This window comes from Leuresthes tenuis, unplaced genomic scaffold (assembly GCF_036924035.1).
Source record: "Leuresthes tenuis unplaced genomic scaffold, fLeuTen1.0.hap1 SCAF_23, whole genome shotgun sequence".
NCBI lineage: Eukaryota > Metazoa > Chordata > Actinopteri > Atheriniformes > Atherinopsidae > Leuresthes > Leuresthes tenuis.
In genome coordinates, this window is record NW_027325377.1 from 29202844 (window position 1) to 29274782 (window position 71939).

The following is a 71939-nucleotide window of genomic DNA, read 5'->3' on the forward strand; positions in this document are numbered from 1 at the left end:
TCCACGGTAATGTTCTGTGTCTGGTCCATGATAATGTTCGGTTTCACGGTAATGTTCCGTCTCTGGTCCACGATAATGTTCCGTCTTTGGTACACGATAATGTTCTGTTTCTGTTTCACGGTAATGTTCTGTTTCTAGTCCACGATTATGTTCTGTTTCGGTTTCACTGTAATGTTCTGTCTCTGGTCCATGATAATGTTCCGTTTCTGGTCCACGATAATGTTCTGTTTCAGTTTCACGGTAATGTTCTGTTTCCGTTTCACGGTAATGTTCCGTCTCTGGTCCACGATAATGTTCGGTTTCACGGTAATGTTCCGTCTCTGGTCCACGATAATGTTGTGTTTCTGTTTCACGGTAATGTTCCGTTTCTGGTCCACGAAAATATTTTGTTTCCGGTCCACGATAATGTTCCGTTTCTGGTTCACGATAATGTTCTGTTTAGGTTTCACGGTAATGTTCTGTTTCCGTTTCACGGTAATGATCTGTCTCTGGTACACGGTAATGTTTTGTTTCTGTTTCACGGTAATGTTCCGTCTCTGGTCCACGATATTGTTGTGTTTCTGTTTCACGGTATTGTTCCGTTTCTGGTCCACGATAATGTTTTGTTTCTGGTCCACGATAATGTTCCGTTTCTGGTCCACGATAATGTTTTGTTTCTGGTCCACGATAATGTTCGGTTTCACGGTAATGTTCCGTCTCTGGTCAACGATAATGTTCTGTTTCGGTTTCACGGTAATGTTCCGTTTCTGGTCCACGGTAATGTTCTGTCTCTGGTCCACGATAATGTTCGATTTCTGGTCGACGATAATGTTCGGTTTCACGGTAATGTTCCGTCTCTGGTCCACGATAATGTTCGATCTCTGGTCCACGATAATTTTCGGTTTCACGGTAATGTTCCGTCTCTGGTCCACGATAATGTTGTGTTTCTGTTTCACGGTAATGTTCCGTTTCTGGTCCATGATAATGTTCTGTTTCATGGTAATGTTCTCTCTCTGGTCCATGGTAATGTCCAGTCTCTGGTCCACGGTAACGTTCGGTTTCATGGTAAAGTTCGGTCTCTGGTCCACAGTAATGTTCTGTCTCTGGTCCACGGTAATGTTCTGTCTCTGGTCCACGGTAATGTTCTGTGTCTGGTCCACGTTAATGCTCCGTTTCTGGTCCACGATAATGTTCTGTTTCGGTTTCATGGTAATGTTCTGTCTCTGGTCCACGGTAATGTTCTGTGTCTGGTCCACGATAATGTTCGGTTTCACGGTAATGTTCCGTCTCTGGTCCACGATAATGTTCCGTCTTTGGTCCACGATAATGTTCTGTCTTTGGTCCACAATAATGTTCTGTCTCTGGTCCACGGTAATGTTCGATCTCTGGTCCACGATAATGTTCGGTTTCAAGGTAAAGTTCGGTCTCTGGTCCACAGTAATGTTCTGTCTCTGGTCCATGGTAATGTTCTGTCTCTGGTCCACGGTAATGTTCTGTCTCTGGTCCACGGTAATGTTCTATCTCTGGTCCACGGTAATGTTCTGTCTCTGGTCCACGGTAATGTTCGATCTCTGGTCCACGATAATGTTCGGTTTCACGGTAAAGTTCTGTCTCTGGTCCACGATAATGTTCTGTTTCGGTTTCACGTAATGTTCCGTCTCTGGTCCACGGTAATGTTCCGTCTCTGGTCCACGAAAATGTTGTGTTTCTGTTTCACGGTAATGTTCCGTTTCTGGTCCATGATAATGTTCTTTTTCATGGTAATGTTCTGTCTCTGGTCCATGGTAATGTTCGGTCTCTGGTCCACGGTAATATTCTGTCTCTGGTCCACGGTAATGTTCTGTCTCTGGTCCACGGTAATGTTCGATCTCTGGTCCACGATAATGTTCGGTTTCACGATAATGTTCCGTCTCTGGTCCACGATAATATTCTGTTTCGGTTTCACGGTAATGTTCCGTTTCTGGTCCACGATAATATTCTGTTTCGGTTTCACGGTAATGTTCCGTCTCTGGTCCACGGTAATGTTCCTTCTCTGGTCCACGATAATGTTGTGTTTCTGTTTCACGGTAATGTTCCGTTTCTGGTCCATGATAATGTTCTGTTTCATGGTAATGTTCTGTCTCTGGTCCATGGTAATGTCCAGTCTCTGGTCCACGGTAACGTTCGGTTTCAAGGTAAAGTTCGGTCTCTGGTCCACAGTAATGTTCTGTCTCTGGTCCACGGTAATGTTCTGTCTCTGGTCCACGGTAATGTTCCGTCTCTGGTCCACGAAAATGTTGTGTTTCTGTTTCACGGTAATGTTCTGTTTCTGGTCCATGATAATGTTCTTTTTCACGGTAATGTTCTGTCTCTGGTCCATGTTAATGTTCTGTGTCTGGTCCACGGTAATGTTCGGTTTCAAGGTAAAGTTCGGTCTCTGATCCACAGTAATATTCTGTCTCTGGTCCACGGTAATGTTCTGTCTCTGGTCCACGGTAATATTCTCTCTCTGGTCCACGGTAATGTTCTGTCTCTGGTCCACGGTAATGTTCGATCTCTGGTCCACGATAATGTTTGGTTTCACGATAATGTTCCGTCTCTGGTCCACGATAATGTTCTGTTTCGGTTTCAAGGTAATGTTCCGTTTCTGGTCCACGATAATATTCTGTTTCGGTTTCACGGTAATGTTCCGTCTCTGGTCCACGGTAATGTTCCTTCTCTGGTCCACGATAATGTTGTGTTTCTGTTTCACGGTAATGTTCCGTTTCTGGTCCATGATTATGTTCTGTTTCATGGTAATGTTCTGTCTCTGGTCCATGGTAATGTCCAGTCTCTGGTCCACGGTAACGTTCGGTTTCAAGGTAAAGTTCTGTCTCTGGTCCACAGTAATGTTCTGTCTCTGGTCCACGGTAATGTTCTGTCTCTGGTCCACGGTAATTTTCTGTCTATGGTCCACGGTAATGTTCTGTCTCTGGTCCACGGTAATGTTCCGTTTCTGGTCCACGATAATGTTGTGTTTCTGTTTCACGGTAATGTTCCGTTTCTGGTCCATGATAATGTTCTGTTTCACGGTAATGTTCTGTCCCTGGTCCATGATAATGTTCTGTCTCCGGTCCACGGTAATGTTCGGTTTCAAGGTAAAGTTCGGTCTCTGGTCCACAGTAATGTTCTGTCTCTGGTCCACGGTAATGTTCTGTCTCTGGTCCACGGTAATGTTCTGTCTCTGGTCCACGGTAATGTTCTCTCTCTGGTCCACGGTAATGTTCTGTCTCTGGTCCACGGTAATGTTCTGTCTCTGGTCCACGGTAATGTTCGATCTCTGGTCCACGATAATGTTCGGTTTCGGTTTCACGGTAATGTTCCGTTTCTGGTCCACGATAATATTCTGTTTCGGTTTCACGGTAATGTTCCGTCTCTGGTCCACGGTAATGTTCCTTCTCTGGTCCACGATAATGTTGTGTTTCTGTTTCACGGTAATGTTCCGTTTCTGGTCCACGATAATGTTCGGTTTCACGGTAATGTTCCGTCTCTGGTCCACGATAATGTTCTGTTTCTGTATCACGGTAATGTTCCGTTTCTGGTCCACGATAATTTTGTGTTTCTGTTTCACGGTAATGTTCCGTTTCTCGTCAACGATAATGTTCGGTTTCACGGTAATGTTCTGTCTCTGGTCCACGGTAATGTTCTGTGTCTGGTCCATGATAATGTTCGGTTTCACGGTAATGTTCCGTCTCTGGTCCACGATAATGTTCCGTCTTTGGTACACGATAATGTTCTGTTTCTGTTTCACGGTAATGTTCTGTTTCTAGTCCACGATTATGTTCTGTTTCGGTTTCACTGTAATGTTCTGTCTCTGGTCCATGATAATGTTCCGTTTCTGGTCCACGATAATGTTCTGTTTCAGTTTCACGGTAATGTTCTGTTTCCGTTTCACGGTAATGTTCCGTCTCTGGTCCACGATAATGTTCGGTTTCACGGTAATGTTCCGTCTCTGGTCCACGATAATGTTGTGTTTCTGTTTCACGGTAATGTTCCGTTTCTGGTCCACGAAAATATTTTGTTTCCGGTCCACGATAATGTTCCGTTTCTGGTTCACGATAATGTTCTGTTTAGGTTTCACGGTAATGTTCTGTTTCCGTTTCACGGTAATGATCTGTCTCTGGTACACGGTAATGTTTTGTTTCTGTTTCACGGTAATGTTCCGTCTCTGGTCCACGATATTGTTGTGTTTCTGTTTCACGGTATTGTTCCGTTTCTGGTCCACGATAATGTTTTGTTTCTGGTCCACGATAATGTTCCGTTTCTGGTCCACGATAATGTTTTGTTTCTGGTCCACGATAATGTTCCGTTTCTGGTCCACGATAATGTTCTGTTTAGGTTTCACGGTAATGTTCTGTCTCTGGTCCACGATAATGTTTCGTCTCTGGTCCACGATAATTTTCCGTCTCTGGTCCACGATAATGTTCTGTCTCTGGTCCACGATAATGTTCCGTTTCTGGTCCACGATAATGTTCTGTTTCGGTTTCACGGTAATGTTCTATCTCTGGTCCACGATAATGTTCCCTTTCTGGTCCACGATAATGTTCTTTTTTGGTTTCAAGGTAATGTTCTGTCTCTGGTCCACGGTAATGTTCCGTTTCTGGTCCACGATAATGTTCTGTTTCGGTTTCACGGTAATGTTCCGTTTCTAGTCCACGATAATGTTCTGTTTCTGTTTCACGGTAATGTTCCGTTTCTGGTCCATGATAATGTTCTGTTTCACGGTAATGTTCTGTCCCTGGTCCATGGTAATGTTCTGTCTCTGGTCCACGGTAATGTTCGGTTTCAAGGTAAAGTTCGGTCTCTGGTCCACAGTAATGTTCTGTCTCTGGTCCACGGTAATGTTCTTTCTCTGGTCCACGGTAATGTTCTGTCTCTGGTCCACGGTAATGTTCTATCTCTGGTCCACGGTAATGTTCTGTTTCGGTTTCACGGTAATGTTCTATCTCTGGTCCACGATAATGTTCCCTTTCTGGTCCAAGATAATGTTCTGTTTCGGTTTCACGGTAATGTTCCGTCTCTGGTCCACGGTAATGTTCCGTCTCTGGTCCACAATAATGTTGTGTTTCTGTTTCACGGTAATGTTCCGTTTGTGGTCCATGATAATGTTCTGTTTCACGGTAATGTTCTGTCTCTGGTCCATGGTAATGTTCTGTCTCTGGTCCACGGTAATGTTCTGTCTCTGGTCCACGGTAATGTTCTGTCTCTGGTCCACGGTAATGTTCGATCTCTGGTCCACGATAATGTTCGGTTTCACGGTAATGTTCCGTCTCTGGTCCACGATAATGTTCTCTTTCTGTATCACGGGCATGTTCCGTTTCTGGTCCACGATAATTTTGTGTTTCTGTTTCACGGTAATATTCCGTTTCTGGTCCACGATAATGTTCGGTTTCACGGTAATATTCCGTTTCTGGTCCACGATAATGTTCGGTTTCAAGGTAATGTTCCGTCTCTGGTCCACGATAATGTTGTGTTTCTGTTTCACGGTAATATTCCGTTTCTGGTCCACGATAATGTTTTGTTTCTGGTCCACGATAATGTTCCGTTTCTGGTTCACGATAATGTTCGGTCTAGGTTTCACGGTAATGTTCTGTTTCCGTTTCACGGTAATGTTCTGTCTCTGGTCCACGATAATGTTGTGTTTCTGTTTCACGGTAATGTTCCGTTTCTGGTCCACGATAATGTTCTGTCTCTGGTCCACGATAATGTTCCGTCTCTGGTCCACGATAATGTTCCGTCTCTGGTCCACGATAATGTTCTGTCTCTGGTCCACGATAATGTTCCGTTTCTGGTCCACGATAATGTTCTGTTTCAGTTTCACGGTAATGTTCTGTCTCTGGTCCATGATAATGTTCCGTTTCTGGTCCACGATAATGTTCTGTTTCAGTTTCACGGTAATGTTCCGTTTCTGGTCCACGATAATGTTCTGTTTCTGTTTCACGGTAATGTTCCGTTTCTGGTCCATGATAATGTTCTGTTTCACGGTAATGTTCTGTCTCTGGTCCATGGTAATGTTTTGTCTCTGGTCCACGGTAATGTTCGGTTTCAAGGTAAAGTTCGGTCTCTGGTCCACAGTAATGTTCTGTCTCTGGTCCGCGGTAATGTTCTGTCTCTGGTCCACGGTAATGTTTAATCTCTGGTCCACGATAATGTTCGGTTTCACGGTAATGTTCCGTCTCTGATCCACGATAATGTTCTGTTTCGGTTTCACGGTAATGTTCCGTTTCTGGTCCACGGTAATGTTCTGTCTCTGGTCCACGATAATGTTCGATTTCTGGTCGACAATAATGTTCGGTTTCACGGTAATGTTCCGTCTCTGGTCCACGATAATGTTCGATCTCTGGTCCACGATAATGTTCGGTTTCACGGTAATGTTCCGTCTCTGGTCCACGATAATGTTGTGTTTCTGTTTCACGGTAATGTTCCGTTTCTGGTCCATGATAATGTTCTTTTTCATGGTAATGTTCTGTCTCTGGTCCATGGTAATGTCCAGTCTCTGGTCCACGGTAACGTTCGGTTTCATGGTAAAGTTCGGTCTCTGGTCCACAGTAATGTTCTGTCTCTGGTCCACGGTAATGTTCTGTCTCTGGTCCACGGTAATGTTCTGTCTCTGGTCCATGATAATGTTCCGTTTCTGGTCCACGATAATGTTCTTTTTCAGTTTCACGGTAATGTTCCGTTTCTGGTCCACGATAATGTTGTGTTTCTGTTTCACGGTAATGTTCCGTTTCTGGTCCATGATAATGTTCTGTTTCACGGTAATGTTCTGTCTCTGGTCCATGATAATGTTCTGTCTCCGGTCCACGGTAATGTTCGGTTTCAAGGTAAAGTTCGGTCTCTGGTCCACAGTAATGTTCTGTCTATGGTCCGCGGTAATGTTCTGTCTCTGGTCCACGGTAATGTTCGATCTCTGGTCCACGATAATGTTCGGTTTCACAGTAATTTTCCGTCTCTGGTCCACGATAATGTTCTGTTTCGGTTTCACGGTAATGTTCCGTTTCTGGTCCACGATAATGTTCTGTTTCGGTTTCACGGTAATGTTCCGTCTCTGGTCCACGGTAATGTTCCGTCTCTGGTCCACAATAATGTTGTGTTTCTGTTTCACGGTAATGTTCCGTTTCTGGTCCATGATAATGTTATGTTTCACGGTAATGTTCTGTCTCTGGTCCATGGTAATGTTCTGTCTCTGGTCCACGGTAATGTTCTGTCTCTGGTCCACGGTAATGTTCTGTCTCTGGTCCAAGGTTATGTTCGATCTCTGGTCCACGATAATGTTCGGTTTCACGGTAATGTTCCGTCTCTGGTCCACGATAATGTTCTGTTTCTGTATCACGGGCATGTTCTGTTTCTGGTCCACGATAATTTTGTGTTTCTGTTTCACGGTAATATTCCGTTTCTGGTCCACGATAATGTTCGGTTTCAAGGTAATGTTACGTCTCTGGTCCACGATAATGTTGTGTTTCTGGTCAACGATAATCTTCCGTTTCTGGTTCACGATAATATTCGGTCTAGGTTTCACGGTAATGTTCTGTTTCCGTTTCATGGTAATGTTCTGTCTCTGGTCCACGGTAATGTTTTGTTTCTGTTTCACGGTAATGTTCCGTCTCTGGTCCACGATAATGTTCCGTCTCTGGTCCACGATAATGTTCTGTCTCTGGTCCACGATAATGTTCCGTTTCTGGTCCACGATAATGTTCCGTTTCTGGTCCACGATAATGTTCTCTTTCATTTTCACGGTAATGTTCCGTTTCTGGTCCACGATAATGTTCTGTTTCTGTTTCACGGTAATGTTCCGTTTCTGGTCCATGATAATGTTTTGTGTCTGGTCCACGGTAATGTTCGGTTTCAAGGTAAAGTTCGGTCTCTGGTCCACAGTAATGTTCTGTCTCTGGTCCGCGGTAATGTTCTGTCTCTTGTCCACGATAATGTTCGGTTTCACGGTAATGTTCCGTCTCTGGTCAACGATAATGTTCTGTTTCGGTTTCACGGTAATGTTCCGTTTCTGGTCCACGGTAATGTTCTGTCTCTGGTCCACGATAATGTTCGATTTCTGGTCGACGATAATGTTCGGTTTCACGGTAATGTTCCGTCTCTGGTCCACGATAATGTTCGATCTCTGGTCCACGATAATTTTCGGTTTCACGGTAATGTTCCGTCTCTGGTCCACGATAATGTTGAGTTTCTTTTTCACGGTAATGTTCCGTTTCTGGTCCATGATAATGTTCTGTTTCATGGTAATGTTCTCTCTCTGGTCCATGGTAATGTCCAGTCTCTGGTCCACGGTAACGTTCGGTTTCATGGTAAAGTTCGGTCTCTGGTCCACAGTAATGTTCTGTCTCTGGTCCACGGTAATGTTCTGTCTCTGGTCCACGGTAATGTTCTGTCTCTGGTCCACGGTAATGTTCTGTGTCTGGTCCAGGTTAATGTTCCGTTTCTGGTCCACGATAATGTTCTGTTTCGGTTTCATGGTAATGTTCTGTCTCTGGTCCACGGTAATGTTCTGTGTCTGGTCCACGATAATGTTCGGTTTCACGGTAATGTTCCGTCTCTGGTCCACGATAATGTTCCGTCTTTAGTCCACGGTAATATTCTGTCTCTGGTCCACGGTAATGTTCGATCTCTGGTCCACGATAATGTTCGGTTTCAAGGTAAAGTTCGGTCTCTGGTCCACGGTAATGTTCTGTCTCTGGTCCACGGTAATGTTCTGTCTCTGGTCCACGGTAATGTTCTATCTCTGGTCCACGGTAATGTTCTGTCTTTGGTCCACGGTAATGTTCGATCTCTGGTCCACGATAATGTTCGGTTTCACGGTAAAGTTCTGTCTCTGGTCCACGATAATGTTCTGTTTCGGTTTCACGTAATGTTCCGTCTCTGGTCCACGGTAATGTTCCGTCTCTGGTCCACGAAAATGTTGTGTTTCTGTTTCACGGTAATGTTCCGTTTCTGGTCCATGATAATGTTCTTTTTCATGGTAATGTTCTGTCTCTGGTCCATGGTAATGTTCGGTCTCTGGTCCACGGTAATATTCTGTCTATGGTCCACGGTAATGTTCTGTCTCTGGTCCACGGTAATGTTCGATCTCTGGTCCACGATAATGTTCGGTTTCACGATAATGTTCCGTCTCTGGTCCACGATAATATTCTGTTTCGGTTTCACGGTAATGTTCCGTTTCTGGTCCACGATAATATTCTGTTTCGGTTTCACGGTAATGTTCCGTTTCTGGTCCACGATAATATTCTGTTTCGGTTTCACGGTAATGTTCCGTCTCTGGTCCACGGTAATGTTCCTTCTCTGGTCCACGATAATGTTGTGTTTCTGTTTCACGGTAATGTTCCGTTTCTGGTCCATGATAATGTTCTGTTTCATGGTAATGTTCTGTCTCTGGTCCATGGTAATGTCCAGTCTCTGGTCCACGGTAACGTTCGGTTTCAAGGTAAAGTTCGGTCTCTGGTCCACAGTAATGTTCTGTCTCTGGTCCACGGTAATGTTCTGTCTCTGGTCCACGGTAATGTTCCGTCTCTGGTCCACGAAAATGTTGTGTTTCTGTTTCACGGTAATGTTCTGTTTCTGGTCCATGATAATGTTCTTTTTCACGGTAATGTTCTGTCTCTGGTCCATGTTAATGTTCTGTCTCTGGTCCACGGTAATGTTCGGTTTCAAGGTAAAGTTCGGTCTCTGATCCACAGTAATATTCTGTCTCTGGTCCACGGTAATGTTCTGTCTCTGGTCCACGGTAATATTCTGTCTCTGGTCCACGGTAATGTTCTGTCTCTGGTCCACGGTAATGTTCGATCTCTGGTCCACGATAATGTTCGGTTTCACGATAATGTTCCGTCTCTGGTCCACGATAATGTTCTGTTTCGGTTTCAAGGTAATGTTCCGTTTCTGGTCCACGATAATATTCTGTTTCGGTTTCACGGTAATGTTCCGTCTCTGGTTCACGGTAATGTTCCTTCTCTGCTCCACGATAATGTTGTGTTTCTGTTTCACGGTAATGTTCCGTTTCTGGTCCATGATTATGTTCTGTTTCATGGTAATGTTCTGTCTCTGGTCCATGGTAATGTCCAGTCTCTGGTCCACGGTAACGTTCGGTTTCAAGGTAAAGTTCTGTCTCTGGTCCACAGTAATGTTCTGTCTCTGGTCCACGGTAATGTTCTGTCTCTGGTCCACGGTAATTTTCTGTCTATGGTCCACGGTAATGTTCTGTCTCTGGTCCACGGTAATGTTCCGTTTCTGGTCCACGATAATGTTCTGTTTCGGTTTCACGGTAATGTTCTGTCTCTGGTCCACGGTAATGTTCTGTTTCGGTTACACGGTAATGTTCCGTTTCTAGTCCACGATAATGTTCTTTTTCTGTTTCACGGTAATGTTCCGTTTCTGGTCCATGATAATGTTCTGTTTCACGGTAATGTTCTGTCCCTGGTCCATGGTAATGTTCTGTCTCTGGTCCACGGTAATGTTCGGTTTCAAGGTAAAGTTCGGTCTCTGGTCCACAGTAATGTTCTGTGTCTGGTCCACGGTAATGTTCTGTCTCTGGTCCACGGTAATGTTCTGTCTCTGGTCCACGGTAATGTTCTATCTCTGGTCCACGGTAATGTTCTGTCTCTGGTCCACGGTAATGTTCGATCTCTGGTCCACGATAATGTTCGGTTTCACGGTAATGTTTTGTTTCTGGTCCACGATAATGTTCCGTTTCTGGTCCACGATAATGTTCTGTTTAGGTTTCACGGTAATGTTCTGTCTCTGGTCCACGATAATGTTCCGTCTCTGGTCCACGATAATATTCCGTCTCTGGTCCACGATAATGTTCTGTCTCTGGTCCACGATAATGTTCCGTTTCAGGTCCACAATAATGTTCTGTTTCGGTTTCACGCTAATGTTCCGTTTCTGGTCCACGATAATGTTGTGTTTCTGGTCCACGATAATGTTCCGTTTCTGGTCCACGATAATGTTCTGTTTAGCTTTCACGGTAATGTTCTGTCTCTGGTCCACGATAATGTTCCGTCTCTGGTCCACGATAATGTTCCGTCTCTGGTCCACGATAATGTTCCGTCTCTGGTCCACGATAATGTTCGATCTCTGGTCCACGATAATGTTCGGTTTCACGATAATGTTCCGTCTCTGGTCCACGATAATATTCTGTTTCGGTTTCACGGTAATGTTCCGTTTCTGGTCCACGATAATATTCTGTTTCGGATTCACGGTAATGTTCTGTCTCTGGTCCACGGTAATGTTCCTTCTCTGGTCCACGATAATGTTGTGTTTCTGTTTCACGGTAATGTTCCGTTTCTGGTCCATGATAATGTTCTGTTTCATGGTAATGTTCTGTCTCTGGTCCACGGTAATGTCCAGTCTCTGGTCCACGGTAACGTTCGGTTTCAAGGTAAAGTTCGGTCTCTGGTCCACAGTAATGTTCTGTCTCTGGTCCACGGTAATGTTCTGTCTCTGGTCCACGGTAATGTTCCGTCTCTGGTCCACGAAAATGTTGTGTTTCTGTTTCACGGTAATGTTCTGTTTCTGGTCCATGTTAATGTTCTGTCTCTGGTCCACGGTAATGTTCGGTTTCAAGGTAATGTTCCGTCTCTGGTCCACGATAATGTTGTGTTTCTGTTTCACGGTAATATTCCGTTTCTGGTCCACGATAATGTTTTGTTTCTGGTCCACGATAATGTTCCGTTTCTGGTTCACGATAATGTTCGGTCTAGGTTTCACGGTAATGTTCTGTTTCCGTATCACGGTAATGTTCTGTCTCTGGTCCACGGCAATGTTTTGTTTCTGTTTCACGGTAATGTTCCGTCTCTGGTCCACGATAATGTTCGGTTTCACGGTAATGTTCCGTCTCTGGTCCACGATAATGTTGTGTTTCTATTTCACGGTAATGTTCCGTTTCTGGTCCACGATAATGTTTTGTTTCTGGTCCACGATAATGTTCCGTTTCTGGTCCACGATAATGTTCTGTTTAGATTTCATGGTAATGTTCTGTCTCTGGTCCACGATAATGTTCCTTCTCTGGTCCACGATAATGTTCCGTCTTTGGTCCACGATAATGTTCTGTCTCTGGTCCACGATAATGTTCCGTTTCTGGTCCACGATAATGTTCTGTTTCAGTTTCACGGTAATGTTCTGTCTCTGGTCCATGATAATGTTCCGTTTCTGGTCCACGATAATGTTCTGTTTCAGTTTCACAGTAATGTTCCGTTTCTGGTCCACGATAATGTTCTGTTTCTGTTTCACGGTAATGTTCCGTTTCTGGTCCATGATAATGTTCTGTTTCACGGTAATGTTCTGTCTCTGGTCCATGGTAATGTTTTGTCTCTGGTCCACGGTAATGTTCGGTTTCAAGGTAAAGTTCGGTCTCTGGTCCACAGTAATGTTCTGTCTCTGGTCCGCGGTAATGTTCTGTCTCTGGTCCACGGTAATGTTTAATCTCTGGTCCACGATAATGTTCGGTTTCACGGTAATGTTCCGTCTCTGATCCATGATAATGTTCTGTTTCTGTTTCACGGTAATGTTCCGTTTCTGGTCCACGGTAATGTTCTTTCTCTGGTCCACGATAATGTTCGATTTCTGGTCGACAATAATGTTCGGTTTCACGGTAATGTTCCGTCTCTGGTCCACGATAATGTTCGATCTCTGGTCCACAATAATGTTCGGTTTCACTGTAATGTTCCGTCTCTGGTCCACGATAATGTTGTGTTTCTGTTTCACGGTAATGTTCCGTTTCTGGTCCATGATAATGTTCTGTTTCATGGTAATGTTCTGTCTCTGGTCCATGGTAATGTCCAGTCTCTGGTCCACGGTAACGTTCGGTTTCATGGTAAAGTTCGGTCTCTGGTCCACAGTAATGTCCAGTCTCTGGTCCACGGTAACGTTCGGTTTCATGGTAAAGTTCTGTCTCTGGTCCACGGTAATGTTCTGTCTCTGGTCCACGGTAATGTTCTGTCTCTGGTCCACGGTAATGTTCTGTCTCTGGTCCATGATAATGTTCCGTTTCTGGTCCACGATAATGTTCTTTTTCAGTTTCACGGTAATGTTCCGTTTCTGGTCCACGATAATGTTGTGTTTCTGTTTCACGGTAATGTTCCGTTTCTGGTCCATGATAATGTTCTGTTTCACGGTAATGTTCTGTCTCTGGTCCATGATAATGTTCTGTCTCCGGTCCACGGTAATGTTCGGTTTCAAGGTAAAGTTCGGTCTCTGGTCCACAGTAATGTTCTGTCTATGGTCCGCGGTAATGTTCTGTCTCTGGTCCACGGTAATGTTCGATCTCTGGTCCACGATAATGTTCGGTTTCACAGTAATTTTCCGTCTCTGGTCCACGATAATGTTCTGTTTCGGTTTCACGGTAATGTTCCGTTTCTGGTCCACGATAATGTTCTGTTTCGGTTTCACGGTAATGTTCCGTCTCTGGTCCACGGTAATGTTCCGTCTCTGGTCCACAATAATGTTGTGTTTCTGTTTCACGGTAATGTTCCGTTTCTGGTCCATGATAATGTTATGTTTCACGGTAATGTTCTGTCTCTGGTCCATGGTAATGTTCTGTCTCTGGTCCACGGTAATGTTCTGTCTCTGGTCCACGGTAATGTTCTGTCTCTGGTCCACGGTAATGTTCTATCTCTGGTCCACGGTAATGTTCTGTCTCTGGTCCACGGTAATGTTCGATCTCTGGTCCACGATAATGTTCGGTTTCACGGTAATGTTTTGTTTCTGGTCCACGATAATGTTCCGTTTCTGGTCCACGATAATGTTCTGTTTAGGTTTCACGGTAATGTTCTGTCTCTGGTCCACGATAATGTTCCGTCTCTGGTCCACGATAATATTCCGTCTCTGGTCCACGATAATGTTATGTCTCTGGTCCACGATAATGTTCCGTTTCAGGTCCACAATAATGTTCTGTTTCGGTTTCACGCTAATGTTCCGTTTCTGGTCCACGATAATGTTGTGTTTCTGGTCCACGATAATGTTCCGTTTCTGGTCCACGATAATGTTCTGTTTAGCTTTCACGGTAATGTTCTGTCTCTGGTCCACGATAATGTTCCGTCTCTGGTCCACGATAATGTTCCGTCTCTGGTCCACGACAATGTTCCGTCTCTGGTCCACGATAATGTTCGATCTCTGGTCCACGATAATGTTCGGTTTCACGATAATGTTCCGTCTCTGGTCCACGATAATATTCTGTTTCGGTTTCACGGTAATGTTCCGTTTCTGGTCCACGATAATATTCTGTTTCGGTTTCACGGTAATGTTCTGTCTCTGGTCCACGGTAATGTTCCTTCTCTGGTCCACGATAATGTTGTGTTTCTGTTTCACGGTAATGTTCCGTTTCTGGTCCATGATAATGTTCTGTTTCATGGTAATGTTCTGTCTCTGGTCCATGGTAATGTCCAGTCTCTGGTCCACGGTAACGTTCGGTTTCAAGGTAAAGTTCGGTCTCTGGTCCACAGTAATGTTCTGTCTCTGGTCCACGGTAATGTTCTGTCTCTGGTCCACGGTAATGTTCCGTCTCTGGTCCACGAAAATGTTGTGTTTCTGTTTCACGGTAATGTTCTGTTTCTGGTCCATGTTAATGTTCTGTCTCTGGTCCACGGTAATGTTGGGTTTCAAGGTAATGTTCCGTCTCTGGTCCACGATAATGTTGTGTTTCTGTTTCACGGTAATATTCCGTTTCTGGTCCACGATAATGTTTTGTTTCTGGTCCACGATAATGTTCCGTTTCTGGTTCACGATAATGTTCGGTCTAGGTTTCACGGTAATGTTCTGTTTCCGTTTCACGGTAATGTTCTGTCTCTGGTCCACGGCAATGTTTTGTTTCTGTTTCACGGTAATGTTCCGTCTCTGGTCCACGATAATGTTCGGTTTCACGGTAATGTTCCGTCTCTGGTCCACGATAATGTCGTGTTTCTATTTCACGGTAATGTTCCGTTTCTGGTCCACGATAATGTTTTGTTTCTGGTCCACGATAATGTTCCGTTTCTGGTCCACGATAATGTTCTGTTTAGATTTCATGGTAATGTTCTGTCTCTGGTCCACGATAATGTTCCTTCTCTGGTCCACGATAATGTTCCGTCTCTGGTCCACGATAATGTTCTGTCTCTGGTCCACGATAATGTTCCGTTTCTGGTCCACGATAATGTTCTGTTTCAGTTTCACGGTAATGTTCTTTCTCTGGTCCATGATAATGTTCCGTTTCTGGTCCACGATAATGTTCTGTTTCAGTTTCACGGTAATGTTCCGTTTCTGGTCCACGATAATGTTCTGTTTCTGTTTCACGGTAATGTTCCGTTTCTGGTCCATGATAATGTTCTGTTTCACGGTAATGTTCTGTCTCTGGTCCATGGTAATGTTTTGTCTCTGGTCCACGGTAATGTTCGGTTTCAAGGTAAAGTTCGGTCTCTGGTCCACAGTAATGTTCTGTCTCTGGTCCGCGGTAATGTTCTGTCTCTGGTCCACGGTAATGTTTAATCTCTGGTCCACGATAATGTTCGGTTTCAAGGTAATGTTCCGTCTCTGATCCATGATAATGTTCTGTTTCTGTTTCACGGTAATGTTCCGTTTCTGGTCCACGGTAATGTTCTGTCTCTGGTCCACGATAATGTTCGATTTCTGGTCGACAATAATGTTCGGTTTCACGGTAATGTTCCGTCTCTGGTCCACGATAATGTTCGATCTCTGGTCCACGATAATGTTCGGTTTCACGGTAATGTTCCGTCTCTGGTCCACGATAATGTTGTGTTTCTGTTTCACGGTAATGTTCCGTTTCTGGTCCATGATAATGTTCTGTTTCATGGTAATGTTCTGTCTCTGGTCCATGGTAATGTCCAGTCTCTGGTCCACGGTAACGTTCGGTTTCATGGTAAAGTTCGGTCTCTGGTCCACAGTAATGTCCAGTCTCTGGTCCACGGTAACGTTCGGTTTCATGGTAAAGTTCGGTCTCTGGTCCACAGTAATGTTCTGTCTCTGGTCCACGGTAATGTTCTGTCTCTGGTCCACGGTAATGTTCTGTCTCTGGTCCATGATAATGTTCCGTTTCTGGTCCACGATAATGTTCTTTTTCAGTTTCACGGTAATGTTCCGTTTCTGGTCCACGATAATGTTGTGTTTCTGTTTCACGGTAATGTTCCGTTTCTGGTCCATGATAATGTTCTGTTTCACGGTAATGTTCTGTCTCTGGTCCATGATAATGTTCTGTCTCCGGTCCACGGTAATGTTCGGTTTCAAGGTAAAGTTCGGTCTCTGGTCCACAGTAATGTTCTGTCTATGGTCCGCGGTAATGTTCTGTCTCTGGTCCACGGTAATGTTCGATCTCTGGTCCACGATAATGTTCGGTTTCACAGTAATTTTCCGTCTCTGGTCCACGATAATGTTCTGTTTCGGTTTCACGGTAATGTTCCGTTTCTGGTCCACGATAATGTTCTGTTTCGGTTTCACGGTAATGTTCCGTCTCTGGTCCACGGTAATGTTCCGTCTCTGGTCCACAATAATGTTGTGTTTCTGTTTCACGGTAATGTTCCGTTTCTGGTCCATGATAATGTTATGTTTCACGGTAATGTTCTGTCTCTGGTCCATGGTAATGTTCTGTCTCTGGTCCACGGTAATGTTCTGTCTCTGGTCCACGGTAATGTTCTGTCTCTGGTCCAAGGTAATGTTCGATCTCTGGTCCACGATAATGTTCGGTTTCACGGTAATGTTCCGTCTCTGGTCCACGATAATGTTCTGTTTCTGTATCACGGGCATGTTCCGTTTCTGGTCCACGATAATTTTGTGTTTCTGTTTCACGGTAATATTCCGTTTCTGGTCCACGATAATGTTCGGTTTCAAGGTAATGTTACGTCTCTGGTCCACGATAATGTTGTGTTTCTGGTCAACGATAATCTTCCGTTTCTGGTTCACGATAATATTCGGTCTAGGTTTCACGGTAATGTTCTGTTTCCGTTTCACGGTAATGTTCTGTCTCTGGTCCACGGTAATGTTTTGTTTCTGTTTCACGGTAATGTTCCGTCTCTGGTCCACGATAATTTTCCGTCTCTGGTCCACGATAATGTTCTGTCTCTGGTCCACGATAATGTTCCGTTTCTGGTCCACGATAATGTTCCGTTTCTGGTCCACGATAATGTTCTGTTTCATTTTCACGGTAATGTTCCGTTTCTGGTCCACGATAATGTTCTGTTTCTGTTTCACGGTAATGTTCCGTTTCTGGTCCATGATAATGTTTTGTCTCTGGTCCACGGTAATGTTCGGTTTCAAGGTAAAGTTCGGTCTCTGGTCCACAGTAATGTTCTGTCTCTGGTCCGCGGTAATGTTCTGTCTCTTGTCCACGGTAATGTTCGATCTCTGGTCCACGATAATGTTCGGTTTCACGGTAATGTTCCGTCTCTGGTCAACGATAATGTTCTGTTTCGGTTTCACGGTAATGTTCCGTTTCTGGTCCACGGTAATGTTCTGTCTCTGGTCCACGATAATGTTCGATTTCTGGTCGACGATAATGTTCTGTTTCACGGTAATGTTCCGTCTCTGGTCCACGATAATGTTCGATCTCTGGTCCACGATAATTTTCGGTTTCACGGTAATGTTCCGTCTCTGGTCCACGATAATGTTGTGTTTCTGTTTCACGGTAATGTTCCGTTTCTGGTCCATGATAATGTTCTGTTTCATGGTAATGTTCTCTCTCTGGTCCATGGTAATGTCCAGTCTCTGGTCCACGGTAACGTTCGGTTTCATGGTAAAGTTCGGTCTCTGGTCCACAGTAATGTTCTGTCTCTGGTCCACGGTAATGTTCTGTCTCTGGTCCACGGTAATGTTCTGTCTCTGGTCCACGGTAATGTTCTGTGTCTGGTCCACGTTAATGCTCCGTTTCTGGTCCACGATAATGTTCTGTTTCGGTTTCATGGTAATGTTCTGTCTCTGGTCCACGGTAATGTTCCGTCTTTGGTCCACGATAATGTTCTGTCTTTGGTCCACAATAATGTTCTGTCTCTGGTCCACGGTAATGTTCGATCTCTGGTCCACGATAATGTTCGGTTTCAAGGTAAAGTTCGGTCTCTGGTCCACAGTAATGTTCTGTCTCTGGTCCATGGTAATGTTCTGTCTCTGGTCCACGGTAATGTTCTGTCTCTGGTCCACGGTAATGTTCTATCTCTGGTCCACGGTAATGTTCTGTCTCTGGTCCACGGTAATGTTCGATCTCTGGTCCACGATAATGTTCGGTTTCACGGTAAAGTTCTGTCTCTGGTCCACGATAATGTTCTGTTTCGGTTTCACGTAATGTTCCGTCTCTGGTCCACGGTAATGTTCCGTCTCTGGTCCACGAAAATGTTGTGTTTCTGTTTCACGGTAATGTTCCGTTTCTGGTCCATGATAATGTTCTTTTTCATGGTAATGTTCTGTCTCTGGTCCATGGTAATGTTCGGTCTCTGGTCCACGGTAATATTCTGTCTCTGGTCCACGGTAATGTTCGATCTCTGGTCCACGATAATGTTCGGTTTCACGATAATGTTCCGTCTCTGGTCCACGATAATATTCTGTTTCGGTTTCACGGTAATGTTCCGTTTCTGGTCCACGATAATATTCTGTTTCGGTTTCACGGTAATGTTCCGTCTCTGGTCCACGGTAATGTTCCTTCTCTGGTCCACGATAATGTTGTGTTTCTGTTTCACGGTAATGTTCCGTTTCTGGTCCATGATAATGTTCTGTTTCATGGTAATGTTCTGTCTCTGGTCCATGGTAATGTCCAGTCTCTGGTCCACGGTAACGTTCGGTTTCAAGGTAAAGTTCGGTCTCTGGTCCACAGTAATGTTCTGTCTCTGGTCCACGGTAATGTTCTGTCTCTGGTCCACGGTAATGTTCCGTCTCTGGTCCACGAAAATGTTGTGTTTCTGTTTCACGGTAATGTTCTGTTTCTGGTCCATGATAATGTTCTTTTTCACGGTAATGTTCTGTCTCTGGTCCATGTTAATGTTCTGTGTCTGGTCCACGGTAATGTTCGGTTTCAAGGTAAAGTTCGGTCTCTGATCCACAGTAATATTCTGTCTCTGGTCCACGGTAATGTTCTGTCTCTGGTCCACGGTAATATTCTCTCTCTGGTCCACGGTAATGTTCTGTCTCTGGTCCACGGTAATGTTCGATCTCTGGTCCACGATAATGTTCGGTTTCACGATAATGTTCCGTCTCTGGTCCACGATAATGTTCTGTTTCGGTTTCAAGGTAATGTTCCGTTTCTGGTCCACGATAATTATCTGTTTCGGTTTCACGGTAATGTTCCGTCTCTGGTCCACGGTAATGTTCCTTCTCTGGTCCACGATAATGTTGTGTTTCTGTTTCACGGTAATGTTCCGTTTCTGGTCCATGATTATGTTCTGTTTCATGGTAATGTTCTGTCTCTGGTCCATGGTAATGTCCAGTCTCTGGTCCACGGTAACGTTCGGTTTCAAGGTAAAGTTCTGTCTCTGGTCCACAGTAATGTTCTGTCTCTGGTCCACGGTAATGTTCTGTCTCTGGTCCACGGTAATTTTCTGTCTATGGTCCACGGTAATGTTCTGTCTCTGGTCCACGGTAATGTTCCGTTTCTGGTCCACGATAATGTTGTGTTTCTGTTTCACGGTAATGTTCCGTTTCTGGTCCATGATAATGTTCTGTTTCACGGTAATGTTCTGTCTCTGGTCCATGATAATGTTCTGTCTCCGGTCCACGGTAATGTTCGGTGTCAAGGTAAAGTTCGGTCTCTGGTCCACAGTAATGTTCTGTCTATGGTCCGCGGTAATGTTCTGTCTTTGGTCCACGGTAATGTTCGATCTCTGGTCCACGATAATGTTCGGTTTCACAGTAATTTTCCGTCTCTGGTCCACGATAATGTTCTGTTTCGGTTTCACGGTAATGTTCCGTTTCTGGTCCACGATAATGTTCTGTTTCGGTTTCACGGTAATGTTCCGTCTCTGGTCCACGGTAATGTTCCGTCTCTGGTCCACAATAATGTTGTGTTTCTGTTTCACGGTAATGTTCCGTTTCTGGTCCATGATAATGTTATGTTTCACGGTAATGTTCTGTCTCTGGTCCATGGTAATGTTCTGTCTCCGGTCCACGGTAATGTTCGGTTTCAAGGTAAAGTTCGGTCTCTGATCCACAGTAATATTCTGTCTCTGGTCCACGGTAATGTTCTGTCTCTGGTCCACGGTAATATTCTCTCTCTGGTCCACGGTAATGTTCTGTCTCTGGTCCACGGTAATGTTCGATCTCTGGTCCACGATAATGTTCGGTTTCACGATAATGTTCCGTCTCTGGTCCACGATAATGTTCTGTTTCGGTTTCAAGGTAATGTTCCGTTTCTGGTCCACGATAATATTCTGTTTCGGTTTCACGGTAATGTTCCGTCTCTGGTCCACGGTAATGTTCCTTCTCTGGTCCACGATAATGTTGTGTTTCTGTTTCACGGTAATGTTCCGTTTCTGGTCCATGATTATGTTCTGTTTCATGGTAATGTTCTGTCTCTGGTCCATGGTAATGTCCAGTCTCTGGTCCACGGTAACGTTCGGTTTCAAGGTAAAGTTCTGTCTCTGGTCCACAGTAATGTTCTGTCTCTGGTCCACGGTAATGTTCTGTCTCTGGTCCACGGTAATTTTCTGTCTATGGTCCACGGTAATGTTCTGTCTCTGGTCCACGGTAATGTTCCGTTTCTGGTCCACGATAATGTTGTGTTTCTGTTTCACGGTAATGTTCCGTTTCTGGTCCATGATAATGTTCTGTTTCACGGTAATGTTCTGTCTCTGGTCCATGATAATGTTCTGTCTCCGGTCCACGGTAATGTTCGGTTTCAAGGTAAAGTTCGGTCTCTGGTCCACAGTAATGTTCTGTCTATGGTCCGCGGTAATGTTCTGTCTTTGGTCCACGGTAATGTTCGATCTCTGGTCCACGATAATGTTCGGTTTCACAGTAATTTTCCGTCTCTGGTCCACGATAATGTTCTGTTTCGGTTTCACGGTAATGTTCCGTTTCTGGTCCACGATAATGTTCTGTTTCGGTTTCACGGTAATGTTCCGTCTCTGGTCCACGGTAATGTTCCGTCTCTTGTCCACAATAATGTTGTGTTTCTGTTTCACGGTAATGTTCCGTTTCTGGTCCATGATAATGTTATGTTTCACGGTAATGTTCTGTCTCTGGTCCATGGTAATGTTCTGTCTCTGGTCCACGGTAATGTTCTGTCTCTGGTCCACGGTAATGTTCTGTCTCTGGTTCAAGGTAATGTTCGATCTCTGGTCCACGATAATGTTCGGTTTCACGGTAATGTTCCGTCTCTGGTCCACGATAATGTTCTGTTTCTGTATCACGGGCATGTTCCGTTTCTGGTCCACGATAATTTTGTGTTTCTGTTTCACGGTAATATTCCGTTTCTGGTCCACGATAATGTTCTGTTTCATGGTAATGTTCTGTCTCTGGTCCATGGTAATGTCCAGTCTCTGGTCCACGGTAACGTTCGGTTTCAAGGTAAAGTTCGGTCTCTGGTCCACAGTAATGTTCTGTCTCTGGTCCACGGTAATGTTCTGTCTCTGGTCCACGGTAATGTTCCGTCTCTGGTCCAAGAAAATGTTGTGTTTCTGTTTCACGGTAATGTTCTGTTTCTGGTCCATGTTAATGTTCTGTCTCTGGTCCACGGTAATGTTCGGTTTCAAGGTAATGTTCCGTCTCTGGTCCACGATAATGTTGTGTTTCTGTTTCACGGTAATATTCCGTTTCTGGTCCACGATAATGTTTTGTTTCTGGTCCACGATAATGTTCCGTTTCTGGTTCACGATAATGTTCGGTCTAGGTTTCACGGTAATGTTCTGTTTCCGTTTCACGTAATGTTCTGTCTCTGGTCCACGGCAATGTTTTGTTTCTGTTTCACGGTAATGTTCCGTCTCTGGTCCACGATAATGTTCGGTTTCACGGTAATGTTCCGTCTCTGGTCCACGATAATGTTGTGTTTCTGTTTCACGGTAATGTTCCGTTTCTGGTCCACGATAATGTTTTGTTTCTGGTCCACGATAATGTTCCGTTTCTGGTCCACGATAATGTTCTGTTTAGATTTCATGGTAATGTTCTGTCTCTGGTCCACGATAATGTTCCGTCTCTGGTCCACGATAATGTTCCGTCTCTGGTCCACGATAATGTTCTGTCTCTGGTCCACGATAATGTTCCGTTTCTGGTCCACGATAATGTTCTGTTTCAGTTTCACGGTAATGTTCTGTCTCTGGTCCATGATAATGTTCCGTTTCTGGTCCACGATAATGTTCTGTTTCAGTTTCACGGTAATGTTCCGTTTCTGGTCCACGATAATGTTCTGTTTCTGTTTCACGGTAATGTTCCGTTTCTGGTCCATGATAATGTTCTGTTTCACGGTAATATTCTGTCTCTGGTCCATGGTAATGTTTTGTCTCTGGTCCACGGTAATGTTCGGTTTCAAGGTAAAGTTCGGTCTCTGGTCCACAGTAATGTTCTGTCTCTGGTCCGCGGTAATGTTCTGTCTCTGGTCCACGGTAATGTTTAATCTCTGGTCCACGATAATGTTCGGTTTCACGGTAATGTTCCGTCTCTGATCCATGATAATGTTCTGTTTCGGTTTCACGGTAATGTTCCGTTTCTGGTCCACGGTAATTTTCTGTCTCTGGTCCACGATAATGTTCGATTTCTGGTCGACAATAATGTTCGGTTTCACGGTAATGTTCCGTCTCTGGTCCACGATAATGTTCGATCTCTGGTCCACGATAATGTTCGGTTTCACGGTAATGTTCCGTCTCTGGTCCACGATAATGTTGTGTTTCTGTTTCACGGTAATGTTCCGTTTCTGGTCCATGATAATGTTCTGTTTCATGGTAATGTTCTGTCTCTGGTATATGGTAATGTCCAGTCTCTGGTCCACGGTAACGTTCGGTTTCATGGTAAAGTTCGGTCTCTGGTCCACAGTAATGTCCAGTCTCTGGTCCACGGTAACGTTCGGTTTCATGGTAAAGTTCGGTCTCTGGTCCACAGTAATGTTCTGTCTCTGGTCCACGGTAATGTTCTGTCTCTGGTCCACGGTAATGTTCTGTCTCTGGTCCATGATAATGTTCCGTTTCTGGTCCACGATAATGTTCTTTTTCAGTTTCACGGTAATGTTCCGTTTCTGGTCCACGATAATGTTGTGTTTCTGGTCCACGATAATGTTCCGTTTCTGGTCCACGATAATGTTCTGTTTAGCTTTCACGGTAATGTTCTGTCTCTGGTCCACGATAATGTTCCGTCTCTGGTCCACGATAATGTTCCGTCTCTGGTCCACGACAATGTTCCGTCTCTGGTCCACGATAATGTTCGATCTCTGGTCCACGATAATGTTCGGTTTCACGATAATGTTCCGTCTCTGGTCCACGATAATATTCTGTTTCGGTTTCACGGTAATGTTCCGTTTCTGGTCCACGATAATATTCTGTTTCGGTTTCACGGTAATGTTCTGTCTCTGGTCCACGGTAATGTTCCTTCTCTGGTCCACGATAATGTTGTGTTTCTGTTTCACGGTAATGTTCCGTTTCTGGTCCATGATAATGTTCTGTTTCATGGTAATGTTCTGTCTCTGGTCCATGGTAATGTCCAGTCTCTGGTCCACGGTAACGTTCGGTTTCAAGGTAAAGTTCGGTCTCTGGTCCACAGTAATGTTCTGTCTCTGGTCCACGGTAATGTTCTGTCTCTGGTCCACGGTAATGTTCCGTCTCTGGTCCACGAAAATGTTGTGTTTCTGTTTCACGGTAATGTTCTGTTTCTGGTCCATGTTAATGTTCTGTCTCTGGTCCACGGTAATGTTGGGTTTCAAGGTAATGTTCCGTCTCTGGTCCACGATAATGTTGTGTTTCTGTTTCACGGTAATATTCCGTTTCTGGTCCACGATAATGTTTTGTTTCTGGTCCACGATAATGTTCCGTTTCTGGTTCACGATAATGTTCGGTCTAGGTTTCACGGTAATGTTCTGTTTCCGTTTCACGGTAATGTTCTGTCTCTGGTCCACGGCAATGTTTTGTTTCTGTTTCACGGTAATGTTCCGTCTCTGGTCCACGATAATGTTCGGTTTCACGGTAATGTTCCGTCTCTGGTCCACGATAATGTCGTGTTTCTATTTCACGGTAATGTTCCGTTTCTGGTCCACGATAATGTTTTGTTTCTGGTCCACGATAATGTTCCGTTTCTGGTCCACGATAATGTTCTGTTTAGATTTCATGGTAATGTTCTGTCTCTGGTCCACGATAATGTTCCTTCTCTGGTCCACGATAATGTTCCGTCTCTGGTCCACGATAATGTTCTGTCTCTGGTCCACGATAATGTTCCGTTTCTGGTCCACGATAATGTTCTGTTTCAGTTTCACGGTAATGTTCTTTCTCTGGTCCATGATAATGTTCCGTTTCTGGTCCACGATAATGTTCTGTTTCAGTTTCACGGTAATGTTCCGTTTCTGGTCCACGATAATGTTCTGTTTCTGTTTCACGGTAATGTTCCGTTTCTGGTCCATGATAATGTTCTGTTTCACGGTAATGTTCTGTCTCTGGTCCATGGTAATGTTTTGTCTCTGGTCCACGGTAATGTTCGGTTTCAAGGTAAAGTTCGGTCTCTGGTCCACAGTAATGTTCTGTCTCTGGTCCGCGGTAATGTTCTGTCTCTGGTCCACGGTAATGTTTAATCTCTGGTCCACGATAATGTTCGGTTTCAAGGTAATGTTCCGTCTCTGATCCATGATAATGTTCTGTTTCTGTTTCACGGTAATGTTCCGTTTCTGGTCCACGGTAATGTTCTGTCTCTGGTCCACGATAATGTTCGATTTCTGGTCGACAATAATGTTCGGTTTCACGGTAATGTTCCGTCTCTGGTCCACGATAATGTTCGATCTCTGGTCCACGATAATGTTCGGTTTCACGGTAATGTTCCGTCTCTGGTCCACGATAATGTTGTGTTTCTGTTTCACGGTAATGTTCCGTTTCTGGTCCATGATAATGTTCTGTTTCATGGTAATGTTCTGTCTCTGGTCCATGGTAATGTCCAGTCTCTGGTCCACGGTAACGTTCGGTTTCATGGTAAAGTTCGGTCTCTGGTCCACAGTAATGTCCAGTCTCTGGTCCACGGTAACGTTCGGTTTCATGGTAAAGTTCGGTCTCTGGTCCACAGTAATGTTCTGTCTCTGGTCCACGGTAATGTTCTGTCTCTGGTCCACGGTAATGTTCTGTCTCTGGTCCATGATAATGTTCCGTTTCTGGTCCACGATAATGTTCTTTTTCAGTTTCACGGTAATGTTCCGTTTCTGGTCCACGATAATGTTGTGTTTCTGTTTCACGGTAATGTTCCGTTTCTGGTCCATGATAATGTTCTGTTTCACGGTAATGTTCTGTCTCTGGTCCATGATAATGTTCTGTCTCCGGTCCACGGTAATGTTCGGTTTCAAGGTAAAGTTCGGTCTCTGGTCCACAGTAATGTTCTGTCTATGGTCCGCGGTAATGTTCTGTCTCTGGTCCACGGTAATGTTCGATCTCTGGTCCACGATAATGTTCGGTTTCACAGTAATTTTCCGTCTCTGGTCCACGATAATGTTCTGTTTCGGTTTCACGGTAATGTTCCGTTTCTGGTCCACGATAATGTTCTGTTTCGGTTTCACGGTAATGTTCCGTCTCTGGTCCACGGTAATGTTCCGTCTCTGGTCCACAATAATGTTGTGTTTCTGTTTCACGGTAATGTTCCGTTTCTGGTCCATGATAATGTTATGTTTCACGGTAATGTTCTGTCTCTGGTCCATGGTAATGTTCTGTCTCTGGTCCACGGTAATGTTCTGTCTCTGGTCCACGGTAATGTTCTGTCTCTGGTCCAAGGTAATGTTCGATCTCTGGTCCACGATAATGTTCGGTTTCACGGTAATGTTCCGTCTCTGGTCCACGATAATGTTCTGTTTCTGTATCACGGGCATGTTCCGTTTCTGGTCCACGATAATTTTGTGTTTCTGTTTCACGGTAATATTCCGTTTCTGGTCCACGATAATGTTCGGTTTCAAGGTAATGTTACGTCTCTGGTCCACGATAATGTTGTGTTTCTGGTCAACGATAATCTTCCGTTTCTGGTTCACGATAATATTCGGTCTAGGTTTCACGGTAATGTTCTGTTTCCGTTTCACGGTAATGTTCTGTCTCTGGTCCACGGTAATGTTTTGTTTCTGTTTCACGGTAATGTTCCGTCTCTGGTCCACGATAATTTTCCGTCTCTGGTCCACGATAATGTTCTGTCTCTGGTCCACGATAATGTTCCGTTTCTGGTCCACGATAATGTTCCGTTTCTGGTCCACGATAATGTTCTGTTTCATTTTCACGGTAATGTTCCGTTTCTGGTCCACGATAATGTTCTGTTTCTGTTTCACGGTAATGTTCCGTTTCTGGTCCATGATAATGTTTTGTCTCTGGTCCACGGTAATGTTCGGTTTCAAGGTAAAGTTCGGTCTCTGGTCCACAGTAATGTTCTGTCTCTGGTCCGCGGTAATGTTCTGTCTCTTGTCCACGGTAATGTTCGATCTCTGGTCCACGATAATGTTCGGTTTCACGGTAATGTTCCGTCTCTGGTCAACGATAATGTTCTGTTTCGGTTTCACGGTAATGTTCCGTTTCTGGTCCACGGTAATGTTCTGTCTCTGGTCCACGATAATGTTCGATTTCTGGTCGACGATAATGTTCTGTTTCACGGTAATGTTCCGTCTCTGGTCCACGATAATGTTCGATCTCTGGTCCACGATAATTTTCGGTTTCACGGTAATGTTCCGTCTCTGGTCCACGATAATGTTGTGTTTCTGTTTCACGGTAATGTTCCGTTTCTGGTCCATGATAATGTTCTGTTTCATGGTAATGTTCTCTCTCTGGTCCATGGTAATGTCCAGTCTCTGGTCCACGGTAACGTTCGGTTTCATGGTAAAGTTCGGTCTCTGGTCCACAGTAATGTTCTGTCTCTGGTCCACGGTAATGTTCTGTCTCTGGTCCACGGTAATGTTCTGTCTCTGGTCCACGGTAATGTTCTGTGTCTGGTCCACGTTAATGCTCCGTTTCTGGTCCACGATAATGTTCTGTTTCGGTTTCATGGTAATGTTCTGTCTCTGGTCCACGGTAATGTTCCGTCTTTGGTCCACGATAATGTTCTGTCTTTGGTCCACAATAATGTTCTGTCTCTGGTCCACGGTAATGTTCGATCTCTGGTCCACGATAATGTTCGGTTTCAAGGTAAAGTTCGGTCTCTGGTCCACAGTAATGTTCTGTCTCTGGTCCATGGTAATGTTCTGTCTCTGGTCCACGGTAATGTTCTGTCTCTGGTCCACGGTAATGTTCTATCTCTGGTCCACGGTAATGTTCTGTCTCTGGTCCACGGTAATGTTCGATCTCTGGTCCACGATAATGTTCGGTTTCACGGTAAAGTTCTGTCTCTGGTCCACGATAATGTTCTGTTTCGGTTTCACGTAATGTTCCGTCTCTGGTCCACGGTAATGTTCCGTCTCTGGTCCACGAAAATGTTGTGTTTCTGTTTCACGGTAATGTTCCGTTTCTGGTCCATGATAATGTTCTTTTTCATGGTAATGTTCTGTCTCTGGTCCATGGTAATGTTCGGTCTCTGGTCCACGGTAATATTCTGTCTCTGGTCCACGGTAATGTTCTGTCTCTGGTCCACGGTAATGTTCGATCTCTGGTCCACGATAATGTTCGGTTTCACGATAATGTTCCGTCTCTGGTCCACGATAATATTCTGTTTCGGTTTCACGGTAATGTTCCGTTTCTGGTCCACGATAATATTCTGTTTCGGTTTCACGGTAATGTTCCGTCTCTGGTCCACGGTAATGTTCCTTCTCTGGTCCACGATAATGTTGTGTTTCTGTTTCACGGTAATGTTCCGTTTCTGGTCCATGATAATGTTCTGTTTCATGGTAATGTTCTGTCTCTGGTCCATGGTAATGTCCAGTCTCTGGTCCACGGTAACGTTCGGTTTCAAGGTAAAGTTCGGTCTCTGGTCCACAGTAATGTTCTGTCTCTGGTCCACGGTAATGTTCTGTCTCTGGTCCACGGTAATGTTCCGTCTCTGGTCCACGAAAATGTTGTGTTTCTGTTTCACGGTAATGTTCTGTTTCTGGTCCATGATAATGTTCTTTTTCACGGTAATGTTCTGTCTCTGGTCCATGTTAATGTTCTGTGTCTGGTCCACGGTAATGTTCGGTTTCAAGGTAAAGTTCGGTCTCTGATCCACAGTAATATTCTGTCTCTGGTCCACGGTAATGTTCTGTCTCTGGTCCACGGTAATATTCTCTCTCTGGTCCACGGTAATGTTCTGTCTCTGGTCCACGGTAATGTTCGATCTCTGGTCCACGATAATGTTCGGTTTCACGATAATGTTCCGTCTCTGGTCCACGATAATGTTCTGTTTCGGTTTCAAGGTAATGTTCCGTTTCTGGTCCACGATAATTATCTGTTTCGGTTTCACGGTAATGTTCCGTCTCTGGTCCACGGTAATGTTCCTTCTCTGGTCCACGATAATGTTGTGTTTCTGTTTCACGGTAATGTTCCGTTTCTGGTCCATGATTATGTTCTGTTTCATGGTAATGTTCTGTCTCTGGTCCATGGTAATGTCCAGTCTCTGGTCCACGGTAACGTTCGGTTTCAAGGTAAAGTTCTGTCTCTGGTCCACAGTAATGTTCTGTCTCTGGTCCACGGTAATGTTCTGTCTCTGGTCCACGGTAATTTTCTGTCTATGGTCCACGGTAATGTTCTGTCTCTGGTCCACGGTAATGTTCCGTTTCTGGTCCACGATAATGTTGTGTTTCTGTTTCACGGTAATGTTCCGTTTCTGGTCCATGATAATGTTCTGTTTCACGGTAATGTTCTGTCTCTGGTCCATGATAATGTTCTGTCTCCGGTCCACGGTAATGTTCGGTGTCAAGGTAAAGTTCGGTCTCTGGTCCACAGTAATGTTCTGTCTATGGTCCGCGGTAATGTTCTGTCTTTGGTCCACGGTAATGTTCGATCTCTGGTCCACGATAATGTTCGGTTTCACAGTAATTTTCCGTCTCTGGTCCACGATAATGTTCTGTTTCGGTTTCACGGTAATGTTCCGTTTCTGGTCCACGATAATGTTCTGTTTCGGTTTCACGGTAATGTTCCGTCTCTGGTCCACGGTAATGTTCCGTCTCTGGTCCACAATAATGTTGTGTTTCTGTTTCACGGTAATGTTCCGTTTCTGGTCCATGATAATGTTATGTTTCACGGTAATGTTCTGTCTCTGGTCCATGGTAATGTTCTGTCTCCGGTCCACGGTAATGTTCGGTTTCAAGGTAAAGTTCGGTCTCTGATCCACAGTAATATTCTGTCTCTGGTCCACGGTAATGTTCTGTCTCTGGTCCACGGTAATATTCTCTCTCTGGTCCACGGTAATGTTCTGTCTCTGGTCCACGGTAATGTTCGATCTCTGGTCCACGATAATGTTCGGTTTCACGATAATGTTCCGTCTCTGGTCCACGATAATGTTCTGTTTCGGTTTCAAGGTAATGTTCCGTTTCTGGTCCACGATAATATTCTGTTTCGGTTTCACGGTAATGTTCCGTCTCTGGTCCACGGTAATGTTCCTTCTCTGGTCCACGATAATGTTGTGTTTCTGTTTCACGGTAATGTTCCGTTTCTGGTCCATGATTATGTTCTGTTTCATGGTAATGTTCTGTCTCTGGTCCATGGTAATGTCCAGTCTCTGGTCCACGGTAACGTTCGGTTTCAAGGTAAAGTTCTGTCTCTGGTCCACAGTAATGTTCTGTCTCTGGTCCACGGTAATGTTCTGTCTCTGGTCCACGGTAATTTTCTGTCTATGGTCCACGGTAATGTTCTGTCTCTGGTCCACGGTAATGTTCCGTTTCTGGTCCACGATAATGTTGTGTTTCTGTTTCACGGTAATGTTCCGTTTCTGGTCCATGATAATGTTCTGTTTCACGGTAATGTTCTGTCTCTGGTCCATGATAATGTTCTGTCTCCGGTCCACGGTAATGTTCGGTTTCAAGGTAAAGTTCGGTCTCTGGTCCACAGTAATGTTCTGTCTATGGTCCGCGGTAATGTTCTGTCTTTGGTCCACGGTAATGTTCGATCTCTGGTCCACGATAATGTTCGGTTTCACAGTAATTTTCCGTCTCTGGTCCACGATAATGTTCTGTTTCGGTTTCACGGTAATGTTCCGTTTCTGGTCCACGATAATGTTCTGTTTCGGTTTCACGGTAATGTTCCGTCTCTGGTCCACGGTAATGTTCCGTCTCTTGTCCACAATAATGTTGTGTTTCTGTTTCACGGTAATGTTCCGTTTCTGGTCCATGATAATGTTATGTTTCACGGTAATGTTCTGTCTCTGGTCCATGGTAATGTTCTGTCTCTGGTCCACGGTAATGTTCTGTCTCTGGTCCACGGTAATGTTCTGTCTCTGGTTCAAGGTAATGTTCGATCTCTGGTCCACGATAATGTTCGGTTTCACGGTAATGTTCCGTCTCTGGTCCACGATAATGTTCTGTTTCTGTATCACGGGCATGTTCCGTTTCTGGTCCACGATAATTTTGTGTTTCTGTTTCACGGTAATATTCCGTTTCTGGTCCACGATAATGTTCTGTTTCATGGTAATGTTCTGTCTCTGGTCCATGGTAATGTCCAGTCTCTGGTCCACGGTAACGTTCGGTTTCAAGGTAAAGTTCGGTCTCTGGTCCACAGTAATGTTCTGTCTCTGGTCCACGGTAATGTTCTGTCTCTGGTCCACGGTAATGTTCCGTCTCTGGTCCAAGAAAATGTTGTGTTTCTGTTTCACGGTAATGTTCTGTTTCTGGTCCATGTTAATGTTCTGTCTCTGGTCCACGGTAATGTTCGGTTTCAAGGTAATGTTCCGTCTCTGGTCCACGATAATGTTGTGTTTCTGTTTCACGGTAATATTCCGTTTCTGGTCCACGATAATGTTTTGTTTCTGGTCCACGATAATGTTCCGTTTCTGGTTCACGATAATGTTCGGTCTAGGTTTCACGGTAATGTTCTGTTTCCGTTTCACGTAATGTTCTGTCTCTGGTCCACGGCAATGTTTTGTTTCTGTTTCACGGTAATGTTCCGTCTCTGGTCCACGATAATGTTCGGTTTCACGGTAATGTTCCGTCTCTGGTCCACGATAATGTTGTGTTTCTGTTTCACGGTAATGTTCCGTTTCTGGTCCACGATAATGTTTTGTTTCTGGTCCACGATAATGTTCCGTTTCTGGTCCACGATAATGTTCTGTTTAGATTTCATGGTAATGTTCTGTCTCTGGTCCACGATAATGTTCCGTCTCTGGTCCACGATAATGTTCCGTCTCTGGTCCACGATAATGTTCTGTCTCTGGTCCACGATAATGTTCCGTTTCTGGTCCACGATAATGTTCTGTTTCAGTTTCACGGTAATGTTCTGTCTCTGGTCCATGATAATGTTCCGTTTCTGGTCCACGATAATGTTCTGTTTCAGTTTCACGGTAATGTTCCGTTTCTGGTCCACGATAATGTTCTGTTTCTGTTTCACGGTAATGTTCCGTTTCTGGTCCATGATAATGTTCTGTTTCACGGTAATATTCTGTCTCTGGTCCATGGTAATGTTTTGTCTCTGGTCCACGGTAATGTTCGGTTTCAAGGTAAAGTTCGGTCTCTGGTCCACAGTAATGTTCTGTCTCTGGTCCGCGGTAATGTTCTGTCTCTGGTCCACGGTAATGTTTAATCTCTGGTCCACGATAATGTTCGGTTTCACGGTAATGTTCCGTCTCTGATCCATGATAATGTTCTGTTTCGGTTTCACGGTAATGTTCCGTTTCTGGTCCACGGTAATTTTCTGTCTCTGGTCCACGATAATGTTCGATTTCTGGTCGACAATAATGTTCGGTTTCACGGTAATGTTCCGTCTCTGGTCCACGATAATGTTCGATCTCTGGTCCACGATAATGTTCGGTTTCACGGTAATGTTCCGTCTCTGGTCCACGATAATGTTGTGTTTCTGTTTCACGGTAATGTTCCGTTTCTGGTCCATGATAATGTTCTGTTTCATGGTAATGTTCTGTCTCTGGTATATGGTAATGTCCAGTCTCTGGTCCACGGTAACGTTCGGTTTCATGGTAAAGTTCGGTCTCTGGTCCACAGTAATGTCCAGTCTCTGGTCCACGGTAACGTTCGGTTTCATGGTAAAGTTCGGTCTCTGGTCCACAGTAATGTTCTGTCTCTGGTCCACGGTAATGTTCTGTCTCTGGTCCACGGTAATGTTCTGTCTCTGGTCCATGATAATGTTCCGTTTCTGGTCCACGATAATGTTCTTTTTCAGTTTCACGGTAATGTTCCGTTTCTGGTCCACGATAATGTTGTGTTTCTGTTTCACGGTAATGTTCCGTTTCTGGTCCATGATAATGTTCTGTTTCACGGTAATGTTCTGTCTCTGGTCCATGATAATGTTCTGTCTCCGGTCCACGGTAATGTTCGGTTTCAAGGTAAAGTTCGGTCTCTGGTCCACAGTAATGTTCTGTCTATGGTCCGCGGTAATGTTCTGTCTCTGGTCCACGGTAATGTTCGATCTCTGGTCCACGATAATGTTCGGTTTCACAGTAATTTTCCGTCTCTGGTCCACGATAATGTTCTGTTTCGGTTTCACGGTAATGTTCCGTTTCTGGTCCACGATAATGTTCTGTTTCGGTTTCACGGTAATGTTCCGTCTCTGGTCCACGGTAATGTTCCGTCTCTGGTCCACAATAATGTTGTGTTTCTGTTTCACGGTAATGTTCCGTTTCTGGTCCATGATAATGTTATGTTTCACGGTAATGTTCTGTCTCTGGTCCATGGTAATGTTCTGTCTCTGGTCCACGGTAATGTTCTGTCTCTGGTCCACGGTAATGTTCTGTCTCTGGTCCAAGGTAATGTTCGATCTCTGGTCCACGATAATGTTCGGTTTCACGGTAATGTTCCGTCTCTGGTCCACGATAATGTTCTGTTTCTGTATCACGGGCATGTTCCGTTTCTGGTCCACGATAATTTTGTGTTTCTGTTTCACGGTAATATTCCGTTTCTGGTCCACGATAATTTTCGGTTTCAAGGTAATGTTACGTCTCTGGTCCACGATAATGTTGTGTTTCTGGTCAACGATAATCTTCCGTTTCTGGTTCACGATAATATTCGGTCTAGGTTTCACGGTAATGTTCTGTTTCCGTTTCACGGTAATGTTCTGTCTCTGGTCCACGGTAATGTTTTGTTTCTGTTTCACGGTAATGTTCCGTCTCTGGTCCACGATAATGTTCCGTCTCTGGTCCACGATAATGTTCTGTCTCTGGTCCACGATAATGTTCCGTTTCTGGTCCACGATAATGTTCCGTTTCTTGTCCACGATAATGTTCTGTTTCATTTTCACGGTAATGTTCCGTTTCTGGTCCACGATAATGTTCTGTTTCTGTTTCACGGTAATGTTCCGTTTCTGGTCCATGATAATGTTTTGTCTCTGGTCCACGGTAATGTTCGGTTTCAAGGTAAAGTTCGGTCTCTGGTCCACAGTAATGTTCTGTCTCTGGTCCGCGGTAATGTTCTGTCTCTTGTCCACGGTAATGTTCGATCTCTGGTCCACGATAATGTTCGGTTTCACGGTAATGTTCCGTCTATGGTCAACGATAATGTTCTGTTTCGGTTTCACGGTAATGTTCCGTTTCTGGTCCACGGTAATGTTCTGTCTCTGGTCCACGATAATGTTCGATTTCTGGTCGACGATAATGTTCGGTTTCACGGTAATGTTCCGTCTCTGGTCCACGATAATGTTCGATCTCTGGTCCACGATAATTTTCGGTTTCATGGTAATGTTCCGTCTCTGGTCCACGATAATTTTGTGTTTCTGTTTCACGGTAATGTTCTGTTTCTGGTCCATGATAATGTTCTGTTTCATGGTAATGTTCTCTCTCTGGTCCATGGTAATGTCCAGTCTCTGGTCCACGGTAACGTTCGGTTTCATGGTAAAGTTCGGTCTCTGGTCCACAGTAATGTTCTGTCTCTGGTCCACGGTAATGTTCTGTCTCTGGTCCACGGTAATGTTCTGTCTCTGGTCCACGGTAATGTTCTGTGTCTGGTCCAGGTTAATGTTCCGTTTCTGGTCCACGATAATGTTCTGTTTCGGTTTCATGGTAATGTTCTGTCTCTGGTCCACGGTAATGTTCTGTGTCTGGTCCACGATAATGTTCGGTTTCACGGTAATGTTCCGTCTCTGGTCCACGATAATGTTCCGTCTTTGGTCCACGATAATGTTCTGTCTTTGGTCCACGATAATGTTCTGTCTCTGGTCCACGGTAATGTTCGATCTCTGGTCCACGATAATGTTCGGTTTCAAGGTAAAGTTCGGTCTCTGGTCCACAGTAATGTTCTGTCTCTGGTCCACGGTAATGTTCTGTCTCTGGTCCACGGTAATGTTCTGTCTCTGGTCCACGGTAATGTTCTGTCTCTGGTCCACGGTAATGTTCGATCTCTGGTCCACGATAATGTTCGGTTTCACGGTAAAGTTCCGTCTCTGGTCCACGATAATGTTCTGTTTCGGTTTCAAGGTAATGTTCCGTTTCTGGTCCACGATAATATTCTGTTTCGGTTTCACGGTAATGTTCCGTCTCTGGTCCACGGTAATGTTCCTTCTCTGGTCCACGATAATGTTGTGTTTCTGTTTCACGGTAATGTTCCGTTTCTGGTCCATGATTATGTTCTGTTTCATGGTAATGTTCTGTCTCTGGTCCATGGTAATGTCCAGTCTCTGGTCCACGGTAACGTTCGGTTTCAAGGTAAAGTTCTGTCTCTGGTCCACAGTAATGTTCTGTCTCTGGTCCACGGTAATGTTCTGTCTCTGGTCCACGGTAATTTTCTGTCTATGGTCCACGGTAATGTTCTGTCTCTGGTCCACGGTAATGTTCCGTTTCTGGTCCACGATAATGTTGTGTTTCTGTTTCACGGTAATGTTCCGTTTCTGGTCCATGATAATGTTCTGTTTCACGGTAATGTTCTGTCTCTGGTCCATGATAATGTTCTGTCACCGGTCCACGGTAATGTTCGGTTTCAAGGTAAAGTTCGGTCTCTGGTCCACAGTAATGTTCTGTCTATGGTCCGCGGTAATGTTCTGTCTTTGGTCCACGGTAATGTTCGATCTCTGGTCCACGATAATGTTCGGTTTCACAGTAATTTTCCGTCTCTGGTCCACGATAATGTTCTGTTTCGGTTTCACGGTAATGTTCCGTTTCTGGTCCACGATAATGTTCTGTTTCGGTTTCACGGTAATGTTCCGTCTCTGGTCCACGGTAATGTTCCGTCTCTGGTCCACAATAATGTTGTGTTTCTGTTTCACGGTAATGTTCCGTTTCTGGTCCATGATAATGTTATGTTTCACGGTAATGTTCTGTCTCTGGTCCATGGTAATGTTCTGTCTCTGGTCCACGGTAATGTTCTGTCTCTGGTCCACGGTAATGTTCTGTCTCTGGTCCAAGGTAATGTTCGATCTCTGGTCCACGATAATGTTCGGTTTCACGGTAATGTTACGTCTCTGGTCCACGATAATGTTCTGTTTCTGTATCACGGGCATGTTCCGTTTCTGGTCCACGATAATTTTGTGTTTCTGTTTCACGGTAATATTCCGTTTCTGGTCCACGATAATGTTCGGTTTCAAGGTAATGTTACGTCTCTGGTCCACGATAATGTTGTGTTTCTGGTCAACGATAATCTTCCGTTTCTGGTTCACGATAATATTCGGTCTAGGTTTCACGGTAATGTTCTGTTTCCGTTTCACGGTAATGTTCTGTCTCTGGTCCACGGTAATGTTTTGTTTCTGTTTCACGGTAATGTTCCGTCTCTGGTCCACGATAATGTTCCGTCTCTGGTCCACGATAATGTTCTGTCTCTGGTCCACGATAATGTTCCGTTTCTGGTCCACGATAATGTTCCGTTTCTGGTCCACGATAATGTTCTGTTTCATTTTCACGGTAATGTTCCGTTTCTGGTCCACGATAATGTTCTGTTTCTGTTTCACGGTAATGTTCCGTTTCTGGTCCATGATAATGTTTTGTCTCTGGTCCACGGTAATGTTCGGTTTCAAGGTAAAGTTCGGTCTCTGGTCCACAGTAATGTTCTGTCTCTGGTCCGCGGTAATGTTCTGTCTCTTGTCCACGGTAATGTTCGATCTCTGGTCCACGATAATGTTCGGTTTCACGGTAATGTTCCGTCTCTGGTCAACGATAATGTTCTGTTTCGGTTTCACGGTAATGTTCTGTTTCTGTTTCACGGTAATGTTCCGTTTCTGGTCCATGATAATGTTTTGTCTCTGGTCCACGGTAATGTTCGGTTTCAAGGTAAAGTTCGGTCTCTGGTCCACAGCAATGTTCTGTCTCTGGTCCGCGGTAATGTTCTGTCTCTTGTCCACGGTAATGTTCGATCTCTGGTCCACGATAATGTTCGGTTTCACGGTAATGTTCCGTCTCTGGTCCACGATAATGTTCGATCTCTGGTCCACGATAATTTTCGGTTTCACGGTAATGTTCCGTCTCTGGTCCACGATAATGTTGTGTTTCTGTTTCACGGTAATGTTCCGTTTCTGGTCCATGATAATGTTCTGTTTCATGGTAATGTTCTCTCTCTGGTCCATGGTAATGTCCAGTCTCTGGTCCACGGTAACGTTCGGTTTCATGGTAAAGTTTGGTCTCTGGTCCACAGTAATGTTCTGTCTCTGGTCCACGGTAATGTTCTGTCTCTGGTCCACGGTAATGTTCTGTCTCTGGTCCACGGTAATGTTCTGTGTCTGGTCCAGGTTAATGTTCCGTTTCTGGTCCACGATAATGTTCTGTTTCGGTTTCATGGTAATGTTCTCTCTCTGGTCCACGGTAATGTTCTGTGTCTGGTCCACGATAATGTTCGGTTTCACGGTAATGTTCCGTCTCTGGTCCACGATAATGTTCCGTCTTTGGTCCACGATAATGTTCTGTCTCTGGTCCACGTTAATGTTCTATCTCTGGTCCACGGTAATGTTCTGTCTCTGGTCCACGGTAATGTTCGATCTCTGGTCCACGATAATGTTCGGTTTCAAGGTAAAGTTCTGTCTCTGGTCCACGGTAATGTTCTGTCTCTGGTCCACGGTAATGTTCTGTCTCTGGTCCACGGTAATGTTCTATCTCTGGTCCACGGTAATGTTCTGTCTCTGGTCCACGGTAATGTTCGATCTCTGGTCCACGATAATGTTCGGTTTCACGGTAAAGTTCAGTCTCTGGTCCACGATAATGTTCTGTTTCGGTTTCACGTAATGTTCCGTCTCTGGTCCACGGTAATGTTCCGTCTCTGGTCCACGAAAATGTTGTGTTTCTGTTTCACGGTAATGTTCCGTTTCTGGTCCATGATAATGTTCTTTTTCATGGTAATGTTCTGTCTCTGGTCCATGGTAATGTTCGGTCTCTGGTCCACGGTAATATTCTGTCTCTGGTCCACGGTAATTTTCTGTCTCTGGTCCACGGTAATGTTCGATCTCTGGTCCACGATAATGTTCAGTTTCACGATAATGTTCCGTCTCTGGTCCACGATAATATTCTGTTTCGGTTTCACGGTAATGTTCCGTTTCTGGTCCACGATAATATTCTGTTTCGGTTTCACGGTAATGTTCCGTCTCTGGTCCACAGTAATGTTCCTTCTCTGGTCCACGATAATGTTGTGTTTCTGTTTCACGGTAATGTTCCGTTTCTGGTCCATGATTATGTTCTGTTTCATGGTAATGTTCTGTCTCTGGTCCATGGTAATGTCCAGTCTCTGGTCCACGGTAACGTTCGGTTTCAAGGTAAAGTTCTGTCTCTGGTCCACAGTAATGTTCTGTCTCTGGTCCACGGTAATGTTCTGTCTCTGGTCCACGGTAATTTTCTGTCTATGGTCCACGGTAATGTTCTGTCTCTGGTCCACGGTAATGTTCCGTTTCTGGTCCACGATAATGTTCTGTTTCGGTTTCACGGTAATGTTCTGTCTCTGGTCCACGGTAATGTTCTGTTTCGGTTACACGGTAATGTTCCGTTTCTAGTCCACGATAATGTTTTTTTTCTGTTTCACGGTAATGTTCCGTTTCTGGTCCATGATAATGTTCTGTTTCACGGTAATGTTCTGTCCCTGGTCCATGGTAATGTTCTGTCTCTGGTCCACGGTAATGTTCGGTTTCAAGGTAAAGTTCGGTCTCTGGTCCACAGTAATGTTCTGTGTCTGGTCCACGGTAATGTTCTGTCTCTGGTCCACGGTAATGTTCTGTCTCTGGTCCACGGTAATGTTCGATCTCTGGTCCACGATAATGTTCGGTTTCACGGTAATGTTTTGTTTCTGGTCCACGATAATGTTCCGTTTCTGGTCCACGATAATGTTCTGTTTAGGTTTCACGGTAATGTTCTGTCTCTGGTCCACGATAATGTTCCGTCTCTGGTCCACGATAATATTCCGTCTCTGGTCCACGATAATGTTCTGTCTCTGGTCCACGATAATGTTCCGTTTCAGGTCCACAATAATGTTCTGTTTCGGTTTCACGCTAATGTTCCGTTTCTGGTCCACGATAATGTTGTGTTTCTGGTCCACGATAATGTTCCGTTTCTGGTCCACGATAATGTTCTGTTTAGGTTTCACGATAATGTTCCGTCTCTGGTCCACGATAATGTTCCGTCTCTGGTCCACGATAATGTTCCGTCTCTGGTCCACGATAATGTTCGATCTCTGGTCCACGATAATGTTCGGTTTCACGATAATGTTCCGTCTCTGGTCCACGATAATATTCTGTTTCGGTTTCACGGTAATGTTCCGTTTCTGGTCCACGATAATATTCTGTTTCGGTTTCACGGTAATGTTCCGTCTCTGGTCCACGGTAATGTTCCTTCTCTGGTCCACGATAATGTTGTGTTTCTGTTTCACGGTAATGTTCCGTTTCTGGTCCATGATAATGTTCATTTTCATGGTAATGTTCTGTCTCTGGTCCATGGTAATGTCCAGTCTCTGGTCCACGGTAACGTTCGGTTTCAAGGTAAAGTTCGGTCTCTGGTCCAAAGTAATGTTCTGTCTCTGGTCCACGGTAATGTTCTGTCTCTGGTCCACGGTAATGTTCCGTCTCTGGTCCACGATAATGTTCTGTCTCTGGTCCACGATAATGTTCGATCTCTGGTCCACGATAATGTTCGGTTTCACGATAATGTTCCGTCTCTGGTCCACGATAATATTCTGTGTCTGGTCCACGTTAATGCTCCGTTTCTGGTCCACGATAATGTTCTGTTTCGGTTTCATGGTAATGTTCTGTCTCTGGTCCACGGTAATGTTCCGTCTTTGGTCCACGATAATGTTCTGTCTTTGGTCCACAATAATGTTCTGTCTCTGGTCCACGGTAATGTTCGATCTCTGGTCCACGATAATGTTCGGTTTCAAGGTAAAGTTCGGTCTCTGGTCCACAGTAATGTTCTGTCTCTGGTCCATGGTAATGTTCTGTCTCTGGTCCACGGTAATGTTCTGTCTCTGGTCCACGGTAATGTTCTATCTCTGGTCCACGGTAATGTTCTGTCTCTGGTCCACGGTAATGTTCGATCTCTGGTCCACGATAATGTTCGGTTTCACGGTAAAGTTCTGTCTCTGGTCCACGATAATGTTCTGTTTCGGTTTCACGTAATGTTCCGTCTCTGGTCCACGGTAATGTTCCGTCTCTGGTCCACGAAAATGTTGTGTTTCTGTTTCACGGTAATGTTCCGTTTCTGGTCCATGATAATGTTCTTTTTCATGGTAATGTTCTGTCTCTGGTCCATGGTAATGTTCGGTCTCTGGTCCACGGTAATATTCTGTCTCTGGTCCACGGTAATGTTCTGTCTCTGGTCCACGGTAATGTTCGATCTCTGGTCCACGATAATGTTCGGTTTCACGATAATGTTCCGTCTCTGGTCCACGATAATATTCTGTTTCGGTTTCACGGTAATGTTCCGTTTCTGGTCCACGATAATATTCTGTTTCGGTTTCACGGTAATGTTCCGTCTCTGGTCCACGGTAATGTTCCTTCTCTGGTCCACGATAATGTTGTGTTTCTGTTTCACGGTAATGTTCCGTTTCTGGTCCATGATAATGTTCTGTTTCATGGTAATGTTCTGTCTCTGGTCCATGGTAATGTCCAGTCTCTGGTCCACGGTAACGTTCGGTTTCAAGGTAAAGTTCGGTCTCTGGTCCACAGTAATGTTCTGTCTCTGGTCCACGGTAATGTTCTGTCTCTGGTCCACGGTAATGTTCCGTCTCTGGTCCACGAAAATGTTGTGTTTCTGTTTCACGGTAATGTTCTGTTTCTGGTCCATGATAATGTTCTTTTTCACGGTAATGTTCTGTCTCTGGTCCATGTTAATGTTCTGTGTCTGGTCCACGGTAATGTTCGGTTTCAAGGTAAAGTTCGGTCTCTGATCCACAGTAATATTCTGTCTCTGGTCCACGGTAATGTTCTGTCTCTGGTCCACGGTAATATTCTCTCTCTGGTCCACGGTAATGTTCTGTCTCTGGTCCACGGTAATGTTCGATCTCTGGTCCACGATAATGTTCGGTTTCACGATAATGTTCCGTCTCTGGTCCACGATAATGTTCTGTTTCGGTTTCAAGGTAATGTTCCGTTTCTGGTCCACGATAATTATCTGTTTCGGTTTCACGGTAATGTTCCGTCTCTGGTCCACGGTAATGTTCCTTCTCTGGTCCACGATAATGTTGTGTTTCTGTTTCACGGTAATGTTCCGTTTCTGGTCCATGATTATGTTCTGTTTCATGGTAATGTTCTGTCTCTGGTCCATGGTAATGTCCAGTCTCTGGTCCACGGTAACGTTCGGTTTCAAGGTAAAGTTCTGTCTCTGGTCCACAGTAATGTTCTGTCTCTGGTCCACGGTAATGTTCTGTCTCTGGTCCACGGTAATTTTCTGTCTATGGTCCACGGTAATGTTCTGTCTCTGGTCCACGGTAATGTTCCGTTTCTGGTCCACGATAATGTTGTGTTTCTGTTTCACGGTAATGTTCCGTTTCTGGTCCATGATAATGTTCTGTTTCACGGTAATGTTCTGTCTCTGGTCCATGATAATGTTCTGTCTCCGGTCCACGGTAATGTTCGGTGTCAAGGTAAAGTTCGGTCTCTGGTCCACAGTAATGTTCTGTCTATGGTCCGCGGTAATGTTCTGTCTTTGGTCCACGGTAATGTTCGATCTCTGGTCCACGATAATGTTCGGTTTCACAGTAATTTTCCGTCTCTGGTCCACGATAATGTTCTGTTTCGGTTTCACGGTAATGTTCCGTTTCTGGTCCACGATAATGTTCTGTTTCGGTTTCACGGTAATGTTCCGTCTCTGGTCCACGGTAATGTTCCGTCTCTGGTCCACAATAATGTTGTGTTTCTGTTTCACGGTAATGTTCCGTTTCTGGTCCATGATAATGTTATGTTTCACGGTAATGTTCTGTCTCTGGTCCATGGTAATGTTCTGTCTCCGGTCCACGGTAATGTTCGGTTTCAAGGTAAAGTTCGGTCTCTGATCCACAGTAATATTCTGTCTCTGGTCCACGGTAATGTTCTGTCTCTGGTCCACGGTAATATTCTCTCTCTGGTCCACGGTAATGTTCTGTCTCTGGTCCACGGTAATGTTCGATCTCTGGTCCACGATAATGTTCGGTTTCACGATAATGTTCCGTCTCTGGTCCACGATAATGTTCTGTTTCGGTTTCAAGGTAATGTTCCGTTTCTGGTCCACGATAATATTCTGTTTCGGTTTCACGGTAATGTTCCGTCTCTGGTCCACGGTAATGTTCCTTCTCTGGTCCACGATAATGTTGTGTTTCTGTTTCACGGTAATGTTCCGTTTCTGGTCCATGATTATGTTCTGTTTCATGGTAATGTTCTGTCTCTGGTCCATGGTAATGTCCAGTCTCTGGTCCACGGTAACGTTCGGTTTCAAGGTAAAGTTCTGTCTCTGGTCCACAGTAATGTTCTGTCTCTGGTCCACGGTAATGTTCTGTCTCTGGTCCACGGTAATTTTCTGTCTATGGTCCACGGTAATGTTCTGTCTCTGGTCCACGGTAATGTTCCGTTTCTGGTCCACGATAATGTTGTGTTTCTGTTTCACGGTAATGTTCCGTTTCTGGTCCATGATAATGTTCTGTTTCACGGTAATGTTCTGTCTCTGGTCCATGATAATGTTCTGTCTCCGGTCCACGGTAATGTTCGGTTTCAAGGTAAAGTTCGGTCTCTGGTCCACAGTAATGTTCTGTCTATGGTCCGCGGTAATGTTCTGTCTTTGGTCCACGGTAATGTTCGATCTCTGGTCCACGATAATGTTCGGTTTCACAGTAATTTTCCGTCTCTGGTCCACGATAATGTTCTGTTTCGGTTTCACGGTAATGTTCCGTTTCTGGTCCACGATAATGTTCTGTTTCGGTTTCACGGTAATGTTCCGTCTCTGGTCCACGGTAATGTTCCGTCTCTTGTCCACAATAATGTTGTGTTTCTGTTTCACGGTAATGTTCCGTTTCTGGTCCATGATAATGTTATGTTTCACGGTAATGTTCTGTCTCTGGTCCATGGTAATGTTCTGTCTCTGGTCCACGGTAATGTTCTGTCTCTGGTCCACGGTAATGTTCTGTCTCTGGTTCAAGGTAATGTTCGATCTCTGGTCCACGATAATGTTCGGTTTCACGGTAATGTTCCGTCTCTGGTCCACGATAATGTTCTGTTTCTGTATCACGGGCATGTTCCGTTTCTGGTCCACGATAATTTTGTGTTTCTGTTTCACGGTAATATTCCGTTTCTGGTCCACGATAATGTTCTGTTTCATGGTAATGTTCTGTCTCTGGTCCATGGTAATGTCCAGTCTCTGGTCCACGGTAACGTTCGGTTTCAAGGTAAAGTTCGGTCTCTGGTCCACAGTAATGTTCTGTCTCTGGTCCACGGTAATGTTCTGTCTCTGGTCCACGGTAATGTTCCGTCTCTGGTCCAAGAAAATGTTGTGTTTCTGTTTCACGGTAATGTTCTGTTTCTGGTCCATGTTAATGTTCTGTCTCTGGTCCACGGTAATGTTCGGTTTCAATGTAATGTTCCGTCTCTGGTCCACGATAATGTTGTGTTTCTGTTTCACGGTAATATTCCGTTTCTGGTCCACGATAATGTTTTGTTTCTGGTCCACGATAATGTTCCGTTTCTGGTTCACGATAATGTTCGGTCTAGGTTTCACGGTAATGTTCTGTTTCCGTTTCACGTAATGTTCTGTCTCTGGTCCACGGCAATGTTTTGTTTCTGTTTCACGGTAATGTTCCGTCTCTGGTCCACGATAATGTTCGGTTTCACGGTAATGTTCCGTCTCTGGTCCACGATAATGTTGTGTTTCTGTTTCACGGTAATGTTCCGTTTCTGGTCCACGATAATGTTTTGTTTCTGGTCCACGATAATGTTCCGTTTCTGGTCCACGATAATGTTCTGTTTAGATTTCATGGTAATGTTCTGTCTCTGGTCCACGATAATGTTCCGTCTCTGGTCCACGATAATGTTCCGTCTCTGGTCCACGATAATGTTCTGTCTCTGGTCCACGATAATGTTCCGTTTCTGGTCCACGATAATGTTCTGTTTCAGTTTCACGGTAATGTTCTGTCTCTGGTCCATGATAATGTTCCGTTTCTGGTCCACGATAATGTTCTGTTTCAGTTTCACGGTAATGTTCCGTTTCTGGTCCACGATAATGTTCTGTTTCTGTTTCACGGTAATGTTCCGTTTCTGGTCCATGATAATGTTCTGTTTCACGGTAATATTCTGTCTCTGGTCCATGGTAATGTTTTGTCTCTGGTCCACGGTAATGTTCGGTTTCAAGGTAAAGTTCGGTCTCTGGTCCACAGTAATGTTCTGTCTCTGGTCCGCGGTAATGTTCTGTCTCTGGTCCACGGTAATGTTTAATCTCTGGTCCACGATAATGTTCGGTTTCACGGTAATGTTCCGTCTCTGATCCATGATAATGTTCTGTTTCGGTTTCACGGTAATGTTCCGTTTCTGGTCCACGGTAATTTTCTGTCTCTGGTCCACGATAATGTTCGATTTCTGGTCGACAATAATGTTCGGTTTCACGGTAATGTTCCGTCTCTGGTCCACGATAATGTTCGATCTCTGGTCCACGATAATGTTCGGTTTCACGGTAATGTTCCGTCTCTGGTCCACGATAATGTTGTGTTTCTGTTTCACGGTAATGTTCCGTTTCTGGTCCATGATAATGTTCTGTTTCATGGTAATGTTCTGTCTCTGGTATATGGTAATGTCCAGTCTCTGGTCCACGGTAACGTTCGGTTTCATGGTAAAGTTCGGTCTCTGGTCCACAGTAATGTCCAGTCTCTGGTCCACGGTAACGTTCGGTTTCATGGTAAAGTTCGGTCTCTGGTCCACAGTAATGTTCTGTCTCTGGTCCACGGTAATGTTCTGTCTCTGGTCCACGGTAATGTTCTGTCTCTGGTCCATGATAATGTTCCGTTTCTGGTCCACGATAATGTTCTTTTTCAGTTTCACGGTAATGTTCCGTTTCTGGTCCACGATAATGTTGTGTTTCTGTTTCACGGTAATGTTCCGTTTCTGGTCCATGATAATGTTCTGTTTCACGGTAATGTTCTGTCTCTGGTCCATGATAATGTTCTGTCTCCGGTCCACGGTAATGTTCGGTTTCAAGGTAAAGTTCGGTCTCTGGTCCACAGTAATGTTCTGTCTATGGTCCGCGGTAATGTTCTGTCTCTGGTCCACGGTAATGTTCGATCTCTGGTCCACGATAATGTTCGGTTTCACAGTAATTTTCCGTCTCTGGTCCACGATAATGTTCTGTTTCGGTTTCACGGTAATGTTCCGTTTCTGGTCCACGATAATGTTCTGTTTCGGTTTCACGGTAATGTTCCGTCTCTGGTCCACGGTAATGTTCCGTCTCTGGTCCACAATAATGTTGTGTTTCTGTTTCACGGTAATGTTCCGTTTCTGGTCCATGATAATGTTATGTTTCACGGTAATGTTCTGTCTCTGGTCCATGGTAATGTTCTGTCTCTGGTCCACGGTAATGTTCTGTCTCTGGTCCACGGTAATGTTCTGTCTCTGGTCCAAGGTAATGTTCGATCTCTGGTCCACGATAATGTTCGGTTTCACGGTAATGTTCCGTCTCTGGTCCACGATAATGTTCTGTTTCTGTATCACGGGCATGTTCCGTTTCTGGTCCACGATAATTTTGTGTTTCTGTTTCACGGTAATATTCCGTTTCTGGTCCACGATAATTTTCGGTTTCAAGGTAATGTTACGTCTCTGGTCCACGATAATGTTGTGTTTCTGGTCAACGATAATCTTCCGTTTCTGGTTCACGATAATATTCGGTCTAGGTTTCACGGTAATGTTCTGTTTCCGTTTCACGGTAATGTTCTGTCTCTGGTCCACGGTAATGTTTTGTTTCTGTTTCACGGTAATGTTCCGTCTCTGGTCCACGATAATGTTCCGTCTCTGGTCCACGATAATGTTCTGTCTCTGGTCCACGATAATGTTCCGTTTCTGGTCCACGATAATGTTCCGTTTCTTGTCCACGATAATGTTCTGTTTCATTTTTAAGGTAATGTTCCGTTTCTGGTCCACGATAATGTTCTGTTTCTGTTTCACGGTAATGTTCCGTTTCTGGTCCATGATAATGTTTTGTCTCTGGTCCACGGTAATGTTCGGTTTCAAGGTAAAGTTCGGTCTCTGGTCCACAGTAATGTTCTGTCTCTGGTCCGCGGTAATGTTCTGTCTCTTGTCCACGGTAATGTTCGATCTCTGGTCCACGATAATGTTCGGTTTCACGGTAATGTTCCGTCTCTGGTCAACGATAATGTTCTGTTTCGGTTTCACGGTAATGTTCCGTTTCTGGTCCACGGTAATGTTCTGTCTCTGGTCCACGATAATGTTCGATTTCTGGTCGACGATAATGTTCGGTTTCACGGTAATGTTCCGTCTCTGGTCCACGATAATGTTCGATCTCTGGTCCACGATAATTTTCGGTTTCATGGTAATGTTCCGTCTCTGGTCCACGATAATTTTGTGTTTCTGTTTCACGGTAATGTTCTGTTTCTGGTCCATGATAATGTTCTGTTTCATGGTAATGTTCTCTCTCTGGTCCATGGTAATGTCCAGTCTCTGGTCCACGGTAACGTTCGGTTTCATGGTAAAGTTCGGTCTCTGGTCCACAGTAATGTTCTGTCTCTGGTCCACGGTAATGTTCTGTCTCTGGTCCACGGTAATGTTCTGTCTCTGGTCCACGGTAATGTTCTGTGTCTGGTCCAGGTTAATGTTCCGTTTCTGGTCCACGATAATGTTCTGTTTCGGTTTCATGGTAATGTTCTGTCTCTGGTCCACGGTAATGTTCTGTGTCTGGTCCACGATAATGTTCGGTTTCACGGTAATGTTCCGTCTCTGGTCCACGATAATGTTCCGTCTTTGGTCCACGATAATGTTCTGTCTTTGGTCCACGATAATGTTCTGTCTCTGGTCCACGGTAATGTTCGATCTCTGGTCCACGATAATGTTCGGTTTCAAGGTAAAGTTCGGTCTCTGGTCCACAGTAATGTTCTGTCTCTGGTCCACGGTAATGTTCTGTCTCTGGTCCACGGTAATGTTCTGTCTCTGGTCCACGGTAATGTTCTGTCTCTGGTCCACGGTAATGTTCGATCTCTGGTCCACGATAATGTTCGGTTTCACGGTAAAGTTCCGTCTCTGGTCCACGATAATGTTCTGTTTCGGTTTCAAGGTAATGTTCCGTTTCTGGTCCACGATAATATTCTGTTTCGGTTTCACGGTAATGTTCCGTCTCTGGTCCACGGTAATGTTCCTTCTCTGGTCCACGATAATGTTGTGTTTCTGTTTCACGGTAATGTTCCGTTTCTGGTCCATGATTATGTTCTGTTTCATGGTAATGTTCTGTCTCTGGTCCATGGTAATGTCCAGTCTCTGGTCCACGGTAACGTTCGGTTTCAAGGTAAAGTTCTGTCTCTGGTCCACAGTAATGTTCTGTCTCTGGTCCACGGTAATGTTCTGTCTCTGGTCCACGGTAATTTTCTGTCTATGGTCCACGGTAATGTTCTGTCTCTGGTCCACGGTAATGTTCCGTTTCTGGTCCACGATAATGTTGTGTTTCTGTTTCACGGTAATGTTCCGTTTCTGGTCCATGATAATGTTCTGTTTCACGGTAATGTTCTGTCTCTGGTCCATGATAATGTTCTGTCACCGGTCCACGGTAATGTTCGGTTTCAAGGTAAAGTTCGGTCTCTGGTCCACAGTAATGTTCTGTCTATGGTCCGCGGTAATGTTCTGTCTTTGGTCCACGGTAATGTTCGATCTCTGGTCCACGATAATGTTCGGTTTCACAGTAATTTTCCGTCTCTGGTCCACGATAATGTTCTGTTTCGGTTTCACGGTAATGTTCCGTTTCTGGTCCACGATAATGTTCTGTTTCGGTTTCACGGTAATGTTCCGTCTCTGGTCCACGGTAATGTTCCGTCTCTGGTCCACAATAATGTTGTGTTTCTGTTTCACGGTAATGTTCCGTTTCTGGTCCATGATAATGTTATGTTTCACGGTAATGTTCTGTCTCTGGTCCATGGTAATGTTCTGTCTCTGGTCCACGGTAATGTTCTGTCTCTGGTCCACGGTAATGTTCTGTCTCTGGTCCAAGGTAATGTTCGATCTCTGGTCCACGATAATGTTCGGTTTCACGGTAATGTTACGTCTCTGGTCCACGATAATGTTCTGTTTCTGTATCACGGGCATGTTCCGTTTCTGGTCCACGATAATTTTGTGTTTCTGTTTCACGGTAATATTCCGTTTCTGGTCCACGATAATGTTCGGTTTCAAGGTAATGTTACGTCTCTGGTCCACGATAATGTTGTGTTTCTGGTCAACGATAATCTTCCGTTTCTGGTTCACGATAATATTCGGTCTAGGTTTCACGGTAATGTTCTGTTTCCGTTTCACGGTAATGTTCTGTCTCTGGTCCACGGTAATGTTTTGTTTCTGTTTCACGGTAATGTTCCGTCTCTGGTCCACGATAATGTTCCGTCTCTGGTCCACGATAATGTTCTGTCTCTGGTCCACGATAATGTTCCGTTTCTGGTCCACGATAATGTTCCGTTTCTGGTCCACGATAATGTTCTGTTTCATTTTCACGGTAATGTTCCGTTTCTGGTCCACGATAATGTTCTGTTTCTGTTTCACGGTAATGTTCCGTTTCTGGTCCATGATAATGTTTTGTCTCTGGTCCACGGTAATGTTCGGTTTCAAGGTAAAGTTCGGTCTCTGGTCCACAGTAATGTTCTGTCTCTGGTCCGCGGTAATGTTCTGTCTCTTGTCCACGGTAATGTTCGATCTCTGGTCCACGATAATGTTCGGTTTCACGGTAATGTTCCGTCTCTGGTCAACGATAATGTTCTGTTTCGGTTTCACGGTAATGTTCTGTTTCTGTTTCACGGTAATGTTCCGTTTCTGGTCCATGATAATGTTTTGTCTCTGGTCCACGGTAATGTTCGGTTTCAAGGTAAAGTTCGGTCTCTGGTCCACAGCAATGTTCTGTCTCTGGTCCGCGGTAATGTTCTGTCTCTTGTCCACGGTAATGTTCGATCTCTGGTCCACGATAATGTTCGGTTTCACGGTAATGTTCCGTCTCTGGTCCACGATAATGTTCGATCTCTGGTCCACGATAATTTTCGGTTTCACGGTAATGTTCCGTCTCTGGTCCACGATAATGTTGTGTTTCTGTTTCACGGTAATGTTCCGTTTCTGGTCCATGATAATGTTCTGTTTCATGGTAATGTTCTCTCTCTGGTCCATGGTAATGTCCAGTCTCTGGTCCACGGTAACGTTCGGTTTCATGGTAAAGTTTGGTCTCTGGTCCACAGTAATGTTCTGTCTCTGGTCCACGGTAATGTTCTGTCTCTGGTCCACGGTAATGTTCTGTCTCTGGTCCACGGTAATGTTCTGTGTCTGGTCCAGGTTAATGTTCCGTTTCTGGTCCACGATAATGTTCTGTTTCGGTTTCATGGTAATGTTCTCTCTCTGGTCCACGGTAATGTTCTGTGTCTGGTCCACGATAATGTTCGGTTTCACGGTAATGTTCCGTCTCTGGTCCACGATAATGTTCCGTCTTTGGTCCACGATAATGTTCTGTCTCTGGTCCACGTTAATGTTCTATCTCTGGTCCACGGTAATGTTCTGTCTCTGGTCCACGGTAATGTTCGATCTCTGGTCCACGATAATGTTCGGTTTCAAGGTAAAGTTCTGTCTCTGGTCCACGGTAATGTTCTGTCTCTGGTCCACGGTAATGTTCTGTCTCTGGTCCACGGTAATGTTCTATCTCTGGTCCACGGTAATGTTCTGTCTCTGGTCCACGGTAATGTTCGATCTCTGGTCCACGATAATGTTCGGTTTCACGGTAAAGTTCAGTCTCTGGTCCACGATAATGTTCTGTTTCGGTTTCACGTAATGTTCCGTCTCTGGTCCACGGTAATGTTCCGTCTCTGGTCCACGAAAATGTTGTGTTTCTGTTTCACGGTAATGTTCCGTTTCTGGTCCATGATAATGTTCTTTTTCATGGTAATGTTCTGTCTCTGGTCCATGGTAATGTTCGGTCTCTGGTCCACGGTAATATTCTGTCTCTGGTCCACGGTAATTTTCTGTCTCTGGTCCACGGTAATGTTCGATCTCTGGTCCACGATAATGTTCAGTTTCACGATAATGTTCCGTCTCTGGTCCACGATAATATTCTGTTTCGGTTTCACGGTAATGTTCCGTTTCTGGTCCACGATAATATTCTGTTTCGGTTTCACGGTAATGTTCCGTCTCTGGTCCACAGTAATGTTCCTTCTCTGGTCCACGATAATGTTGTGTTTCTGTTTCACGGTAATGTTCCGTTTCTGGTCCATGATTATGTTCTGTTTCATGGTAATGTTCTGTCTCTGGTCCATGGTAATGTCCAGTCTCTGGTCCACGGTAACGTTCGGTTTCAAGGTAAAGTTCTGTCTCTGGTCCACAGTAATGTTCTGTCTCTGGTCCACGGTAATGTTCTGTCTCTGGTCCACGGTAATTTTCTGTCTATGGTCCACGGTAATGTTCTGTCTCTGGTCCACGGTAATGTTCCGTTTCTGGTCCACGATAATGTTCTGTTTCGGTTTCACGGTAATGTTCTGTCTCTGGTCCACGGTAATGTTCTGTTTCGGTTACACGGTAATGTTCCGTTTCTAGTCCACGATAATGTTTTTTTTCTGTTTCACGGTAATGTTCCGTTTCTGGTCCATGATAATGTTCTGTTTCACGGTAATGTTCTGTCCCTGGTCCATGGTAATGTTCTGTCTCTGGTCCACGGTAATGTTCGGTTTCAAGGTAAAGTTCGGTCTCTGGTCCACAGTAATGTTCTGTGTCTGGTCCACGGTAATGTTCTGTCTCTGGTCCACGGTAATGTTCTGTCTCTGGTCCACGGTAATGTTCGATCTCTGGTCCACGATAATGTTCGGTTTCACGGTAATGTTTTGTTTCTGGTCCACGATAATGTTCCGTTTCTGGTCCACGATAATGTTCTGTTTAGGTTTCACGGTAATGTTCTGTCTCTGGTCCACGATAATGTTCCGTCTCTGGTCCACGATAATATTCCGTCTCTGGTCCACGATAATGTTCTGTCTCTGGTCCACGATAATGTTCCGTTTCAGGTCCACAATAATGTTCTGTTTCGGTTTCACGCTAATGTTCCGTTTCTGGTCCACGATAATGTTGTGTTTCTGGTCCACGATAATGTTCCGTTTCTGGTCCACGATAATGTTCTGTTTAGGTTTCACGATAATGTTCCGTCTCTGGTCCACGATAATGTTCCGTCTCTGGTCCACGATAATGTTCCGTCTCTGGTCCACGATAATGTTCGATCTCTGGTCCACGATAATGTTCGGTTTCACGATAATGTTCCGTCTCTGGTCCACGATAATATTCTGTTTCGGTTTCACGGTAATGTTCCGTTTCTGGTCCACGATAATATTCTGTTTCGGTTTCACGGTAATGTTCCGTCTCTGGTCCACGGTAATGTTCCTTCTCTGGTCCACGATAATGTTGTGTTTCTGTTTCACGGTAATGTTCCGTTTCTGGTCCATGATAATGTTCATTTTCATGGTAATGTTCTGTCTCTGGTCCATGGTAATGTCCAGTCTCTGGTCCACGGTAACGTTCGGTTTCAAGGTAAAGTTCGGTCTCTGGTCCAAAGTAATGTTCTGTCTCTGGTCCACGGTAATGTTCTGTCTCTGGTCCACGGTAATGTTCCGTCTCTGGTCCACGATAATGTTCTGTCTCTGGTCCACGATAATGTTCGATCTCTGGTCCACGATAATGTTCGGTTTCACGATAATGTTCCGTCTCTGGTCCACGATAATATTCTGTTTCGGTTTCACGGTAATGTTCCGTTTCTGGTCCACGATAATATTCTGTTTCGGTTTCACGGTAATGTTCTGTCTCTGGTCCACGGTAATGTTCCTTCTCTGGTCCACGATAATGTTGTGTTTCTGTTTCACGGTAATGTTCCGTTTCTGGTCCATGATAATGTTCTGTTTCATGGTAATGTTCTGTCTCTGGTCCATGGTAATGTCCAGTCTCTGGTCCACGGTAACGTTCGGTTTCAAGGTAAAGTTCGGTCTCTGGTCCACAGTAATGTTCTGTCTCTGGTCCACGGTAATGTTCTGTCTCTGGTCCACGGTAATGTTCCGTCTCTGGTCCACGAAAATGTTGTGTTTCTGTTTCACGGTAATGTTCTGTTTCTGGTCCATGATAATGTTCTTTTTCACGGTAATGTTCTGTCTCTGGTCCATGTTAATGTTCTGTCTCTGGTCCACGGTAATGTTCGGTTTCAAGGTAAAGTTCGGTCTCTGGTCCACAGTAATATTCTGTCTCTGGTCCACGGTAATGTTCTGTCTCTGGTCAACGGTAATATTCTGTCTCTGGTCCACGGTAATGTTCTGTCTCTGGTCCACGGTAATGTTCGATCTCTGGTCCACGATAATGTTCGGTTTCACGATAATGTTCCGTCTCTGGTCCACGATAATGTTCTGTTTCGGTTTCAAGGTAATGTTCCGTTTCTGGTCCACGATAATATTCTGTTTCGGTTTCACGGTAATGTTCCGTCTCTGGTCCACGGTAATGTTCCTTCTCTGGTCAACGATAATGTTGTGTTTCTGTTTCACGGTAATGTTCCGTTTCTGGTCCATGATTATGTTCTGTTTCATGGTAATGTTCTGTCTCTGGTCCATGGTAATGTCCAGTCTCTGGTCCACGGTAACGTTCGGTTTCAAGGTAAAGTTCTGTCTCTGGTCCACAGTAATGTTCTGTCTCTGGTCCACGGTAATGTTCTTTCTCTGGTCCACGGTAATTTTCTGTCTATGGTCCACGGTAATGTTCTGTCTCTGGTCCACGGTAATGTTCCGTTTCTGGTCCACGATAATGTTCTGTTTCGGTTTCACGGTAATGTTCTCTCTCTGGTCCACGGTAATGTTCTGTTTCGGTTTCACGGTAATGTTCCGTTTCTAGTCCACGATAATGTTCTGTTTCTGTTTCACGGTAATGTTCCGTTTCTGGTCCATGATAATGTTCTGTTTCACGGTAATGTTCTGTCCCTGGTCCATGGTAATGTTCTTTCTCTGGTCCACGGTAATGTTCGGTTTCAAGGTAAAGTTCGGTCTCTGGTCCACAGTAATGTTCTGTGTCTGGTCCACGGTAATGTTCTGTCTCTGGTCCACGGTAATGTTCTGTCTCTGGTCCACGGTAATGTTCTATCTCTGGTCAACGGTAATGTTCTGTCTCTGGTCCACGGTAATGTTCGATCTCTGGTCCACGATAATGTTCGGTTTCACGGTAATGTTTTGTTTCTGGTCCACGATAATGTTCCGTTTCTGGTCCACGATAATGTTCTGTTTAGGTTTCACGGTAATGTTCTGTCTCTGGTCCACGATAATGTTCCGTCTCTGGTCCACGATAATATTCCGTCTCTGGTCCACGATAATGTTCTGTCTCTGGTCCACGATAATGTTCCGTTTCAGGTCCACAATAATGTTCTGTTTCGGTTTCACGCTAATGTTCCGTTTCTGGTCCACGATAATGTTGTGTTTCTGGTCCACGATAATGTTCCGTTTCTGGTCCACGATAATGTTCTGTTTAGGTTTCACGGTAATGTTCTGTCTCTGGTCCACGATAATGTTCCGTCTCTGGTCCACGATAATGTTCCGTCTCTGGTCCACGATAATGTTCCGTCTCTGGTCCACGATAATGTTCTGTCTCTGGTCCACGATAATGTTCCATTTCTGGTCCACGATAATGTTCTGTTTCTGTTTCACGGTAATGTTCCGTTTCTGGTCCACGGTAATGTTCTGTTTCAAGGTAATGTTCTGTCTCTGGGCCATGGTAATGTCCAGTCTCTGGTCCACGGTAACGTTCGGTTTCAAGGTAAAGTTCGGTCTCTGGTCCACAGTAATGTTCTGTCTCTGGTCCACGGTAATGTTCTGTCTCTGGTCCACGGTAATGTTCTGTCTCTGGTCCACGGTAATGTTCCGTCTCTGGTCCACGAAAATGTTGTGTTTCTGTTTCACGGTAATGTTCTGTTTCTGGTCCATGATAATGTTCTTTTTCACGGTAATGTTCTGTCTCTGGTCCTTGTTAATGTTCTGTCTCTGGTCCACGGTAATGTTCGGTTTCAAGGTAAAGTTCGGTCTCTGATCCACAGTAATATTCTGTCTCTGGTCCACGGTAATGTTCTGTCTCTGGTCCACGGTAATATTCTGTCTCTGGTCCACGGTAATGTTCTGTCTCTGGTCCACGGTAATGTTCGATCTCTGGTCCACGATAATGTTCGGTTTCACGATAATGTTCCGTCTCTGGTCCACGATAATGTTCTGTTTCGGTTTCAAGGTAATGTTCCGTTTCTGGTCCACGATAATATTCTGTTTCGGTTTCACGGTAATGTTCCGTCTCTGGTCCACGGTAATGTTCCTTCTCTGGTCCACGATAATGTTGTGTTTCTGTTTCACGGTAATGTTCCGTTTCTGGTCCATGATTATGTTCTGTTTCATGGTAATGTTCTGTCTCTGGTCCATGGTAATGTCCAGTCTCTGGTCCACGGTAACGTTCGGTTTCAAGGTAAAGTTCTGTCTCTGGTCCACAGTAATGTTCTGTCTCTGGTCCACGGTAATGTTCTGTCTCTGGTCCACGGTAATTTTCTGTCTATGGTCCACGGTAATGTTCTGTCTCTGGTCCACGGTAATGTTCCGTTTCTGGTCCACGATAATGTTCTGTTTCGGTTTCACGGTAATGTTCTGTCTCTGGTCCACGGTAATGTTCTGTTTCGGTTACACGGTAATGTTCCGTTTCTAGTCCACGATAATGTTCTTTTTCTGTTTCACGGTAATGTTCCGTTTCTAGTCCATGATAATGTTCTGTTTCACGGTAATGTTCTGTCCCTGGTCCATGGTAATGTTCTGTCTCTGGTCCACGGTAATGTTCGGTTTCAAGGTAAAGTTCGGTCTCTGGTCCACAGTAATATTCTGTCTCTGGTCCACGGTAATGTTCTGTCTCTGGTCCACGGTAATGTTCTATCTCTGGTCCACGGTAATGTTCTGTCTCTGGTCCACGGTAATGTTCGATCTCTGGTCCACGATAATGTTCGGTTTCACGGTAATGTTTTGTTTCTGGTCCACGATAATGTTCCGTTTCTGGTCCACGATAATGTTCTGTTTAGGTTTCACGGTAATGTTCTGTCTCTGGTCCACGATAATGTTCTGTCTCTGGTCCACGATAATGTTCTGTCTCTGGTCCACGATAATGTTCCATTTCAGGTCCACAATAATGTTCTGTTTCGGTTTCACGCTAATGTTCCGTTTCTGGTCCACGATAATGTTGTGTTTCTGGTCCACGATAATGTTCCGTTTCTGGTCCACGATAATGTTCTGTTTAGGTTTCACGATAATGTTCCGTCTCTGGTCCACGATAATGTTCCGTCTCTGGTCCACGATAATGTTCCGTCTCTGGTCCACGATAATGTTCGATCTCTGGTCCACGATAATGTTCGGTTTCACGATAATGTTCCGTCTCTGGTCCACGATAATATTCTGTTTCGGTTTCACGGTAATGTTCCGTTTCTGGTCCACGATAATATTCTGTTTCGGTTTCACGGTAATGTTCCGTCTCTGGTCCACGGTAATGTTCCTTCTCTGGTCCACGATAATGTTGTGTTTCTGTTTCACGGTAATGTTCCGTTTCTGGTCCATGATAATGTTCTGTTTCATGGTAATGTTCTGTCTCTGGTCCATGGTAATGTCCAGTCTCTGGTCCACGGTAACGTTCGGTTTCAAGGTAAAGTTCGGTCTCTGGTCCACAGTAATGTTCTGTCTCTGGTCCACGGTAATGTTCTGTCTCTGGTCCACGGTAATGTTCCGTCTCTGGTCTACGATAATGTTCTGTCTCTGGTCCACGATAATGTTCGATCTCTGGTCCACGATAATGTTCGGTTTCACGATAATGTTCCGTCTCTGGTCCACGATAATATTCTGTTTCGGTTTCACGGTAATGTTCCGTTTCTGGTCCACGATAATATTCTGTTTCGGTTTCACGGTAATGTTCCGTCTCTGGTCCACGATAATGTTCTGTCTCTGGTCCACGATAATGTTCCGTTTCTGGTCCATGATAATGTTCTTTTTCACGGTAATGTTCTGTCTCTGGTCCATGGTAATGTTCGATCTCTGGTCCACGATAATGTTCGGTTTCACGGTAATGTTCCGTCTCTGGTCCACGAAAATGTTGTGTTTCTGTTTCACGGTAATGTTCCGTTTCTGGTCCATGATAATGTTCTTTTTCACGTCAATGTTCTGTCTCTGGTCCATGGTAATGTTCTGTCTCTGGTCCACGGTAATGTTCTGTCTCTGGTCCACGGTAATGTTCTGTCTCTGGTCCACGGTAATGTTCTGTCTCTGGTCCACGGTAATGTTCTGTCTCTGGTACACGGTAATGTTCTGTCTCTGGTCCACGGTAATGTTCGATCTCTGGTCCACGATAATGTTCGGTTTCACGGTAATGTTCCGTCTCTGGTCCACGATAATGTTCTGTTTCGGTTTCACGGTAATGTTCCGTTTCTGGTTCACGATAATATTCTGTTTCGGTTTCACGGTAATGTTCCGTCTGGTCCACGGTAATGTTCCTTCCCTGGTCCACGATAATGTTGTGTTTCTGTTTCACGGTAATGTTCCGTTTTTGGTCCATGATAATGTTCTGTTTCATGGTAATGTTCCGTTTTTGGTCCATGATAATGTTCTGTTTCATGGTAATGTTTTGTCTCTGGTCCACGGTAACGTTCGGTTTCAAGGTAAAGTTCGGTCTCTGGTCCACAGTAATGTTCTGTCTCTGGTCCACGGTAATGTTCTGTCTCTGGTCCACGGTAATGTTCTGTCTCTGGTTCACGGTACTGTTCTGTCTCTGGTCCACGGTAATGTTCGCTCTCTGGTCCACGATAATGTTCGGTTTCACGGTAATGTTCCGTCTCTGGTCCACGATAATGTTCTGTTTCGGTTTCATGGTAATGTTCCGTTTCTGGTCCACGGTAATGTTCGGTTTCAAGGTAAAGTTCGGTCTCTGGTCAACAGTAATGTTCTGTCTCTTGTCCACGGTAATGTTCTGTCTCTGGTCCACGGTAATGTTCTGTCTCTGGTCCACGGTAATGTTCTGTCTCTGGTCCACGGTAATGTTCGATCTCTGGTCCACGATAATGTTCGGTTTCACGGTAATGTTCCGTCTCTGGTCCACGATAATGTTCTGTTTCGGTTTCACGGTAATGTTCCGTTTCTAGTCCACGATAATGTTCTGTTTCTGTTTCACGGTAATGTTCCGTTTCTGGTCCATGATAATGTTCTGTTTCACGGTAATGTTCTGTCCCTGGTCCATGGTAATGTTCTGTTTCTGGTCCACGGTAATGTTCGGTTTCAAGGTAAAGTTCGGTCTCTGGTCCACAGTAATGTTCTGTCTCTGGTCCACGGTAATGTTCTGTCTCTGGTCCACGGTAATGTTCTGTCTCTGGTCCACGGTAATGTTCGATCTCTGGTACACGGTAATGTTCTGTCTCTGGTCCACGGTAATGTTCGATCTCTGGTCCACGATAATGTTCGGTTTCACGGTAATGTTTTGTTTCTGGTCCACGATAATGTTCCGTTTCTGGTCCACGATAATGTTCTGTTTAGGTTTCACGGTAATGTTCTGTCTCTGGTCCACAATAATGTTCCATCTCTTGTCCACGATAATGTTCCGTCTCTGGTCCACGGTAATGTTCTGTCTCTGGTCCACGGTAATGTTCTGTCTCTGGTCCACAGTAATGTTCTGTCTCTGGTCCACGGTAATGTTCGATCTCTGGTCCACGATAATGTTCGGTTTCATGGTAATGTTCCGTCTCTGGTCCACGGTAATGTTCTGTTTCGGTTTCACGGTAATGTTCCGTTTCTGGTCCACGGTAATGTTCTGTCTCTGATCCACGGTAATGTTCGATCTCTGGTCCACGATAATTTTCGGTTTCACGGTAATGTTCCGTCTCTGGTCCACGATAATGTTCTGTTTCGGTTTCACGGTAATGTTCCGTATCTAGTCCACGATAATGTTCTGTTTCTGTTTCACGGTAATGTTCCTTTTCTGGTCCATGATAATGTTCTGTTTCACGGTAATGTTCTGTCCCTGGTCCATGGTAATGTTCTGTTTCTGGTCCACGGTAATGTTCGGTTTCAAGGTAAAGTTCGGTCTCTCGTCCACAGTAATGTTCTGTCTCTGGTCCACGGTAATGTTCTGTCTCTGGTCCACGGTAATGTTCTGTCTCTGGTCCACGGTAATGTTCTGTCTCTGGTCCACGGTAATGTTCGATCTCTGGTACACGGTAATGTTCTGTCTCTGGTCCACGGTAATGTTCGATCTCTGGTCCACGGTAATGTTCGATCTCTGGTACACGGTAATGTTCTGTCTCTGGTCCACGGTAATGTTCGATCTCTGGTCCACGATAATGTTCGGTTTCACGGTAATGTTTTGTTTCTGGTCCACGATAATGTTCCGTTTCTGGTCCACGATAATGTTCTGTTTAGGTTTCACGGTAATGTTCGGTCTCTGGTCCACAATAATGTTCCATCTCTTGTCCACGATAATGTTCCGTCTCTGGTCCACGATAATGTTCTTTCTCTGGTCCACGATAATGTTCCGTTTCTGGTCCACGATAATGTTCTGTTTCGGTTTCACGGTAATGTTCTGTCTCTGGTCCACGATAATGTTCCCTTTCTGGTCCACGATAATGTTCTGTTTTGGTGTCAAAGTAATGTTCTGTCTCTGGTCCACGGTAAAGTTCCGTTTCTGGTCCACGATAATGTTCTGTTTCGGTTTCACGGTAATGTTCCGTTTCTAGTCCACGATAATGTTCTGTTTCTGTTTCACGGTAATGTTCCGTTTCTGGTCCATGATAATGTTCTGTTTCACGGTAATGTTCTGTCCCTGGTCCATGGTAATGTTCTGTCTCTGGTCCACGGTATAGTTCGGTTTCAAGGTAAAGTTCGGTCTCTGGTCCAAAGTAATGTTCTGTCTCTGGTCCACTGTAATGTTCTTTCTCTGGTCCACGGTAATGTTCTGTCTCTGGTCCATGGTAATGTTCTATCTCTGGTCCACGGTAATGTTCTGTCTCTGGTCCACGGTAATGTTTGATCTCTGGTCCACGATAATGTTCGGTTTCACGGTAATGTTCCGTCTCTGGTCCACGGTAATGTTCCGTCTCTGGTCCACGAAAATGTTGTGTTTCTGTTTCACGGTAATGTTCCGTTTCTGGTCCATGATAATGTTCTTTTTCACAGTAATGTTCTGTCTCTGGTCCATGGTAATGTTCTGTCTCTGGTCCACAGTAATGTTCTGTCTCTGGTCCACGGTAATGTTCTGTCTCTGGTCCACGGTAATGTTCTGTCTCTGGTCCACGGTAATGTTCTGTCCCTGGTCCATGGTAATGTTCTGTCTCTGGTCCACGGTAATGTTCGATCTCTGGTCCACGATAATGTTCAGTTTCACGGTAATGTTCTGTTTCTGGTCCACGGTAATGTTCTGTGTCTGGTTCACGATAATGTTCGGTTTCACGGTAATGTTCCGTCTCTGGTCCACGATAATGGACCGTCTTTGGTCCACGATAATGTTATGTTTCTGTTTCACGGTAATGTTCCGTTTCTGGTCCACGATGATTTTGTGTTTCTGTTTCACGGTAATGTTCCGTTTCTGGTCCACGATAATGTTCTGTTTCGGTTTCACGGTAATGTTCCGTTTCTGGTCCATGATAATGTTCTGTTTCACGGTAATGTTCTGTCCCTGGTCCATGGTAATGTTCTGTCTCTGGTCCACGGTAATGTTCGGTTTCAAGATAAAGTTTGGTCTCTGGTCCACAGTAATGTTCTGTCTCTGGTCCACGGTAATGTTCTGTCTCTGGTCCACGGTAATGTTCTGTCTCTGGTCCACAGTAATGTTCTGTCTCTGGTCCAAGGTAATGTTCTGTCTCTGGTCCACGGTAATGTTCTGTCTCTGGTCCACGGTAATGTTCTATCTCTGGTCCACGGTAATGTTCTGATTCGGTGTCACGGTAATGTTCCGTTTCTAGTCCACGATAATGTTCTGTCTCTGGTCCACGATAATGTTCCGTTTCTTGTCCATGATAATGTTCTTTTTCACTGTAATGTTCTGTCTCTGGTCCATGGTAATGTTCTGTCTCTGGTCCACGGTAATGTTCGGTTTCAAGGTAAAGTTCGGTCTCTGGTCCACAGTAATGTTCTGTCTCTGGTCCACGGTAATGTTCTGTCTCTGGTCCACGGTAATGTTCTGTCTCTGGTCCACGGTCATGTTCTGTCTCTGGTCCACGGTAATGTTCTGTCTCTGGTCCACGGTAATTTTCTGTCTCTGGTCCACGGTAATGTTCGATCTCTGGTCGACGATAATGTTCGGTTTCACGGTAATGTTCCGTCTCTGGTCCACGATAATGTTCTGTTTCGGTTTCACGGTAATGTTCCGTTTCTGGTCCACGATAATATTCTGTTTCGGTTTCACGGTAATGTTCCGTCTCTGGTCAACGGTAATGTTCCTTCTCTGGTCCACGATAATGTTGTGTTTCTGTTTCACGGTAATGTTCCGTTTTTGGTCCATGATATTGTTCTGTTTCATGGTAATGTTCTGTCTCTGTATCCACGGTAACGTTCGGTTTCTGGTCCACGGTAATGTTCGATCTCTGGTCCACGATAGTGTTCGGTTTCTGGTCCACGGTAATGTTCGATCTCTGGTCCACGATAATGTTCGGTTTCACGGTAATGTTCCGTCTCTGGTCAACGATAATGTTCTGTTTCGGTTTCACGGTAATGTTCCGTTTCTGGTCCACGGTAAAGTTCTGTCTCTGGTCCACGATAATGTTCGATTTCTGGTCGACGATAATGTTCGATTTCACGGTAATGTTCCGTCTCTGGTCCACGATAATGTTCGATCTCTGGTCCACGATAATTTTCGGTTTCATGGTAATGTTCCGTCTCTGGTCCACGATAATTTTGTGTTTCTGTTTCACGGTAATGTTCCGTTTCTGGTCCATGATAATGTTCTGTTTCATGGTAATGTTCTCTCTCTGGTCCATGGTAATGTCCAGTCTCTGGTCCACGGTAACGTTCGGTTTCATGGTAAAGTTCGGTCTCTGGTCCACAGTAATGTTCTGTCTCTGGTCCGCGGTAATGTTCTGTCTCTGGTCCACGGTAATGTTCTGTCTCTGGTCCACGGTAATGTTCTGTGTCTGGTCCAGGTTAATGTTCCGTTTCTGGTCCACGATAATGTTCTGTTTCGGTTTCATGGTAATGTTCTGTCTCTGGTCCACGGTAATGTTCTGTGTCTGGTCCACGATAATGTTCGGTTTCACGGTAATGTTCCGTCTCTGGTCCACGATAATGTTCCGTCTTTGGTCCACGATAATGTTCTGTCTTTGGTCCACGATAATGTTCTGTCTCTGGTCCACGGTAATGTTCGATCTCTGGTCCACGATAATGTTCGGTTTCAAGGTAAAGTTCGGTCTCTGGTCCACAGTAATGTTCTGTCTCTGGTCCACGGTAATGTTCTGTCTCTGGTCCACGGTAATGTTCTGTCTCTGGTCCACGGTAATGTTCTATCTCTGGTCCACGGTAATGTTCTGTCTCTGGTCCACGGTAATGTTCGATCTCTGGTCCACGATAATGTTCGGTTTCACGGTAAAGTTCCGTCTCTGGTCCACGATAATGTTCTGTTTCGGTTTCAAGGTAATGTTCCGTTTCTGGTCCACGATAATATTCTGTTTCGGTTTCACGGTAATGTTCCGTCTCTGGTCCACGGTAATGTTCCTTCTCTGGTCCACGATAATGTTGTGTTTCTGTTTCACGGTAATGTTCCGTTTCTGGTCCATGATTATGTTCTGTTTCATGGTAATGTTCTGTCTCTGGTCCATGGTAATGTCCAGTCTCTGGTCCACGGTAACGTTCGGTTTCAAGGTAAAGTTCTGTCTCTGGTCCACAGTAATGTTCTGTCTCTGGTCCACGGTAATGTTCTGTCTCTGGTCCACGGTAATTTTCTGTCTATGGTCCACGGTAATGTTCTGTCTCTGGTCCACGGTAATGTTCCGTTTCTGGTCCACGATAATGTTCTGTTTCTGTTTCACGGTAATGTTCCGTTTCTGGTCCATGATAATGTTCTGTTTCACGGTAATGTTCTGTCTCTGGTCCATGATAATGTTCTGTCTCCGGTCCACGGTAATGTTCGGTTTCAAGGTAAAGTTCGGTCTCTGGTCCACAGTAATGTTCTGTCTATGGTCCGCGGTAATGTTCTGTCTTTGGTCCACGGTAATGTTCGATCTCTGGTCCACGATAACGTTCGGTTTCACAGTAATTTTCCGTCTCTGGTCCACGATAATGTTCTGTTTCGGTTTCACGGTAATGTTCCGTTTCTGGTCCACGATAATGTTCTGTTTCGGTTTCACGGTAATGTTCCGTCTCTGGTCCACGGTAATGTTCCGTCTCTGGTCCACAATAATGTTGTGTTTCTGTTTCACGGTAATGTTCCGTTTCTGGTCCATGATAATGTTATGTTTCACGGTAATGTTCTGTCTCTGGTCCATGGTAATGTTCTGTCTCTGGTCCACGGTAATGTTCTGTCTCTGGTCCACGGTAATGTTCTGTCTCTGGTCCAAGGTAATGTTCGATCTCTGGTCCACGATAATGTTCGGTTTCACGGTAATGTTACGTCTCTGGTCCACGATAATGTTCTGTTTCTGTATCACGGGCATGTTCCGTTTCTGGTCCACGATAATTTTGTGTTTCTGTTTCACGGTAATATTCCGTTTCTGGTCCACGATAATGTTCGGTTTCAAGGTAATGTTACGTCTCTGGTCCACGATAATGTTGTGTTTCTGGTCAACGATAATCTTCCGTTTCTGGTTCACGATAATATTCGGTCTAGGTTTCACGGTAATGTTCTGTTTCCGTTTCACGGTAATGTTCTGTCTCTGGTCCACGGTAATGTTTTGTTTCTGTTTCACGGTAATGTTCCGTCTCTGGTCCACGATAATGTTCCGTCTCTGGTCCACGATAATGTTCTGTCTCTGGTCCACGATAATGTTCCGTTTCTGGTCCACGATAATGTTCCGTTTCTGGTCCACGATAATGTTCTGTTTCATTTTCACGGTAATGTTCCGTTTCTGGTCCACGATAATGTTCTGTTTCTGTTTCACGGTAATGTTCCGTTTCTGGTCCATGATAATGTTTTGTCTCTGGTCCACGGTAATGTTCGGTTTCAAGGTAAAGTTCGGTCTCTGGTCCACAGTAATGTTCTGTCTCTGGTCCCCGGTAATGTTCTGTCTCTTGTCCACGGTAATGTTCGATCTCTGGTCCACGATAATGTTCGGTTTCACGGTAATGTTCCGTCTCTGGTCAACGATAATGTTCTGTTTCGTTTTCACGGTAATGTTCCGTTTCTGGTCCACGGTAATGTTCTGTCTCTGGTCCACGATAATGTTCGATTTCTGGTCGACGATAATGTTCGGTTTCACGGTAATGTTCCGTCTCTGGTCCACGATAATGTTCGATCTCTGGTCCACGATAATTTTCGGTTTCACGGTAATGTTCCGTCTCTGGTCCACGATAATGTTGTGTTTCTGTTTCACGGTAATGTTCCGTTTCTGGTCCATGATAATGTTCTGTTTCATGGTAATGTTCTCTCTCTGGTCCATGGTAATGTCCAGTCTCTGGTCCACGGTAACGTTCGGTTTCATGGTAAAGTTTGGTCTCTGGTCCACAGTAATGTTCTGTCTCTGGTCCACGGTAATGTTCTGTCTCTGGTCCACGGTAATGTTCTGTCTCTGGTCCACGGTAATGTTCCGTCTCTGGTCCACAATAATGTTGTGTTTCTGTTTCACGGTAATGTTCCGTTTCTGGTCCATGATAATGTTATGTTTCACGGTAATGTTCTGTCTCTGGTCCATGGTAATGTTCTGTCTCTGGTCCACGGTAATGTTCTGTCTCTGGTCCACGGTAATGTTCTGTCTCTGGTCCAAGGTAATGTTCGATCTCTGGTCCACGATAATGTTCGGTTTCACGGTAATGTTACGTCTCTGGTCCACGATAATGTTCTGTTTCTGTATCACGGGCATGTTCCGTTTCTGGTCCACGATAATTTTGTGTTTCTGTTTCACGGTAATATTCCGTTTCTGGTCCACGATAATGTTCGGTTTCAAGGTAATGTTACGTCTCTGGTCCACGATAATGTTGTGTTTCTGGTCAACGATAATCTTCCGTTTCTGGTTCACGATAATATTCGGTCTAGGTTTCACGGTAATGTTCTGTTTCCGTTTCACGGTAATGTTCTGTCTCTGGTCCACGGTAATGTTTTGTTTCTGTTTCACGGTAATGTTCCGTCTCTGGTCCACGATAATGTTCCGTCTCTGGTCCACGATAATGTTCTGTCTCTGGTCCACGATAATGTTCCGTTTCTGGTCCACGATAATGTTCCGTTTCTGGTCCACGATAATGTTCTGTTTCATTTTCACGGTAATGTTCCGTTTCTGGTCCACGATAATGTTCTGTTTCTGTTTCACGGTAATGTTCCGTTTCTGGTCCATGATAATGTTTTGTCTCTGGTCCACGGTAATGTTCGGTTTCAAGGTAAAGTTCGGTCTCTGGTCCACAGTAATGTTCTGTCTCTGGTCCCCGGTAATGTTCTGTCTCTTGTCCACGGTAATGTTCGATCTCTGGTCCACGATAATGTTCGGTTTCACGGTAATGTTCCGTCTCTGGTCAACGATAATGTTCTGTTTCGTTTTCACGGTAATGTTCCGTTTCTGGTCCACGGTAATGTTCTGTCTCTGGTCCACGATAATGTTCGATTTCTGGTCGACGATAATGTTCGGTTTCACGGTAATGTTCCGTCTCTGGTCCACGATAATGTTCGATCTCTGGTCCACGATAATTTTCGGTTTCACGGTAATGTTCCGTCTCTGGTCCACGATAATGTTGTGTTTCTGTTTCACGGTAATGTTCCGTTTCTGGTCCATGATAATGTTCTGTTTCATGGTAATGTTCTCTCTCTGGTCCATGGTAATGTCCAGTCTCTGGTCCACGGTAACGTTCGGTTTCATGGTAAAGTTTGGTCTCTGGTCCACAGTAATGTTCTGTCTCTGGTCCACGGTAATGTTCTGTCTCTGGTCCACGGTAATGTTCTGTCTCTGGTCCACGGTAATGTTCTGTGTCTGGTCCAGGTTAATGTTCCGTTTCTGGTCCACGATAATGTTCTGTTTCGGTTTCATGGTAATGTTCTGTCTCTGGTCCACGGTAATGTTCTGTGTCTGGTCCACGATAATGTTCGGTTTCACGGTAATGTTCCGTCTCTGGTCCACGATAATGTTCCGTCTTTGGTCCACGATAATGTTCTGTCTCTGGTCCACGTTAATGTTCTATCTCTGGTCCACGGTAATGTTCTGTCTCTGGTCCACGGTAATGTTCGATCTCTGGTCCACGATAATGTTCGGTTTCAAGGTAAAGTTCTGTCTCTGGTCCACGGTAATGTTCTGTCTCTGGTCCACTTTAATGTTCTGTCTCTGGTCCACGGTAATGTTCTATCTCTGGTCCACGGTAATGTTCTGTCTCTGGTCCACGGTAATGTTCGATCTCTGGTCCACGATAATGTTCGGTTTCACGGTAAAGTTCTGTCTCTGGTCCACGATAATGTTCTGTTTCGGTTTCACGTAATGTTCCGTCTCTGGTCCACGGTAATGTTCCGTCTCTGGTCCACGAAAATGTTGTGTTTCTGTTTCACGGTAATGTTCCGTTTCTGGTCCATGATAATGTTCTTTTTCATGGTAATGTTCTGTCTCTGGTCCATGGTAATGTTCGGTCTCTGGTCCACGGTAATATTCTGTCTCTGGTCCACGGTAATGTTCTGTCTCTGGTCCACGGTAATGTTCGATCTCTGGTCCACGATAATGTTCAGTTTCACGATAATGTTCCGTCTCTGGTCCACGATAATATTCTGTTTCGGTTTCACGGTAATGTTCCGTTTCTGGTCCACGATAATATTCTGTTTCGGTTTCACGGTAATGTTCCGTCTCTGGTCCACAGTAATGTTCCTTCTCTGGTCCACGATAATGTTGTGTTTCTGTTTCACGGTAATGTTCCGTTTCTGGTCCATGATTATGTTCTGTTTCATGGTAATGTTCTGTCTCTGGTCCATGGTAATGTCCAGTCTCTGGTCCACGGTAACGTTCGGTTTCAAGGTAAAGTTCTGTCTCTGGTCCACAGTAATGTTCTGTCTCTGGTCCACGGTAATGTTCTGTCTCTGGTCCACGGTAATTTTCTGTCTATGGTCCACGGTAATGTTCTGTCTCTGGTCCACGGTAATGTTCCGTTTCTGGTCCACGATAATGTTCTGTTTCGGTTTCACGGTAATGTTCTGTCTCTGGTCCACGGTAATGTTCTGTTTCGGTTACACGGTAATGTTCCGTTTCTAGTCCACGATAATGTTCTTTTTCTGTTTCACGGTAATGTTCCGTTTCTGGTCCATGATAATGTTCTGTTTCACGGTAATGTTCTGTCCCTGGTCCATGGTAATGTTCTGTCTCTGGTCCACGGTAATGTTCGGTTTCAAGGTAAAGTTCGGTCTCTGGTCCACAGTAATGTTCTGTGTCTGGTCCACGGTAATGTTCTGTCTCTGGTCCACGGTAATGTTCTGTCTCTGGTCCACGGTAATGTTCGATCTCTGGTCCACGATAATGTTCGGTTTCACGGTAATGTTTTGTTTCTGGTCCACGATAATGTTCCGCTTCTGGTCCACGATAATGTTCTGTTTAGGTTTCACGGTAATGTTCTGTCTCTGGTCCACGATAATGTTCCGTCTCTGGTCCACGATAATATTCCGTCTCTGGTCCACGATAATGTTCTGTTTCTGGTCCACGATAATGTTCCGTTTCAGGTCCACAATAATGTTCTGTTTCGGTTTCACGCTAATGTTCCGTTTCTGGTCCACGATAATGTTGTGTTTCTGGTCCACGATAATGTTCCGTTTCTGGTCCACGATAATGTTCTGTTTAGGTTTCACGATAATGTTCCGTCTCTGGTCCACGATAATGTTCCGTCTCTGGTCCACGATAATGTTCCGTCTCTGGTCCACGATAATGTTCGATCTCTGGTCCACGATAATGTTCGGTTTCACGATAATGTTCCGTCTCTGGTCCACGATAATATTCTGTTTCGGTTTCACGGTAATGTTCCGTTTCTGGTCCACGATAATATTCTGTTTCGGTTTCACGGTAATGTTCCGTCTCTGGTCCACGGTAATGTTCCTTCTCTGGTCCACGATAATGTTGTGTTTCTGTTTCACGGTAATGTTCCGTTTCTGGTCCATGATAATGTTCTGTTTCATGGTAATGTTCTGTCTCTGGTCCATGGTAATGTCCAGTCTCTGGTCCACGGTAACGTTCGGTTTCAAGGGAAAGTTCGGTCTCTGGTCCAAAGTAATGTTCTGTCTCTGGTCCACGGTAATGTTCTGTCTCTGGTCCACGGTAATGTTCCGTCTCTGGTCCACGATAATGTTCTGTCTCTGGTCCACGATAATGTTCGATCTCTGGTCCACGATAATGTTCGGTTTCACGATAATGTTCCGTCTCTGGTCCACGATAATATTCTGTTTCGGTTTCACGGTAATGTTCCGTTTCTGGTCCACGATAATATTCTGTTTCGGTTTCACGGTAATGTTCTGTCTCTGGTCCACGGTAATGTTCCTTCTCTGGTCCACGATAATGTTGTGTTTCTGTTTCACGGTAATGTTCCGTTTCTGGTCCATGATAATGTTCTGTTTCATGGTAATGTTCTGTCTCTGGTCCACGGTAACGTTCGGTTTCAAGGTAAAGTTCGGTCTCTGGTCCACAGTAATGTTCTGTCTCTGGTCCACGGTAATGTTCTGTCTCTGGTCCACGGTAATGTTCCGTCTCTGGTCCACGAAAATGTTGTGTTTCTGTTTCACGGTAATGTTCTGTTTCTGGTCCATGATAATGTTCTTTTTCACGGTAATGTTCTGTCTCTGGTCCATGTTAATGTTCTGTCTCTGGTCCACGGTAATGTTCGGTTTCAAGGTAAAGTTCGGTCTCTGGTCCACAGTAATATTCTGTCTCTGGTCCACGGTAATGTTCTGTCTCTGGTCAACGGTAATATTCTGTCTCTGGTCCACGGTAATGTTCTGTCTCTGGTCCACGGTAATGTTCGATCTCTGGTCCACGATAATGTTCGGTTTCACGATAATGTTCCGTCTCTGGTCCACGATAATGTTCTGTTTCGGTTTCAAGGTAATGTTCCGTTTCTGGTCCACGATAATATTCTGTTTCGGTTTCACGGTAATGTTCCGTCTCTGGTCCACGGTAATGTTCCTTCTCTGGTCCACGATAATGTTGTGTTTCTGTTTCACGGTAATGTTCCGTTTCTGGTCCATGATTATGTTCTGTTTCATGGTAATGTTCTGTCTCTGGTCCATGGTAATGTCCAGTCTCTGGTCCACGGTAACGTTCGGTTTCAAGGTAAAGTTCTGTCTCTGGTCCACAGTAATGTTCTGTCTCTGGTCCACGGTAATGTTCTTTCTCTGGTCCACGGTAATTTTCTGTCTATGGTCCACGGTAATGTCCAGTCTCTGGTCCACGGTAACGTTCGGTTTCAAGGTAAAGTTCTGTCTCTGGTCCACAGTAATGTTCTGTCTCTGGTCCACGGTAATGTTCTGTCTCTGGTCCACGGTAATTTTCTGTCTATGGTCCACGGTAATGTTCTGTCTCTGGTCCACGGTAATGTTCCGTTTCTGGTCCACGATAATGTTCTGTTTCGGTTTCACGGTAATGTTCTGTCTCTGGTCCACGGTAATGTTCTGTTTCGGTTACACGGTAATGTTCCGTTTCTAGTCCACGATAATGTTCTTTTTCTGTTTCACGGTAATGTTCCGTTTCTGGTCCATGATAATGTTCTGTTTCACGGTAATGTTCTGTCCCTGGTCCATGGTAATGTTCTGTCTCTGGTCCACGGTAATGTTCGGTTTCAAGGTAAAGTTCGGTCTCTGGTCCACAGTAATGTTCTGTGTCTGGTCCACGGTAATGTTCTGTCTCTGGTCCACGGTAATGTTCTGTCTCTGGTCCACGGTAATGTTCGATCTCTGGTCCACGATAATGTTCGGTTTCACGGTAATGTTTTGTTTCTGGTCCACGATAATGTTCCGCTTCTGGTCCACGATAATGTTCTGTTTAGGTTTCACGGTAATGTTCTGTCTCTGGTCCACGATAATGTTCCGTCTCTGGTCCACGATAATATTCCGTCTCTGGTCCACGATAATGTTCTGTCTCTGGTCCACGATAATGTTCCGTTTCAGGTCCACAATAATGTTCTGTTTCGGTTTCACGCTAATGTTCCGTTTCTGGTCCACGATAATGTTGTGTTTCTGGTCCACGATAATGTTCCTTTTCTGGTCCACGATAATGTTCTGTTTAGGTTTCACGATAATGTTCCGTCTCTGGTCCACGATAATGTTCCGTCTCTGGTCCACGATAATGTTCCGTCTCTGGTCCACGATAATGTTCGATCTCTGGTCCACGATAATGTTCGGTTTCACGATAATGTTCCGTCTCTGGTCCACCATAATATTCTGTTTCGGTTTCACGGTAATGTTCCGTTTCTGGTCCACGATAATATTCTGTTTCGGTTTCACGGTAATGTTCCGTCTCTGGTCCACGGTAATGTTCCTTCTCTGGTCCACGATAATGTTGTGTTTCTGTTTCACGGTAATGTTCCGTTTCTGGTCCATGATAATGTTCTGTTTCATGGTAATGTTCTGTCTCTGGTCCATGGTAATGTCCAGTCTCTGGTCCACGGTAACGTTCGGTTTCAAGGGAAAGTTCGGTCTCTGGTCCAAAGTAATGTTCTGTCTCTGGTCCACGGTAATGTTCTGTCTCTGGTCCACGGTAATGTTCCGTCTCTGGTCCACGATAATGTTCTGTCTCTGGTCCACGATAATGTTCGATCTCTGGTCCACGATAATGTTCGGTTTCACGATAATGTTCCGTCTCTGGTCCACGATAATATTCTGTTTCGGTTTCACGGTAATGTTCCGTTTCTGGTCCACGATAATATTCTGTTTCGGTTTCACGGTAATGTTCTGTCTCTGGTCCACGGTAATGTTCCTTCTCTGGTCCACGATAATGTTGTGTTTCTGTTTCACGGTAATGTTCCGTTTCTGGTCCATGATAATGTTCTGTTTCATGGTAATGTTCTGTCTCTGGTCCATGGTAATGTCCAGTCTCTGGTCCACGGTAACGTTCGGTTTCAAGGTAAAGTTCGGTCTCTGGTCCACAGTAATGTTCTGTCTCTGGTCCACGGTAATGTTCTGTCTCTGGTCCACGGTAATGTTCCGTCTCTGGTCCACGAAAATGTTGTGTTTCTGTTTCACGGTAATGTTCTGTTTCTGGTCCATGATAATGTTCTTTTTCACGGTAATGTTCTGTCTCTGGTCCATGTTAATGTTCTGTCTCTGGTCCACGGTAATGTTCGGTTTCAAGGTAAAGTTCGGTCTCTGGTCCACAGTAATATTCTGTCTCTGGTCCACGGTAATGTTCTGTCTCTGGTCAACGGTAATATTCTGTCTCTTGTCCACGGTAATGTTCTGTCTCTGGTCCACGGTAATGTTCGATCTCTGGTCCACGATAATGTTCGGTTTCACGATAATGTTCCGTCTCTGGTCCACGATAATGTTCTGTTTCGGTTTCAAGGTAATGTTCCGTTTCTGGTCCACGATAATATTCTGTTTCGGTTTCACGGTAATGTTCCGTCTCTGGTCCACGGTAATGTTCCTTCTCTGGTCCACGATAATGTTGTGTTTCTGTTTCACGGTAATGTTCCGTTTCTGGTCCATGATTATGTTCTGTTTCATGGTAATGTTCTGTCTCTGGTCCATGGTAATGTCCAGTCTCTGGTCCACGGTAACGTTCGGTTTCAAGGTAAAGTTCTGTCTCTGGTCCACAGTAATGTTCTGTCTCTGGTCCACGGTAATGTTCTTTCTCTGGTCCACGGTAATTTTCTGTCTATGGTCCACGGTAATGTTCTGTCTCTGGTCCACGGTAATGTTCCGTTTCTGGTCCACGATAATGTTCTGTTTCGGTTTCACGGTAATGTTCTCTCTCTGGTCCACGGTAATGTTCTGTTTCGGTTTCACGGTAATGTTCCGTTTCTAGTCCACGATAATGTTCTGTTTCTGTTTCACGGTAATGTTCCGTTTCTGGTCCATGATAATGTTCTGTTTCACGGTAATGTTCTGTCCCTGGTCCATGGTAATGTTCTGTCTCTGGTCCACGGTAATGTTCGGTTTCAAGGTAAAGTTCGGTCTCTGGTCCACAGTAATGTTCTGTGTCTGGTCCACGGTAATGTTCTGTCTCTGGTCCACGGTAATGTTCTGTCTCTGGTCCACGGTAATGTTCTATCTCTGGTCCACGGTAATGTTCTGTCTCTGGTCCACGGTAATGTTCGATCTCTGGTCCACGATAATGTTCGGTTTCACGGTAATGTTTTGTTTCTGGTCCACGATAATGTTCCGTTTCTGGTCCACGATAATGTTCTGTTTAGGTTTCACGGTAATGTTCTGTCTCTGGTCCACGATAATGTTCCGTCTCTGGTCACCGATAATATTCCGTCTCTGGTCCACGATAATGTTCTGTCTCTGGTCCACGATAATGTTCCGTTTCAGGTCCACAATAATGTTCTGTTTCGGTTTCACGCTAATGTTCCGTTTCTGGTCCACGATAATGTTGTGTTTCTGGTCCACGATAATGTTCCGTTTCTGGTCCACGATAATGTTCTGTTTAGGTTTCACGATAATGTTCCGTCTCTGGTCCACGATAATGTTCCGTCTCTGGTCCACGATAATGTTCCGTCTCTGGTCCACGATAATGTTCGATCTCTGGTCCACGATAATGTTCGGTTTCACGATAATGTTCCGTCTCTGGTCCACGATAATATTCTGTTTCGGTTTCACGGTAATGTTCTGTTTCTGGTCCACGATAATATTCTGTTTCGGTTTCACGGTAATGTTCCGTCTCTGGTCCACGGTAATGTTCCTTCTCTGGTCCACGATAATGTTGTGTTTCTGTTTCACGGTAATGTTCCGTTTCTGGTCCATGATAATGTTCTGTTTCATGGTAATGTTCTGTCTCTGGTCCATGGTAATGTCCAGTCTCTGGTCCACGGTAACGTTCGGTTTCAAGGTAAAGTTCGGTCTCTGGTCCACAGTAATGTTCTGTCTCTGGTCCACGGTAATGTTCTGTCTCTG